Genomic DNA, 61,812 nt, shown 5'->3' on the forward strand with positions numbered 1-61,812 from the left:
TTTACTTCAGAAGTCTGGCACGTTCAATTCGCACCACCGCTAGGCCTTGGCAGATCGATGAGTTGGCGCACCGTCCTGATTGAAAATGCATGTCAACATGTCATTGGCCATGCGTTGGCTTAGTATTGGGCCGAAGGTAGATAATGAGCCTCGGAGAGCTCTTCCAATTGCGTCTCACGGTCCTGTTTGGAGATGTGATAGCGCTTCAGCGCGAGCCGCTTGGCCAATTTTGTCGCCAAGTACTGGCCCCTCTTCCCGGTCGCCTTTTTCAATGCGATTTCTGCAACGTTTGAAATGGTAGGCGGCAGGCGCACGCCGGCAAACTGGAACGATCAGCAACACTGCCAGCAGCCGTATGCTTATCCCACCAACACCGGACTGTGCAGACAGTTCGTCTATAATTAAGACTTGCAAACAAAAACAACAGGCAGATGTCCCAACTAATCAGCAATGACACGCTGTGTCACTTCGGCCTGGAGCATGCCGACTGTCTGGTTCAGCTCCCTTGATAGAAATTTCAGACATTCACGTAGCGACGCAGCCGTTCAGGTGGACAATCTCTGTGAAACTGGCCGTAGCTCGGTGATCCGTGACCCGAGGTTCGTTCGTCACCTCATGCTCTGCGGCCAAGGGCCGCGCAATGCAGGAGTGCAGCCTGAATCGTCATCCCTCAGGTGTGGACACGATTAGGAACAGGAAAGTGTAGCATCAGGACACTTGTGGAGACGGTACCGGTTAGGGACGTCTCCGCAGTGGGCGCACGCTCTTGCAGCGCAGTCCGCGTACCTTGTACCGGTCGCCTTGCCTGGCCCTCAGCCTTTTGTGCCTAGTTTTATTGTAGGTAGGTCAATTAGTTGGTTGTCTATTCCACTTCTTTTCCCACTCTCTGAGGCGTCTGTCCTCCTCCCTCCCCCTCCTTTCTCTTCTCCTTTGTCGTTGTTTGGGGGCATCCGAGGCCACCGGCAGCGCCGGCCCTCTTCGCCCAATTTTTTTATCCGGGTCGGTGTTTAGTTTTGAAATTTGCGGCTCCGCCCGCTAGTGATTCTTTATCTTTACTTACCACCACATATCTGCACCAAATTTCGTTCTCCTTTTCACGTTCTCGCCATGGCTGAGACCACCGACCCTGCACCAGGTCACCCTTCCGAGGAGCCCGCCGAGCTACCCCCCTCCCAGGCCATCCCTGAGGGACCGGCTTTCCTGCTGGTAGCAAGGAAGGAGGGAAGTTTCAGACACACGAACCCCTTCTCCCTCCGCCGGTCTATCGACGCGTACATCGGACCAGTGAACTCACTAAAGGCACTCAGGAGCGGCGCCCTCTTGATGGAAACAAAGTCGGAAACCCAAACGCTCAAAATGATGCGAACGGCCTCCTTCAGAGGGACCCCAGTCACCATCAGCCTCGCCACCCGCCTGAACTCTGTCGAGGGGTCGGTCCGCTCCGACGCCCTCACCGAGATTACGAACATGGAGCTCCTCGAAGAGCTGCAGACCCAAGGCGTCGTCCGAGTGCAGCGTCTCCGATCCCGCGACCTCCAAAGACTCGGACCCAACCCGACCATTCGCCTCACGTTCAGCGGCCGCACCCTACCGCAGGCCATCCGATGCGGGTACCTCTCCGTGCCCGTGGACCCCTTGGTCCCGGCCCCGCGCCCCTGCACTAAGTGCTGGGCCTATGGTCACTCAAAGCGCGCCTGCCGTCGACGCCAGCCCATGTGTGGCCGCTGCGGCGGGCCGCACGACGCCGAAAAGTGCGGCGGCCCTGAACAGTGCCCCGGCTGCGGCGGTCCCCACCCGGCGTGGGACCGCCGGTGCCCTATCGCGGAGGACGCCAGGCAGTGGCACCGCGCGGAAGTAAAGAACCGCCGCGCGGAGCACCGGGCCCAAGGCCACGGTCGGCCCAACGGAGCCACGTGGTTCCGGGAGGAGCGGCCCGACGGGCTGCTCCCCGCCCCTCACCCGCCGTCGGACACCGGGTCCCCTCCCACTCGTTCCGCGACCGCCGCCGCCGCCGCCGCCGCCCGCCCGACCGCCGCCGCCGCCGTCGCCCGCCCGACCGACACCGCGACCGCTCCTCTCGCCGGGGACGACTGGCCGCCCCTGCCGGCCCCAGGCGCGACCCAGAAGGTGGCCTCACCACCGGCACGCTCTGTGCCACCCGCTCCTAAGCGCACTGCCGAGGACCCAGAAGCCGGCGCCATGTCCTCACCGGCCGCCCCTCAGGCCTCGCCCTCCGTCCCGTCCGACACCGACACGGACGACCCCGCTCCAAGGCCGTCCCGCCTCTCCAAACACTCGAGCAGCTCCGCGGAGAGCCTCAGCAGCGGCCAGTCAGAGGCCGACACTGTTTCCCTACAGCTAGACGAGCTAGACACCACCATAGTCAGCGCCCCCACCCCCTCACCGCCGCCCCACGACACTCCACCGCTCCGCCGGAACAACACCGTTCCTCTGAGCCTGGCCGACCTGGATGTGCTGGAGTCAGCCAGGTCCGGCCCGCTCACCCGGTCAGCGCTACGTAAACACTAAAATGTCACAACACACGGAGGAATTTCTTCTCCAGTGGAACACAAGATCCCTTGTGGGCCACTGGGGGGAATTCCGTGAATATATGGTAAACAAAAAGCCATTAGTAGCCGCCATTCAGGAGACCAGATTTCTCGACTCAGATTCAATTAACTATAACTTCAACATTTTCGGCTATTCACTGTATTGCGATAATGTAAATGAACAACCCCGCCGAGGCGGCTCGGCTTTGTATGTATCTAACAATCTAATTCATCAACAAATAACTTTCAATTCGACTCTAAATTACGTTGCAACAACCATTAAAATTGCACAGCGAGACATTAACGTAATATCCCTTTACCTTTCCCCAACACATAACGTAACCTTTCAACAACTGGATCACTTTTTCCAACAAATTCCTTCCCCTAAATTGATACTAGGTGATTTTAATGCACACCATACTGCCTGGGGCTGCCAATACACCTCACAGCGCGGACACATACTTAACAACATCATGGATGCGCATGACCTCATATGCATCAACGACAAAACACCGACATATTACAGAATTGAAAACGGTATTAACAAACTTTCGGTTATAGATCTTGTTCTAGCATCCCCTGACATTAGTCTTCTCTTCTCGCCCCAAGTCCAAATCGATAGATATTTCAGCGATCACTACCCTCTTCACATAGTAGTAGAATCCTCTTCAAGGAGTCAAAACGATTTCTTCCTTCCAAAATGGAACATGAGGAAGGCCGACTGGAACGGCTTTCAAGATTACATTGACAAATACATAGAGGAATATAACAATTACAACGTAAATATAAGTAATAATAACATTGATATACAAAATCTCCTAGACATAGTCAATGAAGCTGCAAATATTAACATACCACTTACCGGCCAAAGGCCCGGGTATAAACACGCTCCCTGGTGGAGTGACAGTTGTCAGAACGCGGTCGCCAGAAGGCGCAGAGCCCTCAGGCGATGCCGGAAGTGCCCCTGCCCCCAACACGAAAAAGAACTCCGCATAGAAATTAAAAATTGTAAAGACACCATACTTAACGCCAAAAAGCAAGCTTGGGAAAACTTCTCAAGCAAGTTCAACCGATTCACTCCCACATCCAAGATATGGGAATATATAAAATGTTTTAAAAATAAAAAGACGCCAAGCTTCAAAATACCATCATTGCTTATACACAACACACTCACAACAGAACCCACCACAGTAGCAACACATTTCGCAGCCCACTACGCATCCACCTCATCACAAAACAGCTTTTCGCAAGTACTTCACCACGAACTCAGCACCACACTAGCAACACTTACCTTTCACTCCGACAATACAGAGCATTACAATCACCTATTTACCCTTTATGAACTTCAACTTGCAATTTCTAAATCTGGCAATACTTCGGTAGGCCCAGATAAATTAGCATACCTATTTTTCAGAAAACTAACCGACTTCGGCCTAAATCAACTTCTCTCGGCTATTAACCAACTCTGGGTTGATGGCACCTTCCCAGACTCTTGGAGGGAAAGCATTGTCATTCCCATTCTTAAACGAGATAAACCAAACACCGATCCAGCCAGTTATAGACCTATATCCCTGTCAAGCTGTGCCTCTAAAATTGTCGAGAGAATGGTCAACAATCGAATCAGGGTGTATCTAGAGTCCAACAATCTCCTTTCACAACACCAAAACGGCTTCCGCCCAGCCCGTTCTACAGCGGACAGCATAATCCACATAATAGACACAATTCAGCAAGGCTTTTACAATGACAAGGTCACCGCAGCGCTATTTCTCGACCTAAAAGCAGCATTTGACAGAGTACACCATGAAGCACTTTTAATGAAAATACACAATATAGGCATCAAGGGCAGAATGGCTGCCTTTATAAGTAATTTCTTGGAAAACAGAACCTTCAAAGTAAGAATAGGCAACATATACTCACCCACACACAAAATGGACCACGGAGTCCCACAGGGGAGTCCGCTCTCCCCGACACTCTTCCTTATCTTCATCAATGATATATTTAATAACATAAATCAAACAGCCCACAACGTAGAATATTCAATGTATGCCGACGACCTGGCCCTCTGGGCCACCCATCACAGTGTCGATACGGCTCACAATCGCATTCAAATAGCCCTTAATGACGTGAACTCTTGGTGCAAACGATGGGGAGTCGTTATAGCACCAACAAAATCGGCCACTATGACATTTTCAAAACAACCCAAACATATTAACCCGCGCATTCGTACACAATTGCAAGGCCAAATAATACCGACAGTAAATATCTTCAAATACCTAGGAGTAACTCTCGATAGGAGACTTACCTTCAATGCACACATTAAAGACATCTCATCAAGATGCACACGTAGACGCAACGTACTGAAAGCTATCGCCGGCACAGATTGGGGCGCCGACAGACGCACACTTACACACCTATATACATCCCTGATTCGATCGGTCCTGGATTATAATGCCTTTCTATTTACCAATATATCCACTACTCTCAGCAACAAACTGGAGAGTATCCAAAACTCCGCTCTACGCACCATCACAGGCGGTCTCCGCACATCTCCAACAATGAATCTCCAAGCTGATGCCAATATTCCTTCACTAGAACGTCGCCGGGAATATCAACTTCTCCGCTTCTACATAAAATCGCTAGCGAAACCAAACACAATAACATACAACATAATGACGAACCTCCCAGAAAATAATATAATAACACATAGAGAATACAAGTACCCTACAATAAGAAGACACATTAAAAATATTCTAAGGGACTACAAGATAACCCCACACGAGGTAACACCTACCCCACCTCTTAGTCCATTCTGGACACAAAATCACATAGAAACAATGCTTCTTTTCGACGACAACAAACGTGAGATCTCCAATCAAGAAATGCATAGCCTCTTTCTCCAATTTAAAGACGATTATCCAGACCACAAATTCATTTATACGGACGGCTCCAGCGCCGACGGGAAAACAGGCGCCGCCTTTTGCATCGACGGTTTCACCCAATCATTCCGCCTCTCCAATCATCATTCTGTTTTCTCCGCCGAACTATACGCAATCAAGGCTTCACTTCACCACATTGCCAATCGAAGCATCGACAAAATCATGATATGTACCGACTCGAGGGCAGCGGTACAATCACTCCACACACTACACAACTCATCAAACCCTATCATCCACGACATCAGGAAACAAATTAACTCACTAATAACTCAAAATCGAAATCGCGAAATCAAGGTCACATGGATACCGGGTCATGCAGGCATCACGGGCAACGAACGAGCGGACCGAGCCGCCAAGGAAAGTCTCCAGGACCCTCCAAACGACTCGCTCCCATGCCCGGCATCCGACCTCCTAAATTCACTATTCGCCGCCTTCAAACAATCAGTACAATTCGATTGGGACATCAATCCCCACTATCACCTCCACCCAATCAAACCCCTTCTCAAACCATGGCCCTCATCCAATCAGAACACCAGATTAAAAGAAGTGATTCTCGCGAGACTCCGGATCGGCCACACAAAACTCACACATACCTATATTTTCGAGCAAACTCCGCCTCCTCTATGCCATCGATGTAATATAAGATATACAATCCAACATTTTCTTCTACATTGCCCCCTATACGACGTTGAAAGACAACCGATGAAAAGATATACGACTACTAATCAACTTCCAATGACGCTCCCTACTCTTCTTGGTGATTCAAATCCAGACCTACTTGCCCTTCTTTTCGTTTTTCTACACAATACTAAACTTGAACGATCCATATAGCACAGTCTCGCGCTCAGTTCCGTGGTCGGCAAGCAGTCGATAGCGGTTCTGGGCGCGGGACTCCATCTTTTCTGATTTCCTGAAGAATTCGATACTGGCCATGTCAATTAAGGAGCCCCGAGCTTACGGGCACCAGCCGCCGCCGCGGGGACCATTGGCACGCGGCGGCGGGCTCCTCTGCCCCCCATCTTCTTGGAGACAATAGAGGAGTCGGCACAATGCCGTCCGCAACGACCCGTCTATTTGGACTGCCACGTCACAGGAGCCTGAAACGTCCGTTCTCATCAGAATACCCAGCTCTTGGTGGGGTTTTGTAGGAGCCCCGAGCTTACGGGCACCAGCCGCCGCCGCGGGGACCATTGGCACGCGGCGGCGGGCTCCTCCCCCCAACTCCTTGCACACATGATTTTTCTTGGTTTCTCTTGGTTTTTCTCATGTTTTCATTGTGATTGTCTTTGTTCCAATTGTTCTTGTTGCGCCGTGATTTCGCTTACGTTTGCGAGCGCGCGCGTTGCGTCCCTCCGGCGGCGGCGGCGGCAATCGGGACCTGCCCACCGTGGGCGGGTCTATTTCTAGCTATCTGGCCGGACACCCCGGGCGTGGCCTAGATGGCTTGCCATGCATGGCCCCCGGGAGTGGATGAAGGCGATAGCTCCACAAACACACATACACATTAGCGATATAACGTAACGTAATATCAAAGCAAAGGGATTTTTCCTGTGCAATTTGGCAAAAGCGCACAGGTTTTGCCCTCTAAGATAGGCACCAGGTTTTTCTAGTTAGGACTTTCCTGGTGGAACTCACAACACAACAACAGCACACATTACAACACTACCACAGTTCAGCATCAAGATACAGCAGCAAGACATGTAAGTACTCAAAATCCCTCTCGATACTGCCACTCTGGCACCCTTTCTGGCTTCCCCTTGCACTTGCTCCCACCGGACGTCACATGAGCCGGTCTAACGTAAACTTTGCTCTTGATATTGCCTCGGGCCGGAATAACATAGCCGGCATTAAAGTAAAGTAAAACGAAAGATCTGGCTAATTGCCAGCCAGTAACTTCCCCTACCCCGACCAGGGCCTCGGCCTGTCGGGAGCAAAATTCAAAAAAAAAAAAAAAAAAGGAAAGTGTTGTCATAGGTAGTGGACATAACTTTTGTGGAACGATATATTGTCGTCCTGTAGTGTCTTGCATTGTCAGCGAGACGCTACATGGAGTTAAAATGGCGAGCGGCCCTCCCGCCGGAATGGTGAGCGTCCTTCTCTGTCAAACGCGGCGCTAGTTTCCGCCTAAGCTCCGCTGGCCCGCTCGACTGCTATGTCATGCGGCACAGTCTACAAGTACAGGTGACCGGTCGCGAGATCGGAGCTCCGTAGCACCGAGCGAGTGTGGCGAAGGTGGGGGTATTCACCGCATCAAACCTACAGGTCGCCTGGACCCTTATCTTGAGACCAATAGTACACTTGGAATTTATGACTCTGTGCAGTTTTAACGCCCTTTGTTGTGGCGCTAGTATCCGCGGCTGAGTTCGTTCTAGCTTCCGGGTCCGCGATCTCGATCCGCGATCTCACACAGCGTTCTGAATAAGGTAGTCCTGTATTGGTGATCGTTGTCCGGCGGGGGTCGCTGCCCGACTGCTGCACAGCCTGTTCAGTGTTCACTGTTGGTGACGTCCGAATCTGATAAGCGGTTCTGTCAATAGTAGTTTTACTGTTTACATTAGGTACCTACATTGCAATGACAGTTCCACAGCATGACATCACCATGAGTGTTCTAATATCCAGCTCAAAAACGCACATATGAAAATTATCGGAAAGAAATCACATGTTAAAATTGGGCGACGTTCGATTTTCTCAGAGCCCTGTTCGGGCAGCGCATCCTACTGCAAAATTTTGCACCACGCATGCGCAGTAGGGATCTCTCGGGTGCCAGGCTCCGCCCTTCGGCGTATGACGTCACACGTGTGACGTAGGCTCGCGCAAAATCTTTCAGTTTTGCGCAAGAAGAAAATGGTAGCTGCAGGAGGCGAAAGTGGCGCGGATTAAAGTTTACCCTCATATATTTCTTATTGTATGTGGTTAGTATGGTGTTGTTTTGGTATCATTATCTTTCTTTTCAGTGGCACATTGCTATTAACCACATTTGAACGCATTTTACTTAGTAACTGAACGAAACACACCAGTCCATACGCGCCACGGTTCGCCGCGTGTCGCGTGGCCCTCGGCTTTGCGAACCGGCGGAGAGGGGGCGGAGCATGGGCGGAGCCAGGCGGCTGACATCATCGCATGTGTGACCTCACACTCAGCAAAATATTTTGCGCGGACCCGAACAGGGCCCAGGTTCAGTTTTTGCCCGTTTCGCTTTGCGTTTCGCTGTCTAAAACGCGTGCTTAGTTGAAAAACGTACTTGGAGCCAAACACCTTTTGAATAAAAACAGACTATAAATACGGATGGAATGAAAAAGACTATGGGATTGGTAAGTATACGTTGCTTCCATATTTGCATAACAAGGCTTTTTTGAATGCCACATGTAGGTACTGTCACTGCCTTGTACTGTCAAACCGAATTAGGTCAATCGTGTTTTCCTCTTCAATAAAAGGAGCCGGAGTCGCCCCCTTTTTGACGGCTCCGGCTCCGGCTCCGGCTCCAGGCTACCTATAGGTATTGCTTCACGGCTCCGGCTCCGGGCAAAATATGCCGGCTCCGGCGGCTTCGGCTCCAGCTCCGGCTGCGGCTCCGCACCCTTGCCTTACGTGAGTAAATTGACTTTTACGTAAAAATTGTCTTTCGTTGTAAACCGGTAAAATTTGACCTTATTTGACCTTCATGTGACGTCTTAGGTCCTAGAAATATGGTCAAGGAGGTTTCTGTGGTTGCATATATATGACATGTCTCAGTGGCGAAGCCAGGATTTCATTTCGGCGGGGGGGGGGGTCATCGCCTCCAAAGCGGGCCCCCTAGTGACGTGTGCGGGCCCCCCACCAATTTTTCAGAATCTCCATATTTCATACGCATTCTGCTGGGCGGGCCCGCTTATCTGCAGTTGCACGATAACCCTGAGCGAGTTTGAATCGGAAAGTTTTGATAGAACAATAGCTCGGTAATCATCCGGTTGTTCAATTTCCAAGCAAATTGACCACGACAGAAATAGGTATACCTACTGTTACTATGAAGTATGAATTCGTATCTTTTCAGGCCGAAATGTACCCCTTCCGTAACATGCATTAGCATAGCATATATATGCAAACGGAGCTGTTGCCTGCTTCTGTCGGACAAGATATGATATATGGGTACCCGTCAAAATTCGTGGAGATTTGGGTCGATATTTGTCCCACAACTGATTTCCTAGAAATCATTACCTTTTCATAAACCATGCACCCTAGGCTGTTCACAGTTGAAATTATTCAAAAATGCCATTGCGCATGCGCGTAAAATGGTCCGTGACCCAGAAAAAATAAAATTTTCTTCTGGGTCACGCATTATCAAACCAGATACGTTCACTCACCTCATGCGCGATATAACCCCCTTATCGGCAATGACCTTCTCCACACGTAGGCATGTCTTGGGCATGTAGGACTTGCATGTCTTGATGATGTAGGTGGGCAGAATTTCTCTTCTGGGTCACGATTTTTTCCTGGGTCACGCTAAAATTCGTGACCCAGAAGAAAAAAATGCGTGACCCAGGGGAATGGTTTTTACAGTTTTCCGAATATGGCAAGTTTGTTATCGAATACTAATCTCCAAGTACATCTTATCTGGAGTACCTGAGCACGCAGCAACACGACACTGTGATTCTTTTCGACACTTACCAGCCACAAGCCACAAGGGCGTGTGACCCAGAATAAAGGAATCTTATGGCACGCAGGAAATGATTTCCCCTGGGTTCGCCCAGCCCAACTGACAGTTTTCAGTTTCCGCCCCCGCTCTCTGCGCCTTCGCGGGATAGGACCATATGCAAGTCTGCAGACCCTGCTTACCCGGTCCGTAATGCTTTGAATGAGGAGCTAAGTACCGTGACCCAGAAACAAACGTGACCCAGAAAAAAGTTTGCCAAAAACCGTGGGACAGACGTTTTTGCGTTGTGCAGTTTTGCTAAATTGTATAACCAAAAAATAAGAATCATGAAGAGAAATTTCAATGTTTTTGCTATTCACAACGCTCCCTCGCGCTCAATTATCTCTAAAAATAACTACACAGCAGCGCTGTAGATTTTTTTCGCAGGTTGTGGGACAAGCTAAAATACATAGGCACACAAAAGCACGGTTTTGGAAAGATGTCCAATTTTTTTTTTGCCACTTTGCTGTTGCCTTTTCAATGATTTTTTTCTTCAATCAAATGTCCAAATCTCGCGTACGGACCCGTGTTACGCTGAAATAAGCTCATTTATTGACGTGAGGCATTATTGAAATCGTGGGACAGCATATCTCCACGAATTTTGACGGACACCCATATGCACATACTTATGCAGTTCCATGTGCCTGTCCTAAGTAATCTATTGGCTGCTGTAGTAGATTGTGCCATTATTATTCTTCATTACGTGAATTCGCTCACAAGAAATTTTAACGCGCTCATATGGGACATTTATTGCTTTGGTCCGGGTTTGTTGTGGTGTGGTAATGTAGTGACGTAGATTCTGTCTGTTACCGAGGTCCCGGCATGGTGTTACTCCATGGTGTTACTTAGCGCGGGGTACGAGACTGCAAGTGCAGACCGTTGCACCTAGCGCGCTGAAATTTGCGCAACTTAACCCTATTCGGCTATTCCGGGCGGGGGGGGGGGGCTTTAAGGCCCCCCTTCAGGTTTTTCTTGTGCCATTGCCAAACGCCGCAAGACTGAAAGCTCAAGCTCGGTGACTTTTCCTAACCATTCATTGCGCACATTTTGACAAAAAAAATTGCCGGGTCAGGTCAGGTCAGGTCACCAGAGGCGGTTTGATGACCCCACCTCAGAAAAGTTTGCAATCACGCCAGAGCTAGAGTTTTTGACGGATCAATTTCTTCTCTTTAGGTTTTAGTTAGGGTACCAGTATGTGCAATTTGTTTATCTCAGAATTTTTATATCTGTGACCTGAGGTCAGGCCAGACTCGTGACCTTTACATTGCAAGCCTATGGGAAAATATTGAAACGCCTCCTGCTTCGTGTAAACGAGTCAAAACCACCCAATTCTTTCAGTATTATGGAAGATTATCTCATCGGTGATGATCCTGGTGCCGCTAATTGACAGGGGCACCGGGAAAGGTCATCTGAGGTCATGTGACGTCATAAATCGCTATTCTGTCAATAAATCACGACATGATGGTGCTAAAGAGTTGTAAGTGGTACCAAACTGCTCGCCTGGTCAAGGCGCGTCGTTCGGTATGCAGCATGACCATACCCCACAACCTCATTGATGAATGACCTGACCTTAACCTCGGGTCAAATTTCAAATTGACCTGTGAAGGTCATCGCATACTTATTTTGCATCGCCTTGACGAGAGAAACAAAAAATGTATTAATTTTATGTCTCTATGTTTCTTAGTTTAAAATTTATATAGGTAACTAATTCCAAAACATCTTATCGTTGATGACCTCTGGTGACCTCAATATTGACCTGACCTGAAAATGTTTTATGTAAAAGTTGTATATCTTTAAACGACCTATCAAACGCCGTTTGCCGTTTGTCGCTGCGATGTGTAGTTTTTGAGATCTGAAGGGGGGGGGGCTGAAAGGGCCCCCCCGCCCAGAATCGAACCTTTCAGAGCCCGCCCGGAATAGGTTAACCTTCCAGGCGGTGGGGGGGAGCATTTTTTTGCCCCCCCCCCTTTAGTTTTTTCAATATATCTCGAGAACCGCTGCGCCGATCGTCACCAAACTTTCAGTACCCTCCCGGGAGCAGCTAGCGCACATGGTGACCAAAAATTTTTCCAAAGGCTATGATAGGTTGGCCGCTAATGACGTCAGAGTGACGTCATTTTTGCCATTTTCGACCCGAAAAAAGGTTTCGCGGGAAGAGCTGTCAGGCCTACAGGTTTACAGAAAAAGGTTTCAGACATAAAAGGTGTGGAATCAAAAGGGCTACAAAACTGCTATTTCGGTTTTTCGAATTTTTTGGATTTTGACCCCAAAAATCAAAAAATATATTTTTTGAATATAATAACCAAAAAATCAAAAAAGTTTTTTGAATTTCGAAAAAAACCGGAATATATGTGATAGTCCCTACGCCTTCTATCTACATACCAAATTTGAGATCGATACCTCTTTTTTTGGCCAAGTTATAGCAAAAAAAAAAACTGTTCAAAATTGATGACGTCGAATTTTCAAACTCAATTTTTAGCAATTCTAGACCTCGTAGCGCAAAACAAAGACCACCATTAGACTCCCCGTGACGAGCTGCATCGAATCGATACCCATTTTATGCAAAAATATCAACTTTGAAATTTGACCTTTTTTGACCTGACCTTGACCTGACCTCCACCAGAAAGTGACCTAAACCGTACCTGATGGTCTTATAACCAACACCATTGAGTTGGAAATGAAAAACTGGCCATAAAACATGCATCGCATAACCTTAGTAAAGTTGGGTTCATGTGGTGACCCTTGGTGACCTTTGGTGACCTGACCTGTGACCTGACCTGGTATGACCAGTGACCTCTAATAGCAACATATGTACTAGACAACTGACGCCTTATCGCTGATTTTCGACAAAATGCGTTTTACTCGGTGTTATAGCGCTTTCCCTAGAAGCCCCGTGAACGGTGAAACACTTTATCTTTGACCTGACCTGTGACGTCATCGGTGACCCCGAGGTCAATGAAATTTGGTTTCCCTCGGCAAATTTGACAGGGCTATCGAACGCCGTTTGAATTTTCCGGATCCGTTCAGTAGTTTCGGAGATACGGGGGGGGGGCAAAAAAATGCCCCCCCCCACCGCGCGGAAGGTGGCTGGTAGGCCCACCGCCTGCCGGGTTAAAGAACAAGGATGGACGACGTGCTTGAGGGGTCTCAGTTCGATCGGGCCGATGGTGAGCACATTGCGCGTGTCCAAAAAGTGCAAAATCGCGTCATCGACTTTGCATGTATAAGTCCACCGGGGCCCTTGCCCCACCTACCCGGGGCCCGGGCCCCTTGCACGATTTTGCATGGCTTGCAAAATCGGGCGAAATGGCTAAATTTGCCCGACACGGGTCCAGTCCCCGTGCAATATCTCGGTAACTGTGGGCTTAATTACACGGGTTTTGCTGCATAACCTGATAGGTACGTTTGACAATTGAAAATGGCATCGTTGGAAAGAGCATTCAATTTTGTCCAAGATCCAGTCATCGCTTTTGCAAGACGAGCAACAGCATTCTTAAAAACATAAATGTTTCAAACCTCTACCTACATGGCAATTCATCGCTGGCTTTCATTTTTCAATAACTTACGTCAACCTAGCACCTCGATGCGATGGATATTTTCCCAAACAAAATGTTTAGCCGTCAAAAAGCAATCGACCGAAATGGATACATAACCCACGGACACAAGACCAACCAAACGCCCACCGATCGAAGATACCCCTTATCCGCGTTGCGGAGCAAGCGGGTCACCCTAGCGGGCCCCATCCACCCGGGGGCCGGGCCCCATCCACCCGGGGGCCGGGCCCCATCCACCCGGGGCTCCGGGCCCCGTCCACCCGGGGCTCCGGGGCCCATCCACTAGGGGACCCGGGCCCCGTCCACCCGAGGGCCCGGGTCCCGTTCTCCCAGGGGCCCGGCCCGCGGCCCCATCTACCCGGGGGTCCGGGCTCCGTCCACCCGGGGCCCGGGCCCATCCACCGGGGCCCTTGCCCCATCTACCCGGGGCCCGGGCCCCTTGCACCTGGGGCCCATGGCCCCTCACCCGTGGTGTCCCAGTAGGCATTTTTCGAAGCGGGCTCATCCGATTTGATAAGGACCTCTTCCCTCCCTCCCTCTCTCTCTCTTTCTCTCTCTCTTTCTCTCTCTCTCTCTCTCTCTCTCTCTCTCTCTCTCTCTCTCTCTCTCTCTCTCTCTCTCTCTCGCTATCCCAGAGCGGGCCCCTGGCAGAAATTTCGGGGGGGGGTCAGCTGACCCTCTGACCCCCCTGGCTGCGCCACTGACATGTCTTCATAAAGACTCGAATACTCACAATTTAACATGCCTTTCCTGACGATTCACGAAAGTGTTTTCTGATTGGTTGAGGCTGACCTCTGTTGTGACGTCACAGGTCATCATCTATTTAGGTGACTATCCACATGCCAGATCTATCATATACATCATATCCAGACTCATTTTGGAAACTTAGATTTCATTTTTATGACCGACTTCTCGTCATTGAGAATTGGAACGATTTGACCTTGTTTGACCTCCCTGTGACGTCATAGGTCAAATATCAAGGTCATCGATATCCTATCTTGTGCATCTCGATGAGCTCTTTCGAATGTCGTTTGAATTTTTCCGGTCCGGCTATTGGTTCCGGAGACACGACGGAGGGGGACCTTTGCCCCCCCCCCCAACAGGACGTGGAACCTGCCAGACCTCAACGGCGCGCAGGCTAGAGGTATTGACCAGCGGGATTTGGCATGCCTTGTATCCTTGGCTACAGTGAACTGCGTGACGAAGAAAGGGTAACCAACCAACTAACTGATGCCCGTGTACCTTTTGCTCTTTTCCGGCAGAATACATACCTAACCGTAAATTCGTTATGTAAGTGCGCGGCCCGCATGCAGCCACCCTGCCCTGTTTTTGAATTGTGAAATGTCACGCATACCATGCGTAATTTCATAAAATTCCGGCTTGATTCGTGTAATTGGTCTTATTTCCGTTCCCTGGGCATTCGGCTATAAGATTATTTTCCTAATTCCTGATATCCTAATATAGTAATTCCTAACACCTTTAGGAATCTTTGGCAATTCACAGAGCACAAGGTATAAGTGCTTATTTAGTTTCCGTTCTCTGGGCACTTTTCTATATTATTACGAGCGAGCGAGCGCAGCGAGCGAAGTGAGTCTTTTTCAATATAACGGAAAAATCTCAGTATGAGCGGCCCGGCCCGGCCCGGCCCGGCCCGGCCCGGCCTGTAACGCTTTTGAGAGGCTTATATCTCAGCAACCGCTGGACCGATTTGCCTGCGGTCTTTTTTGCTGGGTAGCCCCATCCCTTCTACCCCGTTACTTTTGACACATCTCAGTGACCGTCGTGGCACGTGCCACATGAAAAGTCAAGGGTGTTCAAGCTGTTTCGCAAAAGTAGTGATTTTGAAAGGCTCATATTTCAGCAGCCGCTTGGGCGATTGTCTTGCGGTAATTTTTGTAGGGTAGCTGCATCCCTTCTACCAAAGGTCGGGTACTCTTGATCTATGTGAGTGACCCCCACTGCACGTGCAAAATACAAAAAGAAGAGGTGCCAAATTTGTTCCCATTTCAATAACTCGGTAATTACTGGGGCGATTTCGCTGAAACTTGGCATACAGGTAGGCACCCACCAGACAATGCATTCCCATATGTTGCGGTTAGGGTGCTACTGCACGTGCGCACGTGCAGGGGGCGTTTCCAGATCTCGAGAACGGCTGGGCCGATTGCGCTCAAATTTGGTACACGGTTGGGGACCGGTTAGTAGGGTGCCGTGCAAAAGTCAGTTTGGACCCCATTTGCACGTGCGCACGTGCAGAATGCCGCTTCCAGATCTCAGGAACGGCTGGGCCGATTGCGTTCAAATTTGGCACACCGCTAGCGACCGGTTAGAAGGGTGCTTTGCACAAGCCCCGTTGGAAGTACCCTCTCGCCCTTCCGCACGTGCAGGGCCAACTATCTCGCTCGCTCGTTCTTCGCCCAAAAGGCGTTTTACTGGTTATTTTCCAGCCTGGGTAATTACGAGCGAGCGAGCGCAGCGAGCGAAGTGAGTCTTTTCAATATAACGGAAAAATCTCAGTATGAGCGGCCCGGCCCGGCCCGGCCCGGCCCGGCCCGGCCCGGCCTGTAACGCTTTTGAGAGGCTTATATCTCAGCAACCGCTGGACCGATTGGCCTGCGGTCTTTTTTGCTGGGTAGCCCCATCCCTTCTACCCCGTAATTGACTACTTTTGATACATCTCAGTGACCGCCGTGGCACGTGCCACGTGAAAAGTCAAGGGTGTTCAAGCAGTTTTGCAAAAGTAATGATTTTGAGAGGCCCATATCTCAGCAGCGGCTTGAGCGATTGTCTTGCGGTCATTTTTATAGGGTAGCTGCATCCCTTCTACCAAAGGTCGGATACTCTTCATCTATGTGAGTGACCCCCACTGCACGTGCAAAATACAACAATAAGAGGTGCCAAATTTGTTCCCATTTCAGTAACTCGGTAATTACTGGGGCGATTTCGCTGAAACTTGGCATACAGGTAGGCACCCACCAGGCAATGCATTCCCATGTGTTGCGGTTAGGGTGCTACTGCACGTGCGCACGTGCAGGGGGCGTTTCCAGATCTCGAGAACGGCTGGGCCGATTGCGCTCAAATTTGGTACACGGTTGGGGACCGGTTAGTAGGGTGCCGTGCAAAAGTCATTTTGGACCCCGTTTGCACGTGCGCACGTGCAGAATGCCGCTTCCAGATCTCAGGAACGGCTGGGCCGATTGCGTTCAAATTTGGTACACCGCTAGCGACCGGTTAGAAGGGTGCTTTGCACAAGCCCGTTGAAAGTACCCTCTCGCCCTTCTGCACGTGCAGGGCTCACTATCTCGCTCGCTCGTTCTTCGCCGAAAAGGCGTTTTACTGGTTCCTAATATCTATAGGAATCGTGGGTAATTCACAGTCTTCTAAAGTCTACCACAAGTGCTTCGCGCTCCCTTACTGCATGGACCTATTTCTATGATTGTCCTCGGTCCACATAACCGTGCTTTGGTTACTGTTCAAAATGCTAAAGGAAGCTAAACGAACTGTTTGCTTTAACCCTCGCCCTGGCAGGGCATTTTTCATAACACGGCCTGGCAGGGGGGATCGATGCGACCCCCCCCCCCCTCGCGATTGGCTCCTATGGCACCTAGAAACACCAAATTTGGTAGGTAGGTGGACCCCCTGGATTTCTCGCCCCTGTGCAAATTTGGTTGCTCTAGGTCAGTATTTTGGGGGGTTTTGGGGGGTATAAATGTAAAAATTTCGCTAAAAACAGGTCAAAAGTTTTTCGCTTATAACTTTGGATCTAATTAAGATAGAGCAAAATAAAAGCACCAGTGAACTCAGCACGTCAAGGCGCGTCGAATGATTTACCTTTTAGCTTGCTTAAGTGTACTTAAAGTTTTTCTTAATTTTTAAGTAAACTTTAATTAATTAATTAAGTTCAAGTTCACCAAATTGCATCATATCGCATATCATTCGATTCGGCTGATCACCAGGAACACAATGACACCAATTTTTTTAGCTCTAGCGTCATTATGTCCCAAGTAATTGGCAAAAACGTCATTTGACCTCAGTTGATCTCATTTGACCTGACCCATGGATAAGCACACCAAACAAAGAAGCACTAAGTGACCTGCTGTTAAGTACTGTGGTTTCAAAGCACAAAAGTGATGAAGCGAAGCGGATATCTCCGATATTTTCCGAATTTAGTATTTTCCCATAGGCTTAACATTACGACGTAATGACCTCTAACTGACCTCAGGTCAGTGACTCAAAAAACCCGAACTATATGTTATACAACTCGGTGAACTAAGCACATCCTGAAAGTTTGCAGGAAATCAGTCCAAAACTGTGAGTTGGACAGGTGTAAAAAAAAAATTGAAATTTGACCATGACCTTGTACCGGTTTTTCTGACCTGGTGACCTGACCCAAGGTCACGCGGACTTGAAATTTTTAGGTCATATGTAAAAAGGTTGCCCCATAGGCTGTGACAAATTTGGCGGCGCTGCGCGCCGCCGTTTTTACGCTATCTTTGAAAAACCTTAGGGGGGGTCGCATCGACCCCCCCCCCCCTGCCAGGGCGAGGGTTAAAAATAACAACGCATCGTAGGTAAGTATGTGGTGGGACGTGGGCAGGGGTTACATAAACCTGCTTAAAATAAAAAATACGCCCGGTTATATATGACAAGATATAACCGGTTCTTCCGCGACACTACGAGCGTCTTCTCTGAGGCGGCCCCGGAGCCGGGCCGGCCTCGGCGAGCAGCGTTCGGCGGCAGGCGGGCGGCCGCCCACGCCCCGGGCGGCAAGGCCGCTGAGGCGGCGGCCTCCTCTGATTGGTGGAGCGACTCGTGACACGTGACGGTGACGGCGCGGGGTTTGAGTGCATTTGCGCGGACACTGTTCTAGGCCGCCCAGTCTGACGCATGTCAACAGTGTTCTCGCTCTGAAATGTTTTTTTTTGCGTTTCCCACCCACCCACCACCATTTTTTTTTTTTTACACGCACCACACTCTTAAATAAAGATGGATTTTTCCACAAAATGTGGTTTTTTCCCCAGCTAGGTGCCCCGTTTTTTTTTCTAGTTAGGACTTTTTTTCCGGGGAAGGACAGTAAGCTACACTAGCAGTGACCGTCCAGGAAATTACGTGCGTGATCTGCAGATCCGTGATTGCGAGACTCCCTTGACATCGGTTTCTGCGTTTTTCCAGAATTTCCGTGAAATATTGTATTATGACGTAATAATAACAACTAATAAATGGTTTCGCAACAAACGCTTAAGTTTGGTATTTTCTGTACCTACTATTTTATTAATAATTAGTTCATTTTGTTAATAAAACGTCAAAAACACATAAAAAATCAAAGAAATAATTATTAATTACGTCACTTGAATTCTTACGGTGCGCCACCAAGTGCGCCAACAACTGTCTCGTATCACGCAATCTCGCAGATTCTGCAAAAAGTTCGTAGCTCTGAACTTTATATCGGTACGGAATATCCTGACCGTCCTGACTATCCGGCATTTCCTGGACTGAACGTCCGGGATTTCCTTGACTGAATCTGCGTGACCCCAGTGTAGCCGACCCTGTGTATTTCCTATCAGCTGAACTTGACCTGCGCACCGATTTTCTGCAAAACCCGAAAACTCGCAGATCACGGACGTAGGATCCCGCATAGTGTAGCTAGACCTTAATGGAGGACACACACGACAGGGTTTCTGGTTTGGGTGGTGACACCATTGCGCCGCGCGGGGGAGGGGTGGTGGCCCGTTGGCAGGGACATCTGATGAAACGGAAATGCTATAATTAACTGTATAAGCAGTATAACCATCAAAACAAATGTGGCAATACATTTATTTGTTATTCGGCAAACACAATAAGGTCATTATCGACCATAAACATTAAATGTAAGAATGATAACGAAGCTGTAATGAGAAGACGACTCCGTTCACAAATACATAGACATTCACCCCGTTCGCATGAGTCAGAGAAAATGACGAGTAGAATGGATATAACCGTCAAGCGAATAAAAACGTAGGTTTCGACTCATGTAGATTGGTAAAAGCGCGCAAAACTGACGCTTGCGCCGTACAAATATCTCCAACGAATTACTGGGAGATATACGCTCGCATGTATTTAGGGCCTTGCGCTCGCAAATCGCAGTCTCCCGGGCGACAAAGAATCTACGTCGGCCGACCAATAGCTTTTGATAACCGTGGCTGGCTGGAACGTGATTGGCCGGACGGGCGACGCCGGTCGACGCCGCGCGAGGCCTTGCCCGAGGCGGTCCCTCCGGGGCCGCGACGCGGAGAGACTGACGCCCCGCGCTCGCGCGCTCGGCGCGCGCTGCGGAGGTATACGTATGTCCCCGCGTAACGGAATTCATCCGTGGCGTGTTTTCTTTTCGATAGCGCTCATATAGACGGGGCTGTTGGCCCCGTATTTATCCGTGCTCTGGCTGATTGGATATCCACGTTCAGGCTGAACGACACATGTAAACGGGGTGGTTGAGAATGAAAAGAATTCCGTGAAAGTAGTTGCATATTGTGAGAATGCCGCGGGCCGTGTAGAGCATTCACAGCTTCACGCCGTTGATAAGGCGCCTCATTTTATGACTAGCCGGGTAACCGCGGAACCCATGAACTGAAGGTTTCCTTTGTCTATAGCAATATTAACCCTCGCCTGCACATGCCATTTTCTCATCCTAAAACACACATGGGGGGGGGGGTGTTGCCACCCCCCTCGCGCAATTTCGTTCCTGCTAGAGATAGAGCTTTGCCGCAAGACCTACAAATTCTTTGGGAAGAGACGAATCCAATGGTACCCAATTCTGCCTCATTAGGTCAATCATTGATCACAGAAACTTGAAATTTTCAGTGGACGCTCAGAAAGGATAGAGGAGCAGCTATACAAAAAAAACAGGCTTCTATCTCTGAAAATGTTTGGTGCAGAACAGAACAACTACCTGGGGGGGGAGGGTGGCAACCACCCACCCCCCTCCCATGTGCGGGCGAGGGTTAATGAATGACTGACGCGATGGTAGTCCTACCGCTAAAATTGGCGGCGTCACTGGCTTCACTACCTATACACACCCGACCACTGCTGACAGCAGGTTACACGTCAGGATGCTCTGATCCCATGCTGTTCCAGTGCCGCAGCTCTGAGGAACCAGCACTCCGTTGGAGCAAGTGAAGAAGCTGCGGCAGTCAGTCTCATCCGGGTAGAATTGGCCATGAACGCATGGCTCTGTAATTGTCGAAAATCAGTCAGTGAAGGAATGTAGAGGCATAGGAGGGCTTGGCATGCACATCAGTAGCAGCTAAGGCATTAAGGTACGGAACTGGGTTGCTCGGTACAGCAGGCTACATCTCATTATAATCATCTCTCTTTGTACGAACTGAAGAGTTAGGTAGGTATCCGATGGCTCAGTGGCCAATGCTCATCTATTACCTGTATGTAAGTACATACGTACCGGTCGGTGCTGCCGGAGTGGTTGTGGACGCTGTTGTTGGCGGTGTTGTTGACGCAGTGGATGACGCGGCTGAAGGAGGTGCATTAGAGGTTGCTGGTGCGTCTACGCCGGCCATCGTTGCCGCAGTGGTAATGATTGAGGAGGCTTCAGTTGACGGGACATTGGTCGAGGTGGCTTCGTTCGGCAGTATTTCTCCTGTTTGAAAATATTAGTCAGTAGAATCGCCGCTATTGAAGCATACAAAAGCGTACAATTTAATTGAACTAGTCATAGACCTCTGAACAGTATTTACTATACCTATGAAAGACCGGAAGATGTTTCCAAATTATGAACTTATGCGATGAGTATGTCTCACCACACGTTGTTTTGTTGATCGGTGCCAGTCCCACCGGACAGAAGCAGGTGTTTGACTGGCACGTGGCCACACCCGACGTCAGAAAGCTGCACTCGCGGTCATCGGCACACCAGTCGCCCAGGAACGCTGAAAATATGGGACGTGCTCGTACGTGCAATTACGATATACCATTACGATTATACCATTGCTCGTACGAGCAATGGTATTACTAAAAATTTAGTTAGGTTCGTGACACTGTAAAGTGGAAACGACGGATTGTTTCGTTAGGCTTGGCTTAACCCGTGCGTGTCTGTGGCAGGGGCCGCACAGAAGCCAGGTAACGTGAGTGAGCGGAGGGGACCGTGTCCAGTCGTGAGGCACGTTAAACGTTCGGACAAAACCCTGCCATACAACTGGAATGGCTCGATCCGGTGGTGGGGTCAGGGTCAGCACAACAAGCTATGCTTAGTGCGGGCTCCGATTCCTCAAATCCGCCCATTCAACCATTCGGACTAAATTTATTATAAAAAAAAAACGTAGAGGGGACCGAAACGGGCCTTGACCCTCGTCGGCACAGCCCATTTTGCGTCCTTCGACGGCATATGAGGGATGTCCGGACAAATTGCCAAAATGCGACTTGCCGAATGTCATTTTGCCGAATGCATTTGGCCGAATGTCATTTTGCCGATATGCTTTTTGCCGACGTGTCAAAAAGTCGAAATGCTAAAAGTCGAAATGCCATTTGCCGACATGCCTTTTTGCCGAAATGCCAATTTGCCGAAATGCTTATTAGCTGAATTGTGATTTGCCGAAATGTCGATTGGTCGAAATGTCAATAAGTCGAAATTAAATTTGCCGAAATGTCAATTTGCCGAAGTGTCAATCTGCCGAATTGGCAGTTTGCCGAAATGTCGATTGGTCGAAATGTAAATTTACCGAAATCAGTAGGTGGAACTATGGTCATGAGTACCCAAATATAGGAACGTTCCCATTTTTGGGAACGGAGTTCCCAAATATGGGAACGGGCGTTCCCATTTATGAGAACGGAAGGTAATTTTTCGGCCGTTCGCCCACTAAAACTCAATAGTGCATCACGTCTCAAAAAAGTGCACGCTAATTTAAGTATCTACTAAGTCTCTATAAAATTATCTTTAATCTGACCGTTGAACAAGGAAATTGACCGTCGAATGATATTTTTAATGATTTTTTGAAATGACCGAATGGTGAAAACATGGCTTATACTACATTTAACATGCAATTGAAAGGAAAATGAAGCGTTTTTTTACATTTTGAGGTCAAGTATAATAATTTTCGCCTGGTTATGAACTTTCATACTATCGACACCAGATGCTGACAAATGCAAGCGAACACGCGGACAGTCCCGAGGTAATATTGTTGACTTTTGGTGTCGGGGCGCACGACCGCGTGGAACGTCAGTGATTTTACCGAACTACTGTTGTAAACTCAGTTTCAGTGGCTTAAAATTATTCAGCTGTATTTTATCAGCCCGGAAAGACATTTTATTTGGATGCTAGCTGTTTAGCGATGTTTTATAAGGAGCGTCATGAGCGTGGTTTTTGTCTTCCGTGTTTCTAAGCATGATAGTTTTGGGGGAATTTCTCTTATATGGGTCGCTCTGTGTGGCTTATTTATAATTTTTATGCTGATTTCGATCATTCCTCGTGGCCATCCTACCAGGCCTTTTGCCACTTACACTCATTAAGAAAGGAAAAAACTAGATTTTCATTGGGACTAGGTGTTTTGAGGGTGTAACATATTCAGCGTTCCCATTTTTGGATACTTCCTTGTGCTCGTCAACGATCGGTGATAAGCAGACAGGTGCTTGACATCTCTCCACCCTCGGCGCGGACGGTGGATATAGGTATGGAAGACCTTGTTGAGCATCGCCGAGCGTTGTGAATTACGTAATCCTGCAGAGGGGGGCGTGCCCCCTGCGGGATCGACGGGAATAAGAGTGCAGAAGACCCGGCGAAACATGCGACGGTCTTGCCGGAAAGGTCATCTGATGATTGTTGCGTTAACAATAATTTACGGCGTTGGACGTGATGCTTGTTAATGAAAAGAGCCCCTGAAAGGCGTCGGTGAAATCGTTCCCAATTTTGGGTACGCCGTTCCCATAATAAGGAACGCTTGCAGCGCCAGTGTACGAGAGCGTTCCCAAATTTGGGCTCGCGGCCCGGATGTTGGACTGCTTTAGAAATAGGGGAAGGATTTGAAACTACGATGGGCCTTACAATATCAAACTCTTTCCCAACAATATTGAGGCAAATATCAGGCGGTTCACGATCGTTTTATATTTTTTGGGCGTCATTAAACGGTTCTTTTTCTTGTTTTAAATAATGCCTACATGGCGTTCCCATATTTGGGTTTATCGTTCCCAAACATGGGAACGAAAATGCGTTCCCGAAAATGGGTACGCTTGACCATAGTTCCGCCTACTGAAATGTCAATTTGCCGATATGTTGATTAGTTGAAATGTAAATTTGCCGAAATGTCAATCTGCAAACCTAGGCTAGGTCAGGTTAGGTTAGGTTAGATTAGGTTAGGTGATATCTATTTAGGTACTTTAGGACCGATCACCAATTTACTTTTGGTGCAATCCCCAAGTAAGAAGCAAATCACAAAATATTCTTTGACCTTCTGATTTTATATCTAATAATTATTCATTGCACAAACAAGTTTAAAAGCAGCGATACAATATAAAAATTAACATCGAACTACTCGTGGCGAAGCAGTGCAGTGCCGAAGGCAATGCCTTGGGAGAGATTACAGGCAATGGTAAGTCAAATATTTTTAGGTTAAGTGGTTGTGTATCTGGCTTCAGGCCGATAACCACTTAACCTAAAAATATTTGACTTACCATTGTCTGCAATCTATTCATAATTCATGTGAGTGACTTCTTCCTTATCAACGGGTAGAAAAAATCAGTAGGTCAGGTTAGGTAAGGTTTGGTTATGTTTCTTTCTTCATATATTGGTGACATGCAAGCATCATATCAGGATTTAGGAGCTCCAAAAATGAAAGAATGTGTAAAATTTACCTTTAACCCTCGCAAGCACATGGGGAGGGGGGTTGCCACCCCCCCCCCCCCAGGTAGTCTTTCTGCTCTGCACTCAACATTTTTAGAGCTAGAAGGCCGAGTTTTCGTATAGCTGCTCCTCTATCCTTTCTTGACGTCCACTGAACATTTCAAGTTTCTGTGGTTTTTGGTTTCGGAGATATGACCTTGTTTTTCAGGTCATGTCATGACCCAAATGGCCAATTCTCAACATCTTGCGTTGGCTATGGGCCTTGTGAGCTTTTGACACCTTGATTTCGGCCTTTTTTGCCAGTCTTACCTCCCACCTATCATGGAACATGTTGTTCGACGATGTTCAGATGTCAAGATCAAGGTCAAGGTCAACCTAGGTCATCTAAGATAATTGCGTTTTAGGCAAGCGGAAATTACTTTTTGTGAAGTTTTTTGACTACATTTTTGGTAAAAGCTTCTCAGATCATGATTTCATGTAATATGGACACATAAACAATCGGTGCACACATCAGTATACACACAAACACACACAGACATACAAACACATATAATTGACCTTGACCTAACTTGACCTGAAATGACCTCAGCAGCAAAAACCTGGTCGGGTAGAGTGACAAAGAGGTTCTAGCTGGCTTGGCACCAGAAAACGGCGTCGTCATCGGTATATGATAAGCAGCGCACTTGATATCCAACGGTGACCCAAAACAGCAACATTTTTTAGTTTGACCTGACCTGGAAGGTCAATGACTGACCTGAGAAGGTAAAACTGGATATCATTGGATTCGTCTCTTCCCAAAGAATCTTTTTGGTCTTTACCGCTAAGCTCTATCTCCAACAGGAACGAAATGGCGCGGGGGGTGGCAACCCCCCCCCCATGTGCGTTCTAGGATGGGAAAATGGCATGTGCGGGCGAGGGTTAAAAGTGAGTCGGTCCTAGAGTTAATATTTACGGGTTGGGTTAGGTTAGGTAAGGTTAATTTCGGCTAATTGGCATTTCGGCAAATTCACCTTTCGACTAATTGACATTTCGGCAAATTGACCTTTTGACTTATTGACATTTCGGCAAATTTACATTTCTACTAATTAGCATTTCGGCAAATTAGCATTTCGGCGAATTGACGTTTCAATTTTCGACTAATTGACTCTTCGGCAAATTGACATTTCGAATAATTGACATTTCGGCAAATTAGCAATTCGGCAAATTGACATTTTCGACTTTTTTGACACGTCGGCAAAAAGACACGTCGGCAAAATGCATTCGACATATTGGCATTCGGCGAAACACAGTTCGGCAAATTGTCCTGCAACCATATGAGCGTTGGTTGTTACGACCCCCCCCCCCGCATTTGGCCCCTGCTTCGCGGAAAAACGAGCGTGCTGCCCGTCACGAGAGGAAGCCAATGATACCCAATTTTAAGGTCCTAGGTCATCGGTTGACCTTCCAGGTCAGGTCAATGAACCAAAAATCGGGAATATCGGGACCTGTTAGAAAGTCGTAAAGTGTGGCTGCTAAGGGGTTTTCCGGGGTGTTGATCACGAATATCGTGTTAGTTTTGATCACAGATGATGTCGTTAAGCGTTAAGACCAGGCCGGGTCAGGTCAGGTCAGGTCAACCGGTAGGGGTCGTGACGGGTATTCGTAGTATGTACCTGTCATCCGCCTCTGACAGCTTTGTAACATGTTACGAAGGCACCAAAACTACTTCGTAAATGTTCAAATGGTTGCTAAATTCGAATTCAGCTCCAAAAACTAGCCTAGAAACATGTGAAACTCGAAAAAGTGAACCGAGGTCACCAAAGGTCAATAACCTGACCTGACCTTCAGGTGACCTTGACACCCACCCTAATGCATGAGAGCAACATCAAATCACATGTTTGAACGCTTGAAACCACGAAAAGACTGCAAACGCGCGGCTAATGCGAGCAGACATACGCCGAATCGCGATTCCGGCCAAACATGGTCTCGGAAAAGAGGTCACAGGTCAAAGGTCATTTGGGTCAGGGTCATGAAATTTTCAGGATCAGGGTAGGTGTAAAATTGATCAATGCGAGGGTACTGAAAGTTTCGTCGCGATCGGCCGCCTTTTTACGCGAGTTATTCGCGAAAAACCTTAGGGGGGTTGCATCAACCCCCCCCCCCCCCTGTGCCGGCGAGGGCTAGCCTAGAAGCATGTAAAACTCGATAAAGTAAGCCGAGGTCATTAAAGGTCAATGACCTGGCCTAACCTTTAGCTGACCTTGACATCCACCCTAATGCATGGGAGCAGCATGAAATCACATGTCTGAACGTTTTAAACCACGAAAAGATTGCAAACGCGCGGCTAAGGCGAGCCGACATACGTGGAATCGCAATTCTGGCCAAACATGGCCTCGCGGAAAGTAGGTCACAGGTCAAAGGTCAGTTGAGTCTGGGTCATGAAACTTTCAGGTTAGGTGTGAAATTGATTAACACGCGCAGTGGAAGGGGGGGGGGGGCGGATTTCGCCCTTCCCTCCTGTTTTTCGCCAATAACTCGCGCCGCAAACATAATATTAATGTGAAATTTTGGATACCTGTCCATAATTGAATTGCGGATCTTCTCGTGCAAGAAATAAGAAAATCAGTTCACAACTTTTCTAGTAATAGCGGTGTAAAGTCAAACATCCTGCCGCCGCGGCGGCGTGGCGGCGCGGCGGCCGGCGCTAGCCGTTACGCGCCGCCTGAATTGTAGACTGTGCCGGGGCGGGACGGTTCCGTCTTTACATCGCGCTCCTTACTGCTGATTACATTAGATTCGCGTCAAATTTGGTGGGAAGACTGAGAAATGTACAGGCAATCATATGGTCAAAGAATTTTGAAAATCGACCGGTAACAACTTGAGTTGTGAGCGTGTAAACACAAAATTGTGATTGTCGCGTTTCCCGCGTCGGCCGATCCCGCTTCAGCCGGCGACATCTTACCCTTAGCAGGCTTCTAACTGCCATATTTATTGTTGGATTAACTAGAAATTCACTATACGTACTCGCAAATGTTTGGTCTTTCGTATAGTGAAAAAAAAGAAAATCGGCCGGTAACTTTTTGAGTTATCGGCGTGAAAACGCAAAAAAGTCGCCGCAAAATGACCTTGTAGTCGGCGCGCCCTTCAGCCCCAATAAACAAACAAACAAACAAAAAAGTCGCTCATATGGCAGATTTGATCACATTTGACCTCATTTGACCTTGAAGATATTGACCTAGGGTCATGAAATTCACACACAACAGAGTTCCCCATGGTCCCCACCTACCCTCCAAATTTCGTCTTTCTAGCTCCAGTGGGAGCTGAGATCTTAGGGGGGGGGGGCGACATCCGCCCCCCCCCTTCCACTGGGCGTAGTACTCGCAACCCTTCCACTGCGCGTGTTAACGCGAGGGTTTTAAAAGTTTCGTCACGATCGGCCGCCTTTTTCCGTGAGCTAGTCGCGAAAAACCTTGGGGGGGGGGGGGGGGTCATCAACTCCCCTGTGCCGGCGAGGTTTGAAAGCAAAATTGGTATCCCGGCCTTACTTGCAATCACCGGTATTGCAAAAAGGGCGCATTTTAAAGTTGAATTTTTTCAACAAAAGACATGTCTATCGGATGCAGTTTGAGATGAGGAACACGATAGTGCTATTTACCTATATTGGTGTATGAAGTCAAATTCGTACTGAAGAATTGATTTGGAAAGTTTAAAATTGTAAAAATTTTTGCTAAAGGATGCGTACCTATAACTGGGCTATTTTTTAAGATATCTGCCTAAAACTTGCTAGAGTAAGTCATAAGCATGTTTTCTATCATATATATTCCGTTTTTTCGAAAATTAAAAAAAAAACTTTTTGAAAAAAACATAAAAATACAAATTTTGAATCTTAAACCGCGCCCCGCTGGGGTCTGCCGAGCAACGCGCCCTGCTGGGGGGGCAATTTGCCCCCCACCTCGAGAACCACGCAACATAGCGACAAGCGGCAAACGGCGTTGGATAGCCCCAACAGGGAACTACCTTGTGACCCAATTTCATTAACCTAGGTCAAACTGATGACGTCACAGTTTAGGTCAAATGTCGAATTTTCACCGTTTACAGGCATTTCAAGAATTGCGTTGTAAAATCGAGTAAAAGGCATTTCATTGAAAATCATCGATGGGTAAATGTTCGTCAAACACATATTTTGTTATTTGAGGTCACTGATACCAGGTCAGGTCACAGAGGTCACTTAGGGTCACAGAGGTCACACAGGTCACTTAGGGTCTCAATATGAAAATATCATGTGATGCATGTTTTATGGTCCATTTTATATGCCAAACACGATTATGTGGGTCAGACAGCCTTTGGGGTCAGTTTAGATTATGTTCTGGTGAAGGTCAGGTCAAGGTCAGGTCAAATTAGGTCAAATTTCAATGTTGATATTTTGTGCATTAAATGGGTATCGATTCGATGCAGCTTGTCACGGGGAGTTCGATGGTGGTTTTTGTTTTGCGCTACGTGGTCTAGAATTGCTAAAAATTGAGTTTAAAAAATGACGTCATCAATTTTGAACAGTTGTTTCGCTATAACTTGGCCAAAAAAAAGGAGGTATCGATCTTGAATTTGGTATGTATATAGAAGAGCGAAGGGACTATCACATATTCTGTTTTTTTTTTCGAAATTCGGAAAAAAATGATTTTTTGTGTTTTTCTTAAAAAATCATTTTTGTGATTTTTTTAGGTCAAAAGCCCCAAATTTCGAAAATCTAAGTTAGCAGTTTTGTAGCGCTGTGTTATGTCTACATGACCATATAAAGAACTTTAAAATTGCTTGGTGACTGTAGCTTTTGTGAGCGTTTCAAGATTTCATGTTTTTTGCTCATTTTTGCTCGAACATGACCTCAGTTTGACCTCAATAACTCCTGACCTAGGGTGACCTAAGACTTGCAATTTTGTGTGAAGGTGTCAAATTGATGCCCGGGAAGGTACTGAAAATTCGGCGGCGCTCGCTACGTCAAACGGTTTAGAAGTTATTGCAGAAAAACGGGATGGGGGCTATGAATAGCTACCCCCCCCCCAGGGGGGCGCGGGTTAAATGTTACATTTAAAATCGGTCTGAAACGGCAAAAACGGCAAAATCACGTCATTTTGCGAGTGGCCTGCCGGAATGCCTGTCTCCATGCGCAGTGTTTGAGAACTAGGTAGGTCTCTGGGACTGGGTAATAACGACGAATAAGGGTAAGTCCGAGAGAATTTATAACATTCTCTTACTTAGCAGGTAGGTACCATATCGGTGGAGGTATTTATTTGCTTATGTCGAGCCTTGCGTAAGTGTTTGGTTTAAGCTAAATATAAATATATAATATATGAGTAAAGTTATCTGGGAATAAGCAGCCTGAAAATACAAGACACCTTTGCAGCCTTCTGGGACCATGATATAGCCTCCTCACCGAGAGCATGTCTGTAGAAGACTGGACTGGCCGTGGCCGGTCGTAGGCCACCGGTGTTCCCCCGAACACTAAGGTGGGTGCAGGAGCTAACATCAGCCTCGTAAAACCAGCTGAGACAGGCCGGCTGCGATAGACAGGACTGCTTACACCAGCCTGGAAAGGAAACGGCGGTGCTATGTTGAGCCTGTCCCGTAGCTCAGTTGGTAGAGCATTGGACTCCCGGTAGTGAGAGCCCGGGTTCGAGTCACTACATTTGAGACTCCTGATTGGGATGGTCTGTGGTTGGTGGGATCAGCCGCAGCCAGTTAGTTGGGTGGAACAAGCAGGGCACGTTTGACCCGCGCATGACTGGGCCGTATTTTCCATAACGCGAGTGACTGGGGGGGGGGGCTCTCCAGAGCCCCCCTCCTATCTCCGAAACTTCTGGGCCGATCGTCAAAATTCAAACAGCGTCTGATAGCCCTGGAAAAACTGTCGAGCGAAACCTATTTTCATTGACCTCGAGGTCACCGATAACGGTTGGCCTGCCACCAACCGCAACCATACCTATCAGGAGGCCCATGTCAAGCGCCCGTCACGCTTCGAACCTGGACTGTTATAACCGGGAACGCGTGCTATCACCAAGCGGAGCCCAACGCTCAACCAACTGAGCTACGGGACCGCAAAATGTCAGGTCAATTTTGCGACATCCATTATAAGTCATTGGGAGAAAATTGAAATGCTCTTCTTTTGGCCGAAAACACATTCAAACATTCAAACATTCATTCATTCATTCATCATTCTTCAAACAAGGTGACACAGGTAAACATGACACAATGAATCGGGAAAATTGCACCTGTGACCCCTTCTATGCCCTGTGGTCATCTAAGATCATGAAACATCTCCAACAGTTTTTAACCATAACTTTAAGTAGAAACATGCCAAAGCGCTGAAAACACCATGAATGTGTTCAGCTCAACAATACCTATCGAATGACATGCAACATGACCTTTTTGTGGCCTTGACCAGGGGTCAAATTTTCAAGTTGATCTTTTTCAGGTCAACTTATACCTAGTTCATTCCACCCGTCTCGACGAGACAAACTAGATGCTGGTAAAATCAGCGTCATACAAGTTTCAAGTCAAAAGTTATGATACAAAAACTTTTTCCGCAAAAACGCCAACCTGGAAGCTAAACCGTTGAACTTAGGTAAAATCTGAGAAAATAACTCAGAAAGACCTTTGAAAGAGCTATCGAATGCGCTTTCCCGCAGCACTGCAGCTCTATTGGTTCCTGACTTATGCGCCGATTTGTGAAAAGTTGTCAAAATTGGGAGCAAAGGTTCATTAGAATATTACCTTTGGTGACCTTCAAAGACCTCAGCGATGGCCAGATAAAAAAATGACGTGGGTAATTCTGAAATATACTGTAGCGAGCTATCTGCTGCTTTTTACCGCGCCTTTCTAGATTGCTTACTTTCCGAGATAACCTGGTGTGGCCAAAAAGCCCCCCCCCCCCTCCACCGTGGCGAGGTTGGCTGAGAGGTCCACCCGGGCGCTGGCTAAACAAAACATCCATAGTTTTATCTTCCGTTGACTACATATTACTCTTTACGTCGATTTAGAGACAATATTTGGCTATTCAAGGAAATTCAGGAGGTCGTCGGTCTTACTGGGGACGGTCCCCAGTATCCCAAAAGTTACTGGGGACCGGTCCCCAGTGTCCCCAGTGGTGGTTACGCGCCTGGCCAGGCAGCGTTCCAATGACAGGCGTGTGCATCACAATTTGTCAATAATATAATATGTCAATAATATAAATAAATCAAATGCTGCCAGATCCAGAAAGGAAAAACTTCGCCGCATGAAGGTTTCATACACACCAGTAACTTTACAGTAAACTTTTTGCTTCGAAATAAAAGTAACGATTAACGGATTAACGGACTAAATTTTAACGATTAACGGAGCCGAAAAGTAACGGAACTAAAACGGTCCGTTACACGTGGAAAAAATTAGCGAGTCCGTTAATCGTTAACCCAAAATTTAGTTCCGTTAATTAACGGATTAACGATTTAACGGACTTGCCCACCTATGTTGATAGCGCAGTCTATTCTGAGTCCTCTCATGCAAAGAAATTGGATCTAGCTTAACCCGCGCCCCGTAGGGGGGGCCGAAACGGCCCCCCGTGTCCTTTTCCCTCGATATCTCCTAAACGGCTGGAGATATCGCCACCAAACGTTCAGGACCCCTCCGGGCATCAATTTTACACAATATGACCAAAAATTTTTCCAGAGGCTATGATAGGTTGGCCACAAATGACGTCAGAATGACGTCATGTTCTGCCATTTTCGACCGAAAAAAGACCTTCGCCAGAAGAGCTGTCAGGCCCACAGCTTCGAAGATACAGAAAAATGACCAAGACATAAAAGGTGTAGAATTGACAGGGCTGCAAAACTGCTATCTCGAATTTTTTAAACTTTTGAGTTTTGACCCCCAAAAATCAAAAATGCCATTTTTTTATATATTAGCAAAAAAACAAAAAGTTTTTTGAGTTTCGAAAAAACCGGAATATATGTGATAGTACCTACCATCTTCTATCTACATACCTAATTTCAGATCGATATCTCGTTTTTTGGCCAAGTTATAGCGAAAAAACTGTGCAAAAATGATGACGTCAAATTTTTAAACTCAATTTTTGGCAATTCTAGACCACGTGGGGCAAAACAAAGACCACCATTGGACTCCCCGTGACGAGCTGCATCGAATGGATACCCATTTTATGCAAAAATATCAACTTTGATATTTGACCTAATTTGACCTGACCTTGACCTGACCTTGACCAAAACGTGACCTAAGCTGGCTCCAAAGGCTGCCTGACCCGCATAATCGCATTTGTCATGTAAAATGGACCATAAAACATGTGTCACACGACACTTTCATATTGTGACCCCCGGTGACCTGACCTCGCTGTGACCTGACCTGGTATCAGTGACCTCAGATAGCAAAGTATGTGCTTGACGAACAATGTACCATCGATGGTTTTCAATAACTTACCAATTTACTCGATTTCACAACACATTTCTTGAAATGACTGTGAACGGTGAAAATCTGACCTTTGACCTGACCTGTGACGTCATCGGTTTGAACTAGGTCAATGAAATTTGGTCACAAGGTAGTTCCCGGGTGGGGCTATCCAACGCCGTTTGAATTTCGAAAATCGGCCGGTAAATTTCCGAGATCTTAGGGGGGGGCCGAAACGGCCCCTCCCCTACGGCTGGTAGGGTCCGCCGGTAGCCCTACGGGGCGCGGGTTAAAAACTGAGCTCATGGGAGCGATTGCCGTGGTTAAATGTTTTGCGTCGAAATCGGCCGACCATGACGTCACTCTGACGTCATTTCTGGCTGACCTATGCACAGTAGGCGATTTCGCTATTCTAGCACGTCATGGCTTATATCTCGAGTTAGGCTCGAAAGAACTTAGCTTGTAACCTCTCATCTTGTAGAACACTTCACTTTCACCTGACATTGTGTTTTATATCAGAAACTGCTGTGTTTTCTTTGCAATATGCAATAAAGCAAACAATGCCTTTCCCCCATAGGCTTATAACAGGACGGAAAGCTGAAAGTGAAAACTACTGTGACCTTTTCAAAGTAACTAATGACTTAGGTTGTCTCTGCGCAGGCGCAGAGCTGAGTGGTTGGTCCGCCGGAGGCTCCGTGCTTGTAGCACACATAGAAGCTGTAAAGCGTTCGTTTCGCGACAAAAACTTACTTATTTGTTTGAAAGTTTCTTGCATTATATATTGATATCATTTTTACTGCAAGATATCAACCAAGTGATGAAAAATAACCTCATTTGTAAAAAGGTAAGAATAGCAAGATAAAGTGAGAAGCGTCATATTTGTCCCGAAGCAGCTATCCAACTGCCTGCGGAACCTGTCAAAATAATTATAAAAACAAACGTGACGTTGTGAGCAAAGCGCCTTTAGAGCAAGTATTTTTATAAGCGTCGTAGCCCTCCATTAAAACGGCGAAAAAGCTGTGTGTATAGAGAATCATCATGAAAAAGAAAGAAGGAACCAAAACAAGAGAGCTTCAGAAGAAAATTAAAATACTTCAGGACCAACTTACCAGCCAAAGTGACCTGGTCTCTGCTATGGGTGTTCAATTGGCAGAGCTGATGCACGATTTGAAAGCAGAGAAGGAAGAGAGGTGTTCAAACTTTCACGGCATCCCAGAGTCTCTGGATGTGAACAAGCTGTGGGCTATCATTCGGAAGATAGAAAGTGATGTAAACGAAATCAAAGGGCATCACGTACACTGTAGAAACCTCAGCAAGTCAGTCGATGAACTCGGAGCGCTCTGCGCAGCTGCTATGGTGGCGGCCGGAACGAAGCTCCACCACGATATTTCTGAGAGGCAGAACACGAAGCCAGTTCAAAATGAAGGTGAACAGCTGTACATATCTAAGCCCACTGCAACTGAGCAGCAGAAAACACATGCGAACATCAGCCCTATGGAAGCTCAGATAAATTCGACTTCTGAACCGCAAAGAGACTTAAAGGCATCCCAACGCGGCAAGAGCGCTCAAGAACGCTCAACGGGTCAAGACGTCGATTCCGGTAACGAAATCCCGACAAACACGGCCAAGAACGATGATGGATCAAGCTGGACCCTTGTGAAAAGACGAGCAAACAAGCCAAAACAGTTTCCCAGTGGAGCCATTCTAGTCGGCGGTGAGAACGTAAGGCGTATCTGCACAGCAGCTAGGGAAGAGTTCAACTTCGGAAGTAATGTCGCATTCTCTTCCTCCCAGCACTCGAGTCCCGCTGATATGAGTCGGCAAATCATCTCCGCGGTAAGAAAAACCAATGCCGACGCAGTGGATGTAGTTATTCATCCGGAAGGAAGAGACACTGTCGAATCGGAAGCTGACAACATCCTGGAGGGCCTCGCACACACGATCACAACAGCAAAGGGGCGACACAACGTTCGAGACGTTGTTCTCTGCTCGTTGATCGAAAGGAGAGACGTAGGTCAAGCCGCATCGGAAAGAATCAGACTGGTGAATGACCAACTGTCATCCCTGTGTGCTGCCTATGGAGCACGATTCCTCGATATGCGTACTCGACTGAAAGACTGCGCCTACAGGGGAATCAACAGGACTGGCTGCCTGTACACCTGGGAAGGAGCCAGAAACGTTTCTCAGCAAATCATCAGTGAAGTGGTCGGTTTTTTAGATTAGATGATGAGTCCGCCCGTGAGCTGTTGGATGCCAAGCAGTCTCACTCAGCTGACCAGCTCGATGACCAGTGTCTTACGGGACTTCAGCATCAGCGCGCTACCGATGAAGCACCACGCGACAGCATCAACGGTAGGGATAGCGCCGACCTTTCCCTAATCGCTACACGGTCAAAAGGATTTATCATTGGGTCATTGAACATCCAGTCAATGAAACCTAAACTGCTAGAACTGTCGGACCTTCTTCACCAAAATCAAATAGACTTGTTCTGTCTCTGCGAGACCTGGCTGCGACCGGCCACTCCAAGTCGCCTGCTTGTCCTGCCAGGCTATAGACTGCACCGTGCCGACCGTCCAGACAACAGCGGGTATGGAGGGGTGGCGCTTGTTGCGAGGGAAGGGCTGACAGTCACTCCGATAAAGGTTTCCTCAGAGACTGTAGCAAGTAGCAAGCTGGAGGCCATGTGGGTAATGGTAAAATGTAATAGCAAGCGACAGATAATAATAGGCACACTGTACCGCCCTCCAAGGAAAAATGTGGGGGACATTGAGGCTGATTTTTGTGATCTGGACAATCAGTTCCAAAACGTCCTCAGCGCACATCCACACACTAAAATCGTGATTTGTGGTGACTTAAACTGCGATTGGCTAAAACCAAACTCTGATTGTGGCAAAAACGCCCTTAACAACTTTGTCACTGACTATTCACTTGCCCAATGCGTGACTGACGCTACGTACTATACAGGATCGCTGCTTGATGTCTTGCTTACAACTTGTCCCCAAGTGGTTATGCAATGTCATACGAGGTTCTGTCATTTTAGTCCTCATAAGATTGCTCTTGCTTGTATCAGTATTCCCCGTGTCCGAAAGCCTCGTCGTATTATCAGATCACGCTGTCTTCGACGCATTGACTTGCAGGCATTTGTGCTTGACCTCTCCCTTGCAAATTGGGAATCAGTGTTTACCGCGTCTACCGTCAGCCTCAAATGGGAGCGCTTTCTTGCTCTCTTTTTGCACATTCTTGATATTCACGCTCCGATGAGAGCTATTCGCATACGAAATTCGAATGCACCTCCAGTTAGTGATCAGACGAAACAGCTTATGACTCGCCGTCGAGTGGCACTAAACGCCGGCGGTCACAGCTCGGCCGAGTATAAGGCATTGAACCGGTCAGTACGGTCAGCCATCAGACGTGATAGACGCCTTGACATTAAACAACGCATCTGCGACCAGGGTCCCCATTCCACTTGGCGGGAAATTAGATCTGTTGTGAGCTCTAAAAAAGCTGAACGCATACTACCCGACCTGACGGCCGATCAGCTTAACGAGTATTTTGTTAGTGTGGGCCCTCGTGTGGCCAACGAGGTGAGGAATGAGGGGCCGGCCACTGACATACCATGCCGTTTACCTCGAGTCGGGGCTTGTGCCTTCAAACCAAGTTTATTAACACTTTCTGAGCTGAGAGATATTGTTTTTCATATGAATGGATCAAACGCATGTGGCCAAGATGGCATCAATATTCAAATGATCCGCATGGCTTTCGATACAATCGGCTATGTGCTTCTTCATTTAGTTAACTCTAGCATTTCCCTTTCCGAGGTGCCATCCTCTTGGAAACACTCTCTTGTTTTTCCCGTTTATAAATCTGGAGAGTCATCAAAGCCTTGTAATTACCGTCCGATTTCGATAGTTCCCGTCATCGCAAAAATTGTTGAACGCGCTGTTCACCAACAAGTGTACAGGTACCTGTCTTATAACCATCTTCTTTCTCCCTCGCAACACGGCTTTCGTCCACGGCACTCAACCGAAACAGCTCTCCTTACCATTTCTGATCACATCCTTTCTGCTAACGACAAGGGAGAATTTTCACTTCTCTGCATGCTCGACTTAACCCTCGCCGGCCGAGGGGGGGGGGGCGGGTGCCGCCCCCCCATAGGGTTTTTTCGCGATAGCTCCGAACACGTTGGCGATAGAGAGCTGAAACTTGGCATACCTGACCTTTGATCCAAGCCGGATCTTTGGACACCAACCGCATTTTTGGGTCAGGTCAGGTCACTGACCTATGACGTCATAAGTGAACCTCTGCACGGTCTTCAGATGTCGCAACTTCGCAACGCCCTCACTGCCAGAGGAGATGTCACAGGGAAATGAAACTTGCAGGATCTAGTATCCATTATGAGTCTCACAACTTGTATATCTCGGATTTTTCCTAAAGGTCATATGAGGTCAGGTCATTTTCGTGACCTCACCATTATAAGTCAATGGGGAAAAATGAAAACTGCTATTCTGGCGCCGGGAACGATCTCCAACTATCTCAAGCACACAGAATCGTGATTTGATGCACTCCTTGCAAGGTTAGATGCGTCACTTTTGCAATGTTGACCTTGCGTGACGTCATTTATGACGTCATCAAGGTCATATTAGTTTTTCGTCAATAACTCTTGATCAAATTGAGCTAGCGAGTCGGGAAAGCCACCAATGGACTCAGGAAGGCCTGCCGAATCGAATGATATGCAACATGACCGCTTTCGACCAACTTCGTGACCTGGGGGTGCTGACCTGACCTTGACCTGAGGTCAACACCCCAAGTTGACCTGACCCGGACAAAAAGTATATCATTCGACGCGCCTGAGCGAGGCGAACACGATGCTGCCAAAATCGGCGCTCTGCGGCCGTTTTTTCCGAAGTTATTCACCAAAAACTGAACCGTACCTTGGGGCACTTGACCTGACCTCAGAGGTCACTGGTTGACCTAGGACCTTAAAATCGGGTACCAATCTCTGCGTCTCGTAACGGCGCACACGCTCGTTTTTTCCGCGACGCGCTAGCTCCACCAGGGGCGAAACGGCGAGGGGGGGGGTCGTACCCGCCCCCCCCCCCTCGGCCGGCGCGTATGTAGAAAACCAATAGGTCCGGCGAGGGTTAAGTAAATGCTTTGACGTGATTGATCACTCTAAACTTCTAACAAAGCTGCAGTTACACGGGATCGAAATTTCCTGGTTTTCTAGCTACCTCTGTGGTCACACTCAAAGTGTTCGTTTTGCCGACAGCAAAGGAATTGTCCAGTGTTCCAAACCCCTCCCTAATGATATCGGTGTATTCCAGGGCTCGGCCTTAGGTCCACTTCTGTATTGTATTTTTGCTAATGATCTAAGTTTGTTTGCTGAAGATGCAGTGATTGTTCAGTATGCGGATGACACGCAGATTTTAGTTAGTGGCAGAAAAGACGAATTCGAAAAAGTAACCTGCAAATTAGAACGAATACTAGAATGCATAGGACTGTGGTTTCGTGCCAACGGACTCAAACTAAACGCTGGTAAAACACAGTTGATGCTACTTGGAAGTCCTAAGAACATGCGCGATCCCCCTAATGGCACTGTTAGATTTCATGGTTGTACTCTGATTCCCGTCTCGGAGACCAGAAACCTTGGAGTCCAGTTTGACTGTACTCTCAGCTGGGATGCGCACGTCTCATCAATCGCTCAGCGTTGTTTTGGTATCCTCATCGGATTAGCGCAACTGAGGGGTCACCTGCCGCCGTCAGTAATCTTGATACTGGTTGATGCGTTAGTCATTTCACATATCCGTTATTGTTTGTCTGTTTATGGTAATGGTACGCGCAAAAATATTAATCGCATCCAAAAAGTCATAAACTATGCGGCTAAAGTCATTTTTGGACGCAAGAAATTTGATCACGTGTCTGACTTATTACATAAATTAGGCTGGCTTAAAGCCAGTGAGCTTGTCGAGTACCATACTCTGTGTATGGCTCACAAAGTGCGTCGCACGGGAGTGCCTAAAACGCTTGCCGACAACCTCATTTTGAGGTCGGACATTCGCGACCGCGATACTAGGCAGAACAACAATCTGCAGGTACCTATGTCCTGTACAGAAATGGGCCGGAGACGCTTTTGTAGTCGCGCACCCCGACAATATAATGCTCTGCCTTATGATCTCACACTACTGTCAATACCAACGTTTGCTAGCAAGTTAGTGAGCCATATATGTGACCGACCTGGACAGACATAATCTAAGTACCTGCGTTCTTGATGACATGTGCGTTAGTGTACTTGAATGTGGCTGTGAACATCTCGAACAACCATCCCACTTTACCTATGTTACATTCAACGTGCAACCTGCAATTTAATTGTTAGAAATTATTATTATCATTTTTCGTTATGTTTATCAATGCTGCGGCATTTGTGTTGTGCTCACTATGTATGATGTGATGACGCCACTGTTTTTCGCTGTTACCGATCCTTTTGGAACTGTAATAGCCCCAAGTCGATTGGGGAAAGTTCCGAAACAATGTGAATACAATGTGAATACAATGTACCGATCAACTAGGCGTCCGCTACGGATATCCCACTTCGTTGCAAACTACGTGGGCCAATCATATGATTGCACAGGACTACGTAGGTGTTTAACAGGACATTCACAATTATCTCTCTCTCTCTCTCTCTCTCTCTCTCTCTCTCTCTCTCTCTCTCTCTCTCTCTCTCTCTCTCTCTCTTTCTCTCTCTCTCTATCTCTCTCTCTCTCTCTCTCTCCCTCTCTCTCTCTCTCTCTCACACACACAAAAAGTCTCTCCATTTCCACATCTTAGGAATAGTAGGCAATGAAAACTTGAGTAGGTGGATGAAAAGGATGACTAAGTGAAAGGAATGTGAGAGTGTGCTGTGTCCGTGAGGGGTAGCGAGGGCGGTAGGGGGTAATTTACAAAGAAAGTGTAGATTGGTATCAGAAGTGGTACCTATTCTCTGTGGTGCACATCCCACGGTTAACATATCGCACAGATTCACCTCTCCTGGCAGAAGCATTATTGTTAGGTGTTGCAGGTCTTGAATTATCATTGCAAAACATATCATACGATATATAGCTAACGAAGTTATAAGCACACAAAATATTCCCCCTCCCGTTTTGACTACCTGAACACGCCTATGATTTTCTAAAACTCTTATCTTTGAAACGTAGTGACACTCTGGCCCATGAGAAAGCTAGCCTGAAAATTTGGTTGATATTGTCCAAGAAAGAACGACGTTCTAGACTTCTGAACATATGTAAAAACACAGCGACTTTTACGTAGTTATTTTTGGTTTCTTGTACTCCAAAATTGCAAACTTTTGAACTTTTTTGGTTGGATAATGTAGCTTTTGACCAGAAGAATCAGATGCTGTTTGTTTCAACTGAAGGGCGGTTCTCGAGATATCAAGGTGTGCCAAACCACCTCTAACTACTCACCAGCTGACGTACCCCCAAAATCGACCAGTTATGTGTTACAAAAACTTCAATAACTCAAAGAGTCGCAAAAAGTGGCAGCTAATTTCCTCAGGATATTGAGAACAATAGCTATGCTACAAGTAAATGGGATTTTTAGCGCCGAATCGTCTGGATGGCAAGAGTTGCGCATTGCCAAAGCCTACTATACAGAATCGGAGCGATGCGTTTGAAAGGGTATAATGCAAATGATATACAAATGCACACGCAATTTCAAAACAAAGTTATTTGGCATGCATAATGCTTAGGAAGGTGTAAGGTATAAGCTTGAATTGCATTCAAACGCATTTTGGGCGATATTCATGAGTAACAGAGCACACAACAATAAGGGTCGGGTCACGGCCCAGCGAAAGATATTTCAGCCTATCGAGCTTGGGTGGCGTTCAGATGGGTATGGTTTGGAAGTGCCTTGCGTAATGTCAAAAATAATATTGTTCTTCACCTGACAGGGTATCTGGCTACACAATAAACCATCATTCGGTTATACTTTTCATTTTGGTATCCTGGGTCCCTGAAGCGCTAGAACGCCTGGATCGCCTACTGTGCTATGGTAGCTTTGAAGTTCATATTTTGACACAAGGTTTCAAATTGATGCAGCCGAAGGTACTGAAAGTTTAGCGTCGATACATCAAGCGGCTTGGAAGTTATTGCAGAAAAACGGGAGGGGGCTATGAAGTATGAATAGCCCCCCCCCCCCCCCCAGTGGGGCGCGGGTTAACTTTGAAATCTAAATTCTCCCGTCACCTGGAATCGCCTGATCGGACGGTAGGAGACGGGGTCTACGCAACAAGGTCCGCTGAGCGTCGACTTCGGCTTTGTCAATCTGCTCATTCATATATTCGAACAAAATTTATAACAAAAATATAATTGACGAAAGATGAGGTACCTACCTTATAATTTCAATGAATGGTGACAGCGATTTTGTGATAAAGCTATTGTACGAGACAACTCACAGATCACGAATATGTGATGAGCCAATGGATCCACACTTTGTCACGAAGCTCTTTCTTGTCCCACAATTCACAACATTAGCTTTTTTTATAAAGAGTACAATTTACAACCGTACGATGTAATAATTTTTCTTTTATTATTTCGGCAGTAAAAAGAAAATCAAGAAACCAGCATCCTTGAAAAAAGAGAAAAAACTTTCATTCCTCTTGTCGTCATTCAAAAGAAGTCAGTGATCGCTTTCACATTGCCTAACCAACCACTCACACTCCGTGTTTCCGCCGAAGCTCTTGAGCACCTCCTCCGGCGGCACGTCGCCCTCCGTGAAGCCCCAGCTGGCAGAGTGCACTATGAACGCTGACGGCGGCAGCGTGAGCTCGGCCGCCGCTCCGAGCAGCCAGAGGGCGGCCACCAGCGCCGCCACCCTCTCCATCGCTGTCGACGGGCCGACGACGGAGGCGACAGTGGCCGACGACGGAGGCGCGGCTCACCGATTCCCGCGTCCGGCTCCAAAACGACGCTTGTTTCTCGGGGCAACTCCTAACTAGTCTACACAGGTGAGCGGTGTGCACTTGTGCAGTTCACACCCGGTTGTTGCGACCAGGCACACACTTCGCACAGCGTGCGGATAAACAAATATTAGATCTTATGTCAGACACTGACGTCCTTTCCTAGCCACCATAAGATAAGTGTTCGGTAGCGAGATTTGTCGATAGTTGCCCCGAAGGCATGTCAAAACATCTGCACTCATCAGGGGCGCAGCCAGGAAAATTTTTGGAGGGGGCTAGAATTGGTGAGGGCGCCAATTTTGGCTCAGGAGGGCGCCAATTTCGGGTCAAGAGGGCGCCAATTTCGGCTTAGGAGGACGCTATCAATGCCGAGCAAGGACGACAAAATGTACACTCGTTTTTCCCTTACATGGTCACGCGACCTTATTCCACTCAAACTACGGTTTATTCTAGGAATTCCAGATGAAAACTGCCTTTACTGACGTATTTCAAACGGAAGCGAGGCGCGGCAGTCTTACAGGCAAACAAAAACGGTCAGTGAATGTCTGCATTACTGGTGTATTTTTCGACCCCACGGCTCAGTTCCTCCGTCTCAAATTCTGGTGTCAAGCGTCGTCTGGCTTACGGCCGACCCAAAAAGGACGATAGTGATAAGTGAATGAGTTGAATGGAGTGAATAAGATGAGTGAATAGTTTGCCGGTCGGGCTAGTGGCACTGACGTGCTCGATGGATGTTTGCCGAACTAGATGCAGTGAGCTCCAAATTAAGGCGCTGGAAACGTTGTCATGCCTTTATTCTCTGGAAATTGCTCTATTTCTAGTTGGCGCCTAAATCGTTTTGGGTTCCCTAGCGCTTTTCTAATTGTAAAACAAAATGAGTTTAAACTGAACTTGGTTTGCTCTCAAGCTCACCTCTCAAGCTCAAGCTTCTACGGCAATTCACAAAATATGACGGATCATGGAAAACCATAATACATAACTAAACGCATCACACAGTGATCAGAACTTACCACTAACCACGGTCAGTAACCAACATCGGTAACGTGGAGAGGGCGCTGACAGTCCGGAGTGTATGGTGAGAAGAACGATGATTATCGGTGAGGAGGGCACTGTAATGTGAGGAGGGCGCCGATCAGGATGGCGCTTTACGGTGAAAAGGGCGCTGATAGGTCAGGAGGACGATGCATGGTGAGGAGAGCGCCAGCAGGTCAGGAGGGCGCTGTATGGTGTTGAGGGCGCTATACATTGCGGAGGGCGCCGACTGGTCAGGAAGGCGCTGAACGCGAAGATGTCGCCGACAGGCGAGGAGGGCGCCGACAGGTGAGGAGGGCACTGCACGGTGATGAGGGCTGCGACAGATCTGGAGGGCGCTACGTGAAGAGGGCGCCGACAAGTCAGCAGGGCGCTGTATGGTGGGGAGAGCGCCGGCAGGTCAGGAGGGCGCCGTATGGTGAGGATGATGCTATACGATGAGGAGGGCACTATACGAGTGAAGAGGGCGCTGACAGTCAAGAGGGCACTGCTTAAAGAGGAGGGCGCGGACAGGTGAGGAAGGCGATGTACGGTCAAGAGGCCGCCTACAGCTCGGGAGGGCCGTCTACGATGAAAAGGGCACTGACTTGTCAGGAGGGCGCTAAACGCAGAGGGTCTGGAGGGCGCTGTATGGTTAGAAGGCCGCTATACAGTATGGAGGCCGGCGACAGGTCAGGAGGGCGCTGTACGGTGAGGAGGGCGCTATAATATGATAAGGAGGGCGCTGACAGGTGAGGAGGATGCTGTGTGGTAAGGACCATGAAGGCGCCGATTGGTCAGCCTAGAGGGCGCCGAATGTGAAAAGGGCGCCGACAGGCCATAAGAGCGCTGAATGGCGAGAAGGGCGCCGACAGACCAGAAGGGCGCCGAAAAGACAGAAGGGCGCTGAAGATGAGGAGGGCGCTAGATGGTAAGAAGATTGGGGGTGGATATCCGGCAGTTCAGGATTGTGGGTGCATCTTCACCCACAAAGAGATGGGTATAAAATTGTAAACCTGGGCGCCAGTGCCGCATGGTGTACCGCAATGGCTTACCATCGAGGACGCCTAGAGTGCTGGACATTAGAAAGGCGCCTTCGGCGCCCCGAAATCCAGGGCGATGAGGGCGCCTGCTAGATTTGGGAGGGGCTAAAGCCCAGTGTGCCCCCCCCCTTGGCTGCTCCCCTGGCACTCATCCGTATAAATCACCCATATTAGGACCTAAGTATATTCTTTATAGAGACGACATTGCCACATAAGTCGATTCCAATGGGTCTTTATAGCGAAAGGTACCCGAGCTCCTTCTAGAATGCGTTTTTTACATCACAACTGAATCACCCGATGTTTAAAACCCGCCACCGCCTGGGGGGGGGGTCGGATCTGACCCCCCTCCGTTTTTCTTGAATAACTCATGAACCGCTTACGCTATCAACTTGAAACTTGGCATACCTTCTCCCCCATCAATTTAACGTCTCCTGTGTAGTTTTTAAGAAAAAAAAAATCCAAAAACTTTTTGAGATTTATCGATTTTAGTGATGTAACTACATGCGTTTTCAGTCAAAAAGTGGTAAATGTTTAAAAATCGCCAAAAATCCAGGTTGAAAGCAAATTGCAAATTAGATACATGAATAGACGCAGCTCAACGAGTTCTTTAAAATGGCCATCTCGGATTTTCCATAAAATGCGTTTTTCACCCCTAAAAATTAAAAAACTATATTTTTTGGAAAACAGAAAAAATTCAAAATTTTGAGAATTTACAAAAACCGGAATATATGTTATAGAGCTCTATTAGAACATTAGATGTCCCAAATTTCAACTTTCCATCTTGATTTTTGACCCCAAAATTGTAAAAAAAAAAATAGTTCCAACATGCATAGGGCATGGTGACGTCATAAGCATTTTCGTGAATTGGAGGCACTTCTGAACATTACATGTGAAAACAAATGGCACCACTAGATTCCTGGGACAAAACTCGTCTAGAAAAGTGCATTTTTATGTCAAAAATAAAAAGTTGAAAAATTGAGTTTTTTCTTAGCCCTCGTTTGGTTATGCATGGTATAAACGATATTTTATGCTTTCAATGCACACTCATCACCAGCACAGTGACTTGGGGTCACATATAACCATTACCATCGGATTAGGCGTGAAAAATAAGCCATAAAACATGTGCCGCACGCCCATGTAACAGAAAGTGAAAACCGTGATCTTTCGTGACCTGACCTGACCTTGATCCGTACTTAGTATGACTCCTATACGCACATGGTACCTTCACTAGGTCTTTGAGGTCATTTTTGGTGAGTTTCGAGCAGCAGCTATCGATTCCGCTGTCCGTAAGCCTAATCATGCAAAACCCCAGAATTTGACCTTTGACCTGATATTGACCCGAAAGTTGACCTCAATCTTAAAATCTTAAGAGTGCTTTGGGAAGGTCTCGTAGAGACCTTTCGGACGCTGCCTCGCGGGGCTCGATATGACCATTGGTTCTCGAGATAACAGGGGGGGTCGGATCCGACCCCCCCCCAGGCTGTCGTGGGTACGGAAATAACCCAGGTGGTGCCGGGTTAAACTGGCGCATGCATCGGGAGTCAATAGAGTTTAAGCGTCACGTAAAAGCGTATTCGAAATGTCTTTCAACGCCCTTTCGCCACCGTACCGTAGGTATCTATCTATCTATCTTTCGATTCGTCCTCAGGGCAATGGTTCAGCCAACACAGGTCAAAAACTTCAAAAATAGCTGTTATATGAAAAAATGATTTTTCCACTTTGATTTGAGTGGAAGGTGGGTGATAACATATGCCCCCCCCCCCCCCCCCACCTCACTAGGGCGAAGTTGGCCGAGACCGCCACTGGGGCGCGGGTTAATGTTCTGGCTGTAAGCATACCAAGCAGAAGCCATGGCCCTTTGGCCTTACAAGGCAATGGCCAGTGAACATGCAATCCGAAGGTTTTTGTCGGACCGAAGTTTCATAGAGCACGTATGTAGTGCATAGTCGTTCTAAATGTGAGAGAATTCAAGGGAACTGCAACGATTTGAATGCGACAACAGCAGACACATCAAATGCCGTCAACATTTCTGAAAAAATGTTTATTGGCCTATATGCTGCTAGGTTAAACTGTCGCTGCTGGCAACATTTAATTAACCCGCGCCCCACTGGGGTCTGCATATAACGCGCCCTACTTGGGGGGGGGGGGGGGCGGGGGGAGGGCTCTTCATAGCTCCCTCCTAACCTCGAAACTACTGGGCTGATTGTCAAAATTCAAACAATGTCTGATAGCCTTGGAAAAACTGTTGAGCGAAACCTAATTTGATTGACCTCGAGGTCACCGATGACGTCACAGGTCAGGTCAAAATAAAAATTGTAAGCATTTTGGCTTGTTCACATTTTTGGCCTTGGCCGCCGTCTTGCAAGTCAGATCAGCTCATTTTTGGTTTACACACTCGTGAACAGATGCTTTAGATACCCTAAGGGTACCAAACTTGTACTTTGATTTTCAGGTCAGGGTCAGGTCATCACAGGTCACGGAAATATATCATGCGTCGGTCACGTGACACATGTTTTATGGTCTATTTAGGCCATAGATTTCGAATTTGATGTCGTTTGTGTCATTCGAGGTCATTTTGAGTTGAATTTAGCTTAGGTCAGGTCACTTTCAGGTCAAAAAAGGTCAAATTTTGATGTTAAAAGTTGTCAACAAAAAAGGTGTCTGTTGGATGCAGTTTGAGCTCAGGAACACGATGGTGCTATTTATATTGGTGTACGATGTCAAATACAGGGGAAAGTGGGGTAAGACGGTTATGGTAGGTAAGACGGGCACCCCTTCTGCAGACCAAACCAATAGCGCTACGAGCGAGAAAAATTAGGACCAGAATTGCCTTTCCCACTACACACCACCATTGAAGTCTGGTGAATTTGTGTTCAGTCGATAATCTTTTATTTTGATTTCTATAAAACACTCATTTCATTAAAAACATTTATAATGTATTGTGCAAGCTTTTGTGTGAAGCACCATAGAGTTAAAAACTCGCAATCACTTGTGGTACACTCATATGCCACCAGTGTTCATTTACCGTGGATTTGCTTTGTCTGCATCAAATTGTCCACAGAAAAATCGTGCTGAACTTCTACTTCTGACATTGAGTCTGGGGTAAGACGGGCAACTATGAATCCAATGGGTCTGTAATGGTGAAAATATTTTTGTTGCTGTGGGAAAAAAGAAGCATTTCTAATAAGAATATGTTCGATTCCGATACTCACAGACATGTTAGCAATATTCCCTCGGCACAGTTTATTCTTGAATAATGAATGTGAAAAACGGTTCTACATGGCTTCTGAACTAGGGCCTATATACGAGCATACGCCATCTGCACGAATCTCGTATACTGCCATTTCCGAAGCACTTGAGGCCAACGAGCGACTGTATCAATGCAGCTAATCTCGGACATTTGTTGCGAGCTGTGCTGGTCGGTGAAAGAATCTGGCCGTCTTGCCCTACCCATGTGACCGTCTTACCCCATGGGGTGGGGTAAGACGGGTTTTTGCAAGGTTTTGCAAAAATAGCTGCAGTTCATTTGTTGAGTCAGGTCTAAGTCTCATCTTCTGGCAAATGGAAGTAAAATGTCTACAAAAGGTTTTCACCAAGTTTCTTGTTTCTATGATGTTTCTAACCGGCCCAAAAATGGCTCCAAAGTTAAGGTGCCCGTCTTACCCCACCTTCCCCTGCTGAAAAAATGCTTTGAAAAATTTATCATTTTGAATTATTTTGCAATAATGCGTATAACTCTGCCATGTTTGAAGGTATTTAGCTAAAACTTGCTAGAGTAAGTCATGGGTCAGGTTACGTCAGGTCAGGTTAGGTTTGCTTTGATTTGGGGTAGAAAGAAGCATCTTCGGGTAGCGCCTCTCCTTGGTTGCTAAAACGAAACTCGCGAGTGCCAGACATTATGAAGTCCAAAAGACGGTTACGTAGACGTCGGCCCATTCTGGATTTTTTATGTGATGTAGCTCATGCATAGGAGAAAAAAAATGTAAAAATTAGCAAAATCGAAGGATACCCATTTTTCAGAAAATCAAAAAAAATTTTCAATTTTAATTAAATTAACTAATTAGTTAATTACGTCAATATTGTTATCCTCAAATTAAAGCCTGATCTATTCCCTTCATTTCACTCTTTGTTGCGTGGTGATATGTCTTAAACTTCAATGGTTATGACGCTTTAAAGATGATAATGTGCCTTGCCTAAGTCAATGTTCGATGACGTGTATCTCGGAAACGTGACGTCATATCTTGACAAAAAATGTCTCCTTTCTTTTCATATATAGATGAGTAGTTTCACAAAGTTTCGCAAAAATCGGAGGAGGTGAGGTTCAAAATGGTCATTTTTTGTCCCACTTGACGTGGAATGCCTCTTATCTAGAGTTAACCGCGCCCTGGTGGGGTCTGTTTATAACGCGACCTGGTGGGGGAGGGGGGTTATTTTTTGCCCCCTCCCGTGTTTCCGAAAGTACTGGATGGATCCGCAAAAATTCAAAAGGCGGTAGATAGCCCTGTCAAATTTGTCGAGAGAATTCCAATTTTATTGACCTCGGAGTCACCGATGACGTCACAGGTGAGCTAAAACATAGCATGTTTTGCCGTTCACGGGGCTTCTAGGGAATGCGCTATAACATTCCCTAGGCCATATAAGATTATGTTCATTTCTTTTATTTCTTTTCCGGTCATAGTGATAGAGTTAACCCTCGCCTGCACATGGGGGGGTTGCCACCCCCCCCCCCCAGGTAGTCTTTCTGCTCTGCACTCAGCATTTTTAGAGCTAGAAGGCTGATTTTTGGTATAGCTGCTCCTCTATCCTTTCTTGATGTCCACTGAAAATTTCAAGTTTCTGTGGTTTTTGGTTTCGGAGATATGACCTTGTTTTTCAGGTCATGTCATGACCCAAATGGCCAATTCTCAACATCTGGCGTTGGCTATGGGCATTGTGAGCTTTTGACACCTTGATTTTGGCCTTTTTTGCCAGTCTTACCTCCCACCTATCATGGAACATGTTGTTCGACGATGTTCAGATGTCAAGGTCAGGGTCAAAGTCAACCTAGGTCATCTAAGATAATTGCGTTTTAGGCTAGCGGAATTTACTTTTTTGTGAAGTTTTTTGACTGCATTTTTGGTAAAAGCTTCTCAGATCATGATTTCATGTAATATGGACACATAAACAATCGGCGCACACATCAGTATACACACAGACACACACAGACATACAAACACGTATCATTGACCTTGACCTAACTTGACCTGAAATGACCTCAGCAGCAAAAACCTGGTCGGGTAGTGTGACAAAGAGGTTCTAGCTGGCTTGGCACCAGAAAACGGCATCGTCATCGGTATATGCTAAGCAGCGCACTTCATATCCAACGGTGACCCAAAACAGCAATATTTTTTAGTTTGACCTGACCTGGAAGGTCAATGACTGACCTGAGAAGGTAAAACTGGGTATCATTTGATTTGTCTCTTCCCAAAGAATCTTTTTGCTTTTGTGAAACGGGTTTAGGCTAACTTTTCGTTAGCCTAAACCCGATTTTCAATTTATTTTAATTTACCCTAACTTTTTGGATAGCATAAATTAAAACTAGTGTATTTTGATGGGAACAGCCCAGATCCGAGTTTATACTAACTTTGGAGCACGTTAGCCTAAACCAGATTTACCCTAACCTGGCCAATTAAACGATTCTGCTAGTTCATATTTTATCCACCAGAGTTTGCTTCGTACTCAAAGGCCTTCCTCGTCCAGTAAAAGATCTGGCAGCGATGTGCCACGTCGATTTGGAAGCACGACTGAGATACAATTTCGGCGCAGCTGTTTGCACGCCGGAATATCTTTGAGCGTTATTGTTGTTGCACGTGCAGTTTCAAGGATGGTGGTCGTTGTGTGCCTACAACAGGTAAGCTAAATATTGTTCTCCCTAATATATGATAGATCAGGTTAAGTAAACAGCCAGAAGAACTCCACCCACCCATATTGTTGTCACTTGTCTCCTTGTTTTGTTTTGTTTTAACACCTACCTTCTTGCAAAAATTGCCTGTAGGTAGCTTGTGCCTGCCATGACATGACTAGAGTCCATACCGGTATCCCTTTTTGCTTTATCTTGGCGGCTATATAGTTGTGTGAAGATGGTGGATACTAGGCTCATGTGTTGTTAATGGTTACATCACTTTTCATTTTGAATTGATGGAGCAGGGCATCCTTACAATTGTAAAACTAACCATACTTTGTTGGAAGCCGTTCTGTTAGGTTGTGCATCAGTTGGGTAAAGGACGAGGCTCAAATCCAAATATTGATTGACCAATGAAAGGTTGGAGTGGGCAGGGCCATGACCATGTAACGAAAAAATGGACGTGATTTTGTGCATCCTAGCTTTCAAGTGAAAAATAAGACATTAGCAAGTTGTGATTCACACAAGGCCTGTACTCACTCAGCGCACAATTAACTGGCGGTCCTAATGAAGTAAGTTGTGACTCAAGGCCAACCGACGTTTGACTGCAATTGCTGATCGAAAGAAGCGTGCCAGAAAAAGAGAGTAATTAAGAGATGGTAAATAGTTACTATTTGTATTAATTTGTTTACAATATTGTCAATTATAGCAAAATTAATTATTATTCAATAGTTACTATTTTGTATTTATTGTTTTAAAAATAAATTTCTTAAGTTTTTCATGGTGCCGATCCATTTATGGAATGGCCAGCTGATTGTCTGGCAAAGTGGACGCCCAGAACCTGCAAAAAATATCGTCATTTTCGGGTGAATGTGTGTACTTTCGTCAAGTATTACTCGTTAACTATCATTCCTTTGGTAAATGGAAGCTTTTTCTCTTCAGTGGGTGTACTCAATACCGCAAGTATTGTCCCGTTACGCTGAATGCACCCCGTCATAGGGCATAAATGCAGCCCCCGTCATAGCGGGGGCTGCATTTATGCCCATATATGGTCATAGGTACAAGATCCATTTATTGATCGATCAATGTTTTTATTTCTGCTTCATATAGTTTCCCCAATTGGCATGCTTCTTGTAAAACACTGATTGGCAGTGCTGCTAGCAGGTGGCAAAGAAAAATTATGAAACTAACCACACACACAAAAAATACAGCCAAAATAATGACTGTTTTTTATGCAAAGCATGCTAAAAGGCAATCAGGAAATTGATTTTTTATGGAGGCAATCTGGTGTCAAAATCAAACTATTGATTCCACACACATTAGTTTGTGTTTTGTTTTTGATAGTTTGGCTATTAACAAAATTGCATAGGCGTAGGAACAAGAGGGGCCAGGTGGGCAAGTGCCCACCTACTTTTTGAGGTGGGGGGGGGGGGGGCCGGGGGCTACAGGGCCTCCTGTAAGGGATTTTCACTGGGGGGGGGGGGGGGCAGAGGCTCAAGGAGCCAAACCTATGGTTCCCTCAAATCCTGTTTTCTCATCGGATTTAGGCCACTTATTTTTAGTCATAGCCCTGACACAATGATCTTTTCTTAACCCGCGCCCGGCTGGGGGTCCTGGATTTCCACGCCCTGCTGGGGGGGGGGGTGTTTGAACACCCCCCCTTGTAACTCGGCTCCTGGGCCACGTAGCGATACGCGGAAGGCGGCGTTCGAAAGAGCGTCAAAAATAATGACGAAATCACTTCGGTCAATTTTTTGGTCAGGTCAAAGGTCAGGTCACCAGAGGTCATGGAAGGCAAAATTTCGCCGATTTCCAGGTCGAATGTCGAAAATTTCCAAGAAGCCAACGCATAACTCGGGAACCAATAGAGCTACAGCGCCGCGGAAAAGCGCATTCGATAGCCCTATTAACGCCCTTTCTGAGTAATTCTCTCAGATTTGACCTAACTTCAACGGTTTTGCCTGCAGGGGGCAAAAACTGCAAAAATAGCCGATTTTTTCGGAAACAGTTTTTCTGCAATAACTTTTGACCCAAGCCCTGTACGAGCTTACTTTTACCGTCATCGTGTTCCTCTCGTCAAGACGCATCGAATGAACTATAACTTGACCTTGAAAGGTCAACTTGAAAATTTGACCTCAGGTCAAGGTCATGACCTGACCGGAAAGGGTCATGTTGCATATCAGTCGATCCGTATCGTCGAGCTGAACACATCTAAGGCGTTTTCATCGCTCTAGCATGCCTCTATCAGAAGTTATTTGCGAAAAACTGTTAGATACCATTCGTGACCTAAGATGACCTCAGGGCATAAACAAGGGTCACGGACGCCATTTTCATGTTCAGTGTGTCTAAACCACTTGTAATTCGGTGTTTAGGAGTGTTTATAATGTCTTTCGTCCAAAAGAGGCGCATTTCAATTTTCTCCCATTGACTTATAATGGGGAGGTCGCAAAATTGACCTGACCTTAGGTCATCGATATCAAAATTCTGAGATATACATTTTGTACATGCTATTGCTCTTAGCAATCGCTGAAAGTTGTAAAGCGATCGGTCACTCGGTGTAGCTATGACAGACATTGAAACTTTTTATGAGGTGAGGTCACTTCAAGTGACCTGGTGACCTGACCTTGAATGACCTTGGTCTGAAATTTTCACAACATGTGTAGAATTGATGTATGATAAGGTGTACCAAAAACGGCGGCGCTCCGCGCCGCCGTTTTTGAGATATTCGCGAAAAACCACAAGGGGGGGTGTTCAAACACCCCCCCCCCCAGCTGGGCGCGGGTTAACTAAGAAAAATAAAAATAGTAGCCTATCTTATCCATGCTTTGATATTTATTTGTAACCCTTTCACATTGCCCGACCAGGTGGTTACAAAAATGAAATACAAAGGAAATACAAACCTCCCAATTTTAACCCTCGCCCGCACATGGGGGGGGGTTGCCACCCCCCCCCAGATAGTCTTTCTGCTCTGCACTCAACCTTTTTAGAGCTAGAAGGCTGATTTTTCGTATAGCTGCTCCTCTATCCTTTCTTGATGTCCACGGAAAATTTCAAGGATCTGTGATTTTTGGTTTTGGAGATATGACCTTGTTTTTCAGATCATGTCATGACCCAAATGGACAATTCTCAACATCTTGCGTTGGCTATGGGCCTTGTGAGCTTTTGACACCTTGATTTCGGCTTTTTTGCCAGTCTTACCTCCCACCTATCATGGAACATGTTGTTCGACGATGTACAGGTGTCAAGGTCAGGGTCAAGGTCAACCTAGGTCATCTAAGATAATTGCGTTTTAGGCAAGCTGAATTTACTTTTTGTGAAGTTTTTTTGACTGCATTTTTGGTAAAAGCTTCTCAGATCATGATTTCATGTAATATGGACACAAAAAAAAATCGGTGCACACATCAGAATACACACAGACACACAAACACACATAATTGACCTTGACCTAACTTGACCTGAAATGACTTCAGCAGCAAAAATCTGGTCGGGTAGTGTGACAAGGAGGTTCTAGCTGGCTTGGCACCAGAACACAGCATCGTCATCGGTATATGATAAGCAGCGCACTTGATATCCAACGGTGACCCAGAACAGCAACATTTTTTAGTTTGACCTGACCTGGAAGGTCAATGACTGACCTGAGAAGTTAAAACTGGGTATCATTGGATTCGTCTCTTCCCAAAGAATCTTTTTGGTCTTTACCGCTAAGCTCTATCTCCAACAGGAACGAAATGGCGCGGGGGGGGGGTGGCAACCCCCCCCCCATGTGCGTTCTAGGATGGGAAAATGGCATGTGCGGGCGAGGGTGCTATCTTGCTCAAAATTTTGCGCTGAACCTGAATCCCCTTTCAGCATTTGGGGCCTGGGGGTAGGTCTGGTCAGGTAAGCTCAGGTCAACCAGTGTCCAGTAGCTAGCCTAGGTGTCATGCCAGGTAGCCAAAGTAGGTGTCAATCACCACTGAAAGGGAGCTTCGTAACATGGGAAGCTTCGTAACATATTTTTTGGCACCAAACCCTCTCCTGAAAATGGATCCTAAATTCGACATCTGCAAAAAGGACACTAATATATGTTGAAACTTGAAAAGGTGAAGCAAGGTCATCTAAGCTCAGTAACCTTGACCACCTGACCCTAATGCGACCCTGACACCTACCATAAAGCATGGTATTACAATCATCCCGTTGGCGCGTTTTTTTTTTTTAGACACAAATAGTCTGAAAACGCGTCGATAATGTGCGGTAACACGCAGAATCGCGATTCTGCCATGCCATGGTCTCTAGAAACACGCCATAGGTCAAGGGTCATGGGGTTCGGGGTCATATAATTGTCATGATGTGTGTAATTTTGATTAGCTCGTGAATGCGAAAAGTTTCGCCGCGATCGGCCACCTTTTACGAGTTTTTTTTCTTAACTGAGTGTCATGGGTGGGTCTATCCGACCTCCCAATAAGCGCGACGTTCAATTTCTCTCAAACACTCAGGGTATATTTTAACAAACTGACTGCGTCCCATTTGGGGACGCAGCCCCCTGCCTTTGGGACGTAGCCCTCGCGAAATTTGAACCACTGCGTCCCACACTGGAATGACAGGGTGTCAGCGGAAAAGTGCTAGCAAAAATAAGTAACATGCCTCGGTCTTTTACTGTGTAACAGATGTTGCTTTTCGATTGCTTTGTGCCCTGATTTACTATGTACCTAAGCACAAACATGCCCTCTCCATTCCTTGTGCCTTGCCCTATCCTGAAGACGTACACCTTGTTATATCCTCCCCTACTATACCCCTAGGGTATGTGCCCTGCCCAGTGTCCTGTCCTTACGTCTTGTACCTTGCCCTGCCCTTCCTTCAGGCCCTGTGCCCCGCCCTGTCCTGCCCTCAAATCCGATACCTTACGAGTATGTACTCTGCCTTGAAGTTGTATGCGCTGTCTTCCCATCTTTACGCCCGTGCCCTACCCTAGTTTGAGGCCCTGTGCCCTTCTCTGCCCTCAAGCCTTGTACACTTGTCCTGCCATCAGACCCCGTGCCCTGCCTTGCCCTCAGGTGCTGTGCCCTGTCCTGCCATCAGGTCTTGTGCCTTCCCATGCCCTCATGCCCCGGCCCAGCGTCCTTCCTCAAGCCTGATGCCTTGCCCTGCCTCAGGCCCTGTCCTGTCATGTTTTGCTACCAGGCCCCATGTGCATGCCCTGCCCTCAGACCCTGTCCTATTCTGCCATTAAGCCTTGTGCATTGTCTTGCCCTCAGACCCCGCCCTCGCACTAAGCTGCTGTGCTCTGCCCTGTCATCAGGCCTTGTGCTGTCCCATGCCATCAGCCCTGTGTCCTACTCTACCCTCAAGCCTTGCACACTGCATTTCCCTAAGGTCTCGTGTCCCACTGCTCTCAGGCGCTGTGCCCTGCCCTGCTATCAGGCCTTGTGGTGTCCCCCGTCCTCAGGTCCCGTGCCGTTTCCCGTCCTCATGCCCTTACCTGTCCTCACAACCTGTGCTTTGTTCTGCCCTCGTGCCCTGAGCCTTGTCTTGCCCTCAGGCCCTATACCCTGTCTTGTCATACATTCAGGCCTTGTGCCCTACCTGTGTCCTTATATCTTGCTCTGCCCTTAGGTACTGTTTCTTGCCCTGCTCTAAGATCCTGTGTGTGTGTGTGTGTGTGTGTGTGTTGCCCTGCCATCAGGTGTGGTGTTCATCAGGTGTTCTAAGGCCCTGAATCTTGCACTACTCTCCAGCCTTGTGTAATGACAGCCTCAGACCCGCGCCTTGCCTTGCCCTCGGACCCTGCAACCTACCCAGTCCTCACGTGCCTAATGTGTCTTATCTTAGCCTCATGGCCAGTGTCTGCCCTGTCCTTAAGGCTCAGACTCTGTGTCCTGCCCTTCCCCGAGGTCCTGTTTAGAGATGTCAAAGTCGAGCCCGCAGGCCCGGCGGCCAACCAGGGGGCCCTGGGGGCAATCATATGTTTTGCCGCCCCCCGCCCCCATACACTTTTTACTCGGGACCCTCTCGTCTCGAGTTGAGAGGACGTTGTAACCTTCCAGAATAAACAAACTCAGTAAAAATAAGTTCCACGTATCTCCACGCACGGACTCCAAGGGACCCTTGTCGATCCAAGGAGGCCCTCTATCCATACTCGTCAGCGGAGGCTCCTGAGACTGATGGCCTGAGAGGCGCTAGTGGATCTGAGGAGGCCGGAGGCCCCAATATCCAAACTGGTCTGGAAAGGCCCCTGACACTGGCGGTCTGAGAGGCCCGTCTATCCACACTAGTCAGAGGATGTCCCTGAGACTGGTGGTCTGGGAGGCCTCTCAATTTACATTAGTCAGAATAGGCCCCTGACACTGGCGGTCTGGGAGGCCATTTACCCTCACTAGTCAGAGAAGGTCCCTCTATCCTCAATAGTCAGAAGAGGCCTCTGAGACTGATGGTCAGAGAGGTCCTAGTGAATCTGGGGAGGCCCCTCTCCACATTGTTCTAGGGAGGCCCCCGAGACTGATGGTCTGAGGGGCCCTTTTATTTATACTGACCACAGGAGCCCCCTGAGATTATTGGTCTCAGAGGCTCTCCTGTTTATACTCACCAGAGGAGGCCCCTGGGATTGATAGTCTAACAGGCCCTTCTATTTATACTAGCCAGAGGAGGCACCTGAGACTGGTGGTTGGAGAGGTCCTACTGTTCGTAATAGGTAGAGGAGGCCCCTGAAATTCAGGATATCAGAGCCATTCCTATGCATACTAGCCAAGAGAAGACCCTGAAATTAATTATCTGAGAGGCTGATCTATTCATACTAGCCAGAGAAAGCCCCTGGGATTAACCCTCGCCCGCACATGCCATCTTCCCATCCTAGAACGCACATGGGGGTTGCCACCCCCCCCGCGCCATTTCGTTCTTGTTGCAGATAGAGCTTTGCGGTAAAGACTAAAAAGATTCTTTGGGAAAAGACGAATCCAATGATGCCCAGTTTTACCTTCTCAGGTCAGTCATTGACCTTCCAGGTCAGGTCAAACTAAAAAATGTTACTGTTTTGGGCCACCGTTGGATATCGAGTGCGCTGCTGATCATATACCGATGACGATGCCGTATTGTGGTGCCAAGCCAGCTAGAACCTCTATGTCACACTATCCGACCAGGTTTTTGCTGGTGAGGTCATCTCAGGTCAAGTTAGGTCAATGTCAATGATATGTGTTTGTATGTCTGTGTGTGTCTGTGTGTATACTGATGTGTGCACCGATTGTTTATGTGTCCATATTACATGAGATCATGAAATGAGAAACTTTTACTAAAAATGCAGTCAAAGAAACTTCACAAAAAGTAAATTCCGCTTGCCTAAAACGCAATGTTTCCAGATGACCTAGGTTGACCTTGACCCTAACCTTGGCATCTGTATATCGTCGAACAACATGTTCACTGATAGGGGAGGTAAGACTGGAAAAAAGGCCGAAATCAAGGTGTCAAAAGCTCACAAGACCCATGGCCAACGCAAGATATTGGGTATTTGTCATTTGGGTCATGACATGACCTGATGAACAAGGTCATATCTCCGAAACCCAAAATCACAGAGACTTGACATTTTCAGTGGACATCGAGAAAGGATAGAGGAGCAGCTATACGAAAAATCAGGCATCTAGCTCCAAAAATGTTGAGTGCAGAGCAGAAAAAAACTACCTGGGGTGGCAACCATCCCCCCCCCCATGTGCGGGCGAGGGTTAATGATCTGAGAGGCCCTTCTATCTGTACCTACTTGCCAAAGGAGGCCCCTGAGACTGATGGTGGCCAGAAGAGGCCTTCGAGACTGATGGTCTGAGAGGACCTTCTATTCAAACTATGCAGAGGAGGTCCCTGAGAATAAAAGTCCTAAGAGCCCTGCGGCGGCAACTGGCCGTTAAAAAAAAAAAAAATCTGGCCATATTTCGGCTCGGTAGGGCCCCACAGAGCTCGTGAGAGCACCTCGAGGGCTGCTAAGTAGACACGCTTATCTCCATAAGGGTGCCACACCAGCTTCTGAAGGCTCCTTGTAGGCACCTAAGGGCCCCTTCAGGCCTCTAACGGCTCCACCCGCCTGTAATGGCTCCACACCAGTGTTTATGAGCGCCACACACCGGCGCCTTTGAAGGTCATACCTACCAGTGTCTCTTAAAGGAAATAGTCCACTTTTCACATGTTTTTTTATAACTGGAATAGCAGTTTTGTACTTTGTAGCTTGAGCTGAGACTAGCACAAAGATGATTGGCTCTTTGTGGCTTTTACGGCTCAACAATCACCCTAGACGAAGATATTCCATTTCTCATTCCAAAAAGGGTGCCTTTCAGAGGAATGCGCGCCTTGCAGAGGAATGCAGTCACCTCATCGTCAGCCAATCAGCATGGGTATGTTTGAACTACACAATATGATTAGTCAACGCGTTGTAAGGTTCCGCTATAAACATAATTTTATATAGAATATAGTTCTTCCTAGATTAAAATATGGAAAATAATCCTTCATACAAAAAGGTTTTATTTTATTTTCTGATAATTATGATCATGAAAATCATTAATCTGTAGTAAAATACAAATTTCAGGAAAATGAACCATTTCCTTCAAGGCCCTATACCTATCTGTGGCTCTGAGGGCCCCACACCGGCGCCTCTGGGGCCCACACACGTGTGCATCTCAACTCTCAAGGCTCTATAGGTGCATCTGAAGGACCCACACCGACACCTCTGAGGGCCCCACACCAGTATCTCTGAGCTCTAAATGCCCCACACCGGTGACTGAGGAGTGAGGACACACCGGCGCCAGAGAACACTAACGGCTCCACAAGGCCACTGAAGGCACCACACAAGCTCTCACTGAGCTCTAATATCCCATACCGGCCTCTGAGGGATACCGGCCTCTGAGGGTCTGAGAGGCCCGTCTATCCACAGTCCACACTAGTCAGAGGAGGTATCTGAGACTTCGGACTATTATTCTCAGGGGCCTCCCATGCCTAGTTTGAATAGAAGGGCCTCTCAGACCATCAGTCTCAAAGGCCATTTCTGGCCACCGTCAGTCTCAGGGGCCTCCTTTGGCAACTATAGATAGAAGGGCTCTTAGATCATCAATCCCAGGGGTTTTCTCTGGCTGGTATGAATAGAAGAGCCTCGCAGATAATTAATTTCAGGGTCGTCTCTTGGTTAGTATGAATATGAGGGGCTCTCATACCCTTAAGTTCATGGGCCTCCTCTGCCTTTTATGAATAGTAGGTCCTCTCAAACCACCAGTCTCAATTGCCTAGTCCTCTGGCCAGTGTGAATAGAAGGGTCTCTCAGACCATCAGTCTCATTGGCCTTCTTCCGGCCAGTATAAACATAAGGGCCTGTTAGACCATCAATCTCAGGGGCGCCTTAGGTTAGTATAAATAGAAGAGTCTCTCAGACCATTTATCTCAGGGGACTCCTGTGCAGCTGTGGCTAGTATAAATAAAAGGGTCTCTCAGACCATCAGTCTCGGGGCCTCCCTAGGACAGTGTGGATAGAGGGGCCTCCTCAGATTCACTAGGACCTCTCTGACCATCAGTCTCAGAGGCCTCTTCTGACTATTGAGGATAGAGGGGCCTCTTCTGACTAGTGAGGGTAGGGGGATCCCAGACCACCAATGTCAGGGGCCAATTCTGACTAGTGTGGATGGAGGGGCCTCCCAGACCACCAGTCTCAGGGACCTCCTCTAACTAGTGTGGATAGACGCCAGACGGGCCTCTCAGACCGCCAGTGTCAGGGGCCTCCCCAGACCAGTGTGGATATTGGGGCCTCCTCAGATCCACTAGCGCATCTCAGGGCATCAGTTCCAGGGGCCTCCGCTGACGAGTATGGATAGAGGGCCTCCTTGGATCAACAAGGGTCCCTTGTACTCTGTGCGTGGGGATTCGTGGAACTTATTTTTACCGAGTTTGTTTATTCTGGAAGGTGACCACGTCCTAGACGAGAGGGCCTCGAGTAAAAAGTGTGTGTGTGTGTGTGTGTGGGGGGGGGGGGGGCAAAACACATGGTTGGCCCCCAGGACTTCCTCTGAGATGCTAGGGGGGGCATAGCCCCCCGCAGTGATGCCGCTGGCCCCCCAGTGAAGCTGAAAAGAAAAATAGGTCCTCTCGGCATCACTTATCATTCTGCTAGGGACTTCATGGTGGTGCGCCGCCCCGCATGAAAACTGCGCGGCTTGAATCAGGCATCAGTACACGTTCAGAAACTGAGCCCACCTGTGCAGCCTGGTTGAGTGGCTCTAACTCTAACCAATCGCTAGCCAGGATGTTGCGCCGGTAATACTTATCACTGATAGTGGTTTTCTGTGGCGTCATGAACAGCTTGAATATTACACAGCAGCTGAACATGCTTCAGGTCTAGATTTTGGCCGGATGTTTGACGCCGGGCGACGCCGTTCGAGCTGCTGGCAGCCCACACATGGTCAATTTGACGGCTCAACGGATATCGCAGCTCGAACGGCTTCCCATCCGACCAGGCCACCTCATTCATCTCTTCCTTCGACCAGTGGAAACGCCCTGGCCTGAGTCCAAAGGTGGTGGACTGGTTGTTGTCCCGTCAATTTCATTGTCTTTTTCAGTTTGAAGGGCAGCAAAACCAAGCTAAAGGGCGGGTAATGGTGAATCATGATGTGGGACCTCTTATTATCTGCCTTGGTAAGAATTCGAGTCTGTTTGCGTTTCCCAGTCGCTATCTTGACAACTCTTCTCACCACTTGGCAAAGGGCGCCTTTTGCGATCGACGCCGGACTGAGTCTGCCACCAAGTCCCAGTCTGTTACGCCTCAGGCAGATGTGCTACTGGCTGCTGCTGATGTCCAGCTGCTGACAGACCAGCTCCTGGCTCATGCCACCATGCCACTAACACTTAGCCTTACTACGAAACGAGAAACTGTACTCCCTTCTCTCCACTTCCTTGAACGAAAACTCTCAAATGAAACCGCTGGCGACTCGACTCTTACTAAGAGCAAGAGTCATTTCGCAAGGTCAGGTCACTGCTGAGTTGAGAGCAGATACCAGAGATATGTCTCATGGAGCTGAGCTGGCGGCCGCCGCGTCGGTGCACGCGTACTTGCGCTCGCGACATCCGTGCTGAGGGCACTCGTATGTGAACCGTGGTGGCGTTGCCTCTGGGGCATTCCACGTCAAATCAAACACCGAAATCCGTCATCCCCTTTGATATTTCTGAAAATTTGTGGGCAGACTGGGCATGGTTCAAAACTGAGTTACGTATAATATTTTCGCAATTTGATAACGTATTGCTGAGATATAGGTCATCGAATATAGCCAAAAATGCCACACACCAATTTTTTAAATGTCTATAACTCCGGTTCCTTTTCTGGTATCAAAATGATATTAACAGCGTCTTGTAGGCAATTGATAAGGCTTTGATTTTTAATTATAAAATTAAATTGAAGTGACCTTGAAATGCATTTCAACTTAAATTAAAACAGAAAAATTTAAATAGCAAAAAACACGTCACCTTCGATTTGGGTAATTTTTACATATTATGTCCGTCACAATGTTCCTAACCATCTGTGAAAAAATTGGAGTGGGCCATTCATAACTTTCGCGGCAAACCCCGTTTTCATGCATCAACATCACGCAACCGCGCGTGACCTTGAAAGACAGAGTCAAGACATGCTTGCTTGTGTACACTTTCTGAAATGAATGATTGCTGATTAGTGATATCCCAAACTCTGCGAGAATGGAAATGCATAGTCATCGTAGTCAAGCGTTCAAGTTCCATAGTAAAAGTGTCTCAGGCAAACGGTATTTTGCGATGAATTTTGAGCCGTGTGGAAATGCATCATGAAGTAAATTCAACGAAAACATTATCACGCAACGATATCTTCACGTCTTTTTATCTTCACTATACGAAAGAACATACATTTTTGAGTATGCATGGGGAATTTCTAGTTAATCCAATAATAAATATGGCAGTTAGAGGCCTGCTAAGAGTAACATGTCGCCGGCTGAGGCGGGATCGGCCGACGCGGGAAACGCAACAATCACAATTTTGTGTTTA

At 47.3% G+C, this 61,812-nt stretch overlaps 1 protein-coding gene across 1 annotated transcript; it reads right to left on the reverse strand.

Annotated features, from left to right (window-relative positions):
• Positions 1 to 19,535: 19,535 nt before the first annotated feature.
• Positions 19,536 to 41,801, reverse strand: LOC122380030 (chondroitin proteoglycan 1-like). Its single transcript, XM_043362764.1, has 5 exons — positions 41,636 to 41,801; positions 29,929 to 30,081; positions 21,493 to 21,618; positions 21,138 to 21,332; positions 19,536 to 20,911 (listed from the first exon to the last, which is right to left on the reverse strand). Exons 1-5 carry the CDS (start codon positions 41,799 to 41,801, stop codon positions 20,748 to 20,750), a joined length of 804 nt encoding a protein of 267 aa, XP_043218699.1. The 3' UTR covers positions 19,536 to 20,747.
• Positions 41,802 to 61,812: the final 20,011 nt, after the last annotated feature.

The sequence above is a fragment of the Amphibalanus amphitrite genome, unplaced genomic scaffold (assembly GCF_019059575.1).
Source record: "Amphibalanus amphitrite isolate SeventyFive unplaced genomic scaffold, NRLGWU_Aamphi_draft 000090F_arrow, whole genome shotgun sequence".
Lineage (NCBI taxonomy): Eukaryota > Metazoa > Arthropoda > Thecostraca > Balanomorpha > Balanidae > Amphibalanus > Amphibalanus amphitrite.

Bases quoted from the DNA above. Each gene is read 5' to 3' on its own strand.
- LOC122380030 (XM_043362764.1), bottom strand. From the start codon at position 41,801: ATGGAGAGGGTGGCGGCGCTGGTGGCCGCCCTCTGGCTGCTCGGAGCG. The intron at 21,619-29,928 runs GTGAGGAGGCTA...CCATATTTTCAG, and splicing joins CTTCTACAGACATGCTCTCG to CGTTCCTGGGCGACTGGTGT. The intron at 21,333-21,492 runs GTGAGACATACT...ATTTTCAAACAG, and splicing joins GATCAACAAAACAACGTGTG to GAGAAATACTGCCGAACGAA.